This window comes from Chenopodium quinoa, unplaced genomic scaffold, assembly GCF_001683475.1.
Source record: "Chenopodium quinoa cultivar QQ74 unplaced genomic scaffold, ASM168347v1, whole genome shotgun sequence".
In the NCBI taxonomy this organism is placed as follows: Eukaryota; Viridiplantae; Streptophyta; class Magnoliopsida; order Caryophyllales; family Amaranthaceae; genus Chenopodium; species Chenopodium quinoa.
Window position 1 is genome coordinate 6744553 of NW_018743252.1, and position 72089 is coordinate 6816641.

At 34.1% G+C, this 72089-nt stretch overlaps 4 protein-coding genes and 1 long non-coding RNA gene across 5 annotated transcripts; 4 read left to right on the top strand and 1 right to left on the bottom strand.

Moving 5' to 3' along the window:
* Nucleotides 1-13407: 13407 nt before the first annotated feature.
* Nucleotides 13408-14915, top strand: LOC110734910. The gene is made up of 4 exons (XM_021915036.1): nucleotides 13408-13491; nucleotides 13597-13731; nucleotides 13853-14130; nucleotides 14249-14915. Exons 1-4 carry the CDS (start codon nucleotides 13408-13410, stop codon nucleotides 14913-14915), a joined length of 1164 nt encoding a protein of 387 aa, XP_021770728.1.
* A 2537-nt stretch (nucleotides 14916-17452) lies between these two features.
* On the top strand, nucleotides 17453-17998 carry LOC110734911. Its single transcript, XM_021915037.1, has 2 exons — nucleotides 17453-17671; nucleotides 17759-17998. Exons 1-2 carry the CDS (start codon nucleotides 17453-17455, stop codon nucleotides 17996-17998), a joined length of 459 nt encoding a protein of 152 aa, XP_021770729.1.
* A 3778-nt stretch (nucleotides 17999-21776) lies between these two features.
* LOC110735122 (putative methylesterase 11, chloroplastic) lies at nucleotides 21777-30797 on the top strand. Its single transcript, XM_021915274.1, has 5 exons — nucleotides 21777-22691; nucleotides 24314-24550; nucleotides 24846-24989; nucleotides 29479-29610; nucleotides 30212-30797. Exons 1-5 carry the CDS (start codon nucleotides 22281-22283, stop codon nucleotides 30482-30484), a joined length of 1197 nt encoding a protein of 398 aa, XP_021770966.1. The 5' UTR covers nucleotides 21777-22280; the 3' UTR covers nucleotides 30485-30797.
* A 1348-nt stretch (nucleotides 30798-32145) lies between these two features.
* On the bottom strand, nucleotides 32146-40435 carry LOC110735124 (protein PTST, chloroplastic-like). Its single transcript, XM_021915275.1, has 9 exons — nucleotides 40310-40435; nucleotides 40151-40192; nucleotides 38510-38816; nucleotides 37311-37400; nucleotides 35308-35376; nucleotides 34719-34824; nucleotides 34111-34199; nucleotides 32673-32785; nucleotides 32146-32534 (listed from the first exon to the last, which is right to left on the bottom strand). Exons 2-9 carry the CDS (start codon nucleotides 40177-40179, stop codon nucleotides 32432-32434), a joined length of 906 nt encoding a protein of 301 aa, XP_021770967.1. The 5' UTR covers nucleotides 40180-40192; nucleotides 40310-40435; the 3' UTR covers nucleotides 32146-32431.
* Nucleotides 40436-42339: 1904 nt separating this feature from the next.
* LOC110735125 lies at nucleotides 42340-48502 on the top strand. Its single transcript, XR_002514011.1, has 3 exons — nucleotides 42340-47009; nucleotides 47098-47706; nucleotides 47793-48502. It is a non-coding gene; the product is annotated as an uncharacterized LOC110735125 (long non-coding RNA).
* Nucleotides 48503-72089: the final 23587 nt, after the last annotated feature.

Consider the following 72089-nt stretch of genomic DNA (forward strand, 5'->3'; position numbering starts at 1 on the left):
GAATTTGCAATGAAAAACCATTCATAAACCAATAAATTTGAAATTTAAAGCATACATGCAAAGTTTTCAATCTTATTGAGCGTTTTATCCACACATTTAAAATTGTCCCATTTAGGCAAGAATAAAACGATTCCAAGACCCCAAAAATCAAAAAGTGATTAAGCATGCTTTGGATTGTCTTAACACTTAATATTTTAAGGTAAGCAATCCAATTTCTAATAGCTCTAAGCTACTCTTGGTTCGATAAAACGTTGCATGTAATGCTTTCTTGACGTTTTATCTCCATTGCCACGACATCTAAGGACTCCTTACCGATATTGTTGAGTCTAACCAAAACTAACATGTATGCGATGCCTTGCTTTGGCAAGCCCACCAACATACCTTACTTCCCTAGGAAAGTAGTAATGATGTAATTTGGCACAATCCATTACTATTCTCATTAGTTCCGTAAGTGTCATTTTGGAATGGCAAATTTAAGTCAATTTTCTTTGGGACTTAGGGTTTCTATGTTGGTTGATTTAAGTGAACTAAACTAATCATCACAACATTCGAAATCCTAAACATGCATTTAACATCGCAATTATATAATCAAAATATATAAAGCATAATTTCAAGATGCATTTGGCAACTAGCATGACCCCTTGAGTCTTCAGTCTTCATGGGTCTTCATCACATCATCTCGGCCTCGTCTTCTATGAATCGCCATCTTCGAGACATCACAATTAATAATGCAACTACTAGTACTTACGATTAGGACTAATCTAAATATTAAGGTACAAAAATACGCAACGGTACACAGACCGTATTTAGATTTACAAAAATACATAACGGATCGTAGTCCATATTTACTATCCTAATCGGACCCCACTAGTTGCCATTTCATAAAACTTGTGATAGAATATTTATTCCATTCATCCATTCACTATATGTGAATGGCCCATGCATTTTACAACGTAAAACATGTAACAATGCATAACACGCACAAACTAGTAACTAACTTAGGTGGTTAATCCAATTAACGCGCCTAATTAAAACTAGTCAAAGTTGTTAACCGATTATGTGATTAAACGCAATAAAATTAGCTCAAGTAATTAATGAAGCTCCCACTAAATTCTGCATCCAACTTAATTAAAATTAGGCCTTAAAATTCATCCAATTAATTTAATTAAGCCGGTTTGCCCAAATTTTGCCAAATTATTTTGCAAGTGTTGGGAAAACCGAGGCCTAGCCTCGTTAAAATAATAAATAAAATAATTAAAACGGCAAAAATCAAAAAATTGCATAGCCCTTCAATGCCCGAGTATCTAGCACCAAGCCACAAGGCTCGGTTTGCTAGGCACCGAGCCTAGGTGCCTTGCATGGTTGCTGCCCCCCGCACAGCCACTTGCTACGCTAAGCACGTGGGAGTGACTTACAACATCGCTCACGTGTTATGCTTGCCGCATTAGCATGCTTGCGTGCATGCAAGTGAAGGCCTCGAAGGCTTGCTGCTGTGCGTGGCCTATGCTGCCTAGCAGCTGCAAGCCGCAGCCCACGCACACACCATTCTCTCACCAAGGAGTGCACCAAGGCTGCTCGCACACATGCACTAGCAGCGCACCAATGATACACCACCCCGCATCCTTGGCAGCCACATGCGGGCTGCACAAGCAGCCCGGCTTGCCAAGAGAGATGCTTAGGGTTTCGTGCCTCGTTTTACGCGCTTGTGCCTCGAGATTTTATCCCGATTTTTGTGTGATATAAATAATTAATTCTAAATTAATTTTAGAACCAATATTAAGCAAAAATGAAAATAAAATAAGTCCAACTTAAATAAATTCAATTTTTTTAGTGCACAAACCAAAATGAATTCAAGAACCATTCTTTAAATTATTTTTGGCTCAACTTGATGTTACAAAAATTGAGGGTTATTCTCACAATTAATTTAACCAAACATAATTAATAATGAGATTTGACAAAATTAAAGGGGTTGGAAAAATAAACACAACCAATATTAAATTTCAATCACAAGTTTTGAACTTTTTAGACTTTAATCAACTCAAAATGATTAAATCAAAATTAGTTCAACATGGAATCTAGAAAGTTAAGTTCCAACCAAATAAAAAATTAAAGATTAGATCTTTAACATTTTTAGGGACTTCAAAATTACAAATTCACCATAAACATTCACACATGATGCAATTAATTTGCAAAAATGTGAAATTGCAAGTTTATGTGAAAAATGAACTCACCAAATTAAGCACCAAATATGAATTCATAAACATGCTTACTAAGGGTTATTATTGCAGTAGATTAATGATGTAACCTAACACATAATCTAACATTAACATGCCATAATTAATCCAAGGTTTAAAGATTTAAAAAATTTCGTCAAAAACGAAAAATACCTCGAAAAACATGTTTTTGGGTGGATTTTGGCTTCTTGACAACCGTCAAAGAGAATCAAAACTCATTTAGAACATCGATTCCACCCAAAATTCACTATTTTTGGGTCGAAATCTGGGTTCTTGAGCCAAAATCAGCATTAAAACGAGATTAAAACTAATTAAAACGAGCTTCTAATCTAATTAGAAAGAAAAACCAAAAATTTAAATCCATTTAAATCATCTTAATTAATTATTAGTTACAATAATTAAATGAGCGCAGCTCAGATACCGCTGTTGGGTTTCGTAGTGTCCAACATTACGCGGAATGAAACCCTCCCAAAATCTGGACACAAATTAAAGTAACTAAACATGCATATTAATTAATAATCACATAATTAATTAACAAAGAGAGAGAGAAAGACAATCATACCCTTGATGCATGCTTCACTCCTTTTAGAGCTCGAACTTGAAAGCGTAGAGCTTCGCAAATGCGCAACCCTCCAAGGCGCTCACCCTCGAGACCCAACCCGAACAGCCCCTACCCCGAAGCTTATTCGGGGCTACACCAAAAACTTAGAGTATTAGAACAAAAGTGTTCTCGCTTATGGAAATCCTTTCAAGTTCACAACTCAAGTGTCCCTTCCCAATGCCAAATGATTGGTATTTATAGGGAAGGGAGCCCTTGAATTCCAATAGGGAAAGAATTTCTAAGGCCACTTCTATGGATGGTGTAAGTGAGGGTCATGCTAATTATGAAAGTGATCGTTTGTAGGACATGATACATGTAGTTGAGGACATAATCATTGAGGATCCTGATTCTCTCCAGACCTTATTAAATTATTCTGAAATGCCGTTGTACCCTGGTTGCACCAAGTATACCAGATTGTCAGGTTTACTTAAATTATACAATTTAAAGGCAGGTCATAGTTGGTCAGATATTGGTTTCAATGCGTTGCTTGAATTATTAAAAGACATGCTTCTAGAAAATAATGTTCTTCCAAAAGGTTGTTATGAGGCAAAAAAGATATTGTGCACAATGAGCTTGCGTTATGAGAAAATTCATGCGTTCTCTAACGATTGCATATTATATCGTAATGAACGAGAATCATTAGAGAGTTTCCCTGTGTGTAAAGCCTTAAGATTAAAGAAAAAGAAGGTGTGCCGGCTAAGGTATTATGGTATTTTCCGATAATACCTAGGTTTAGATGCATGTATTCAAATTCGGGAGATGCTGAGAAGTTAACTTGGCATGAACATGGCCATTAAAAGGATGAGTTTCTTAGGCACCCAGCCGACTCCCCTCAATGGTCATTCATTAATGCAATGTTCCCTGAGTTTGGTAAAGAAGAACGTAATTTACGCCTTGCATTGTCCACCGATAGTATGAACCCTTTTAGCTCCCTTAGTAGCACCTATAGTACTTGGCCTGTAATTCTGGTCACTTACAACTAATCCCCTTCTTTGTGCATGAAAAGAAAGTACATGATGCTAACATTGTTAATTTCTGGGCCAAAACAACCTGGAAATGACATTGATGTGTATTTAGAACCATTCATTGATGATTTGATAATATTATGAGATAAAGGTGTAGAGGTGTATGATGCTCATCACAAAGAAATGTTCAATTTGAAGGCAATGTTGTTTACCACCATCCAAGATTTTCCAGTTTACGGTAATCTGTCAGGGTACATAGTGAAAGGTAGGTAAGCTTGTCCATTGTGTGAAGATGGTTTCAAGGGATTTTGGTTATATGGATCTTGAAAACCAACTTATGTAGATCATCGATGTTTTTTGCCTAGTGATCATAGCTATCGTAAGCAAAAGAAAGCCTTCAATGGGAAACAAATGTTTGATGATCGTCCAAAGGTCTTCACTAGTGAGGAGGTGTTTTAGAAGGTAAAGGATATTTAGATTACCTTTGGGGAAAAAAAAAACTTCCCAAACAAGGTTACAAGAAGTGTTGTGGTTTTTGGCGTTTGACGTACTGGAGATTCCTTTATGTGAGACATTCTTTAGATGCAATGCATATAGAGAAAAATGTGTGTGATAGTGTTATTGGTACTTTGTTGAACATCTCTGGGAAAACGAAAGATGGCCCTAAAGCAAGAGCTGACTTAGGAATCATGGGGATTAGAGCTAAACTTCATCCAGTTGAAATCATTTGCCTCCCACTGCTTTTACATTATCAAAGAAAGAAAAAGTTGAATTTTGTGAGAGTTTGGCTGGAGTGAAAGTTCTAGAGGGTTATTCTTCAAACATTCACAACCTTGTTTCCATGGAAAACTTGAAACTTGTGGGTCTTAAGTCTCGTGATTGCCATGTCTTGATGCAACATTTGTTACCAGTTGGCTATTCGTTCAATTTTACCTAAAAATGTCCGACATGCCATCATTAGATTGTGTTCTTTCTTTAATGCAATCTACAACAAAGTTATTAATCCTAAGGAACTAGATGACTTAGAGGAAAAGATTATCATTATTTTGTGCCAGTTAGAAATGTATTTCCCTCCATCATTTTTTGATATAATGATTCATTTGACTCTACACCTGGCTAGAGAGGTAAGATATTGTGGGCCTTTGTATCTGAGAGCTCAGTGGGTTTTGAAAGGCAAATGAAAACCTATAAGGGTTATATGATGAATGCTTATTACCCTGAAGGTTGTATAGCTGAGCAAGTCCTGTACAAAATTGCTATTGCACTTTGTTGTGAATTTTTAGGAGATGTGAAAATGATTAGACTGCCTATATCTCATCATGATGATAGGATAGATGGGAAGGGTATCATTGGTTATGAACAAGTTGACTTGTCTAGTGCCAAGTGGATTAAGGCCCATACATATGTTCTGCATACTGAGGATGAAGTAGCAGCTTATGTTGAGCAACACAAGACTTTCTTGAAAAAAAAGTATAATCGAAAGGCAATTGAGAAGTTCATAGAAAATGAGCATAATCAGACATATTTTACCTGGTTCAAGGAAAAAGTAATGAAAGAACTTAAATTGTCACCAGAATCTATTTCTGATCGTTTGAAGTGTTTAGCATATGGGCCTAACTTCAGTGCCTCCTTTTATTCTAGGTATATGATTAATGGTTGCACATTTTACACCAAGGATCAAGACGCAATTAGTACTATGCAAAATAGTGGAGTTACTTTAGAAGCTAAAGCCATGCATTTTTCTAGTGTCAAAGATAAGAAACCTGTTTATTGTAAAATGCGTTACTATGGTGTCATCGAAGAAATTTGTGAGTTGCATTACTATGGTTTCTCTATACCTTTATTTGGATGCAAATGGGTTGATAACTCTAGTGGCATTTCCATTGACGATTTATTAGGATTCACCGTGGTAAATCTTGACAAACAAGGGCATAAAGAAGATCCTTTACATATTGGCTAATCAAGCTAAACAAGTAATTTATGTGACTGACCCAACTGATAAGAGAAAGTCAATAGTTATTTCACTATCGCCTCGATAAGCAGTAGATGATTATGAAAATGATAATCTGGAGGAAGGATCCACCTTTAAGAAGGGGCCACTTGGGGATGATATTTATGGCGATTCTTCAATATATGTAAGACAAGACCATGATGAAGGTATGTGGGATGAAACAGATTCTAAAAAGGCGAAGTCCCGAAAACGTCATCGTAAATCAAATTCTAGACAAAACTGAGGTGTGTGTACACACACACACACACACACACACACACACACATATATATATATACATATATATATATATATCTGAGTTTATACCCCCAATTTTTGTACTTGGATATGATAGCTTCTAATATATGAACTTTGGCAGCTTAATGGCAAAAAAGAAAAAGCATGCAAGTCAATCTACAAACAATGCAACCTCTGATCCAGAAAATGATGCATTTGATACTAAAAAAAATAATCGCGAGGAAGAGAGAGGTCACACTGTACTTGCATGGTGGGGAAAGAAATTCAAAGCGGTACCAAAATCCCTGTGGAATGGCATCCTACATATGGAGTTCCATGTGGTGATAAAAAAAACCGCACTACCCTTTCTTCTTATATTGGTGTAGTTGCTCGTGAACGTGTAAATATTAACTATAAAAATTAGGGTGATGTTCCAAAAGAAATAGTGGATGAAGTGTATGAAGTCATCGCAGTAAGCATTTACCTTTACAAATTCATCATGCTTAACTATAACTCAACATGCATGAGGTTGTTTATATTTATTACTAGTATTATTACTTTTTATAGATTATATGTATTAATAAAAATAACACATTTTTCAGAAAGAATTTGATGTACCAGAGAAGCGCAACAAATATATCTTATGGAGGGATTCTATTCAAGGGAGGGCTTCTATTCGATGGAGGGCCTTCAAGACAAGATTCAGAAAGTATTGGCTATACAAGGTGCATGGAAATAAGAAAGTGGTAAGGAAAACATCGCCATGGACATATCCAATGGTACAACAAACTTATTGGAACAAATTTATAAAGACTTATACTGAAGATGATGCATTTCAGGTATTCTTATACTATACAAGTATTTATTAGATTGTTTGTATTTGATAATATTGCTAACTAACTAGGTATGGTCATTGAAAAAGAATACAAGAAGGAATTAAGCGAAAAGAATCGAGGAAGATCATTGAAAAAGAATACAAGCTATTAAGAAGGCAGACTAGGATACCTTTACTATGAAGAAGAGATTGTAAGTAGTTGGAAAATCAGTTTAATTAAGTATAAATATGAATTTTGAGCTAAATTTTGGATTTGTTGCTGCCAAACATTAGGTAAAAGAACTTCAGAACAAAGGGATTCATGTCACACAAGTTTCTCGACATTTAGTCTGGCTCAAAGCCCATTCTAAAGAAAAAGATGGCCAAATGGTATTTGAGAATCCTGCTGATGATATAATCGCGCAAGCAATTGTAAGAATTAACTCTAATTTCAAGTCATTAAAATTGTTATTTTCAAGTTTCTTGTCTAAAGTTCAAATTATGGGTCATGTTTTGCGTACAGGTCATAACAAATTATGGGTCATGTTCAGCGTACAGGTCATATCAGTTCATGAAATATGCTGATTTAGTTTATTCCACCAGTTCTTGTTCATTATTGTTTATTTTATTTATTCTTATTTATTTACTTCATTAATAATTTTTTTTTATCAAAGTACGTTGGATGCCCAAGCTTAAAGAGGAGAAATAACCACCAAGGGTCGGGATGACGTATTAGCCAAAGCAATAAATAAGCCTGAGCATGGTGGTCGTGTAAGGGTTGTTGGATCGGCCGTTTCTAATAAGGCATATTTTGGGTACAACCAACCAACACCTCCAAATCGTATGCAGGCACAAGTCAATTATCTGATGAAAGAGATGGGTACTATGAGAAATGATCAAAACTTGTTGATGTCTTACATTATATCAAGCCCTAATTTCAACCCAGATCAATTTAGACAATTCATGACAAGTGGTGGTGCTTTAGGTGGCCAAGGGTCGGTGAGTACCCCATTTGGGATTTATGTTTCCCTACTTGGTGGCCAAGGGTTGGGTGCTTCCCAATTTGGTTTCCCTATGCAAGGGTTTGGTGGTCCTCAATTTAGTGCTCTTAATGGACAACTTAGTGGCTTAAGTGGCCAAGTAGGTGGATTTGATGTTAATAATGTTGTTTTAACGACCTTGGGGCTCATTTAAGTAAACATGTTGCCTGTAGTTCTTGAAATAAATGGTACTTCAGAACCTAACCATGAGGAGATTTTGCCCTACCATGTTCCTTGGCCCGAGCAACACTTAATGCGAAGTGATCAACAAATAGAGCAAAATTGTACTTCTTCTCCTCAAAGAAGTCATGAGCTAATTGATGATGATCCGATTAGTCATAATCAATTTAGAAGTGGTCTGACAAGGCATGATCCAGTGAGTGTTATTGAACATACTCTTCTGAGGTACATTATTCTTTTTCAATTATTTAATACTCAATGGCATTCTTAGCCTTATTATAAGTATTTCTCATGGTATATTAATTCAAATTGTACATGATAAGGGTTGGAGTGATTATTCTTTGGTAATTCAAAGTGAGAAAGAGCTACATATTGTTGCCAAAGGAAAGGTGGAAAAAAGAAAATCAGAACAAGTAATTACTGTTCATAATGTTAAGATTGTGATTGGTCTTCTACGAGTCTCGGTTGATCAAGTGGTGATACCAGCAGCTCTTATACCATGTCCAACCTCAGAGTTCACGTACGTGTCTCAAGATAAGGGTAGTTTTTCTCCCTAGCCAAGTCACTTGATTTTTCCAATGACGAAGGTAAAATTTTATGCTTATAATATTACAAAATTATGTCCCAAAGTGGTTATTGAAGTCTCAGGTTTGTATGTTAGTTTAATCATTTTTCTTTTTGATTTGTGCATTTACTTTAAAGGGTGATGTACAAACAGCAAAACTCTTGACTACTCCATCCCCAGAATACCATCATCACAAGCATCCACTACTCATAAGTATGTCATCAAAGATGAGGATTGTTCTAAGTTAACTACTAGTTTGTTGCGAAAATTTAAAATTGAAGCTTGGAGATGAAAGAAAATGATGATTGCATATCAATAACAATCCCAACAAGTGTGTATGGACATGAGCAGAAACTTAAAATTGATTATGCAGATATTTTTGACAAGTGCTTTTAAAGAGAGATTGGAGCTTCACATTTGTCTATCTTTATGAAGTAAATGCCTAATGACTTACCTCTTTTTTCTATTGCTTTCTAACTATCATTTTTATATTATTTTGTAATATATATGTTAATTGATGTGGAAGGTACTTGAGCGAAATGTGTAAACAAGATAGTGTTGCTGGAATGTATAGATTTTGCGATATTGGTTGTTTATCTCCGCTGACACCAATGACTGAAGAAGGACGGTCAGACTATTTAGCAAGTGTGTTTGGTCAAAATGAAGAGAAGAATCTTAATCAAATTTTCTTTGCTCCGTATAAAGAAAAGTAGGTGTGAATTATATATAAAACTATTTTTTGGGATATTCAATGATTATAATGTAAATGTTTCTTCTCTTACTAATGTTACATATAGTCACCATTGGATGGTTGCGATCATTAGTCCTTGGAATGCAGTGGTGTTTTGGCTGGATCCAGATGGAGCAGAAAATGAAATTAGTGAATTTACATCACATATTCATTGTATCTACATATAAGGTGCTTTAAATCAGTTTGCTTTTTTTTGTGTTGTGAGTGAGGACGTATAATGCAATATCGATAATTACTAATCTAATTTTTTGATTAATTTTTGTAGTGGGATAAAAAAGTTTAGCCAAAAATATCGAAAAGAAATTATCAAGATAAAAAAGAATCCGGGAATTAGGTGGAAGAAACCATTGGTAAATTTAGTTAATATATACAAAGCTTCTTAGTAATTATAAAAAAGAATTATCATGTGACATAATTGATTTTTTATTTTTGCAAGTGTCTTCGTCAATCACTAAATCCCTGCGATAGTGGATACTATGTGTGCCGCTACATGCTTGAGACTATAAAAAAAAAAGACGACAAGTGATTCCTGATCAGGTATTATTCATGCATGCATAATGTATAGTTATCATTAATTTTGTGTTGGATTATGCTATGTAGTGGATTATATAGTGTAATCGCCTAATGACTTACTTCATCTACTTGGTTTGATTGATTTTTGCTCTCATTGAGTGTATGTTGTGTTAAAACTAGTCAGTAAGGCTGAGAGTATCATGTTATGTATGTGTGCAGTAGGTTAGACAACGTATTTTACTTATAGTGTGTTTTCTTTGTGGTGGGCTTCAATGCTTTTCTACACTATAGAAAATTTTCCATTCAGATGAAATAATGCATGCTTGATTTTAAACAGAAATAAGGCATGTAAAGTTAGTTCACGTTGTCTTTTTCATGTTCTTCATAGTGTACTTTAACTCAATGTATTTGTAGTTATTAACGCATGTTGTTAATGCTTTATATGTAGTCTTTACTGGAGTATCTACTTCTTATTCTCAAGCAAAGATTGACGAGCTAAGAGACTTATGGGTTAATTATGTGCACGAGCATTATAAGCAAGTCGGTGAAGAATATGACGATGGCGTGGATTATGATGAGTAAATTTATATGCGTGATACCATTACAATTTAAGTATTTTATATTGTCTTTTTTCCTTTGGTACTACGTACAACATAAACATTCTAAATTTATACTCGTAGTAAAATATTTATTTTCAATGAAAGTATGCAACATTTTATCTTGTATAGTAGCTTATTTCCATATTTTTGTTTCTAATTATATATATACAGGTTTGTCACCTGCTAGGTACTCGTTACATTATGTTGCTTTAAAAAAAATTAAAAATTAAATGAATAAATAAATAAGAAATCGGTTGTCTAACAAATCTCGCCGGCGATTTCATTCATATTATTATTATATTTTAAAATTTTGAGCCTAGATAAGAGACCCCTTTTCCAGTTAGGGGGGTTTTTAAAAATGTGCTTTAAGATACCCCTTCTCGCTCTTATGTGGTTCCATACACATCTTTCATGTATAATTTAAAGGGTTGGATAAATAACCACCTAAGAAAGAAAAGGGGTTTCTTATTGTCTGTAAGAAACCACCTCCAAAAAGGGGTTTCTTTAGCTAAGAGGTCGCTGACCTTAAGACCCCCTCTCATGTCGTCTCAAAGGGAGGTTTTAGGGGCTTTCTTATGGGTTTTTTGCAGTGGTGTAGTGGGGACAAGTAGAGAGAAGCTTTTCAGATGATGAAGCATTTTCATGACGGGCATGAGTGAAGAGCGAATCATGCTTATTTCTCATATGATGTGTTTTAGTTGCTTTGAATATTATAATTTTATTATGATCATGAGAATAACGCAAAGGTTTTAAATATTGATTGGGTTTTAAGGGCCTACAATGGTTCCAAGTTGTAAGTTGACTTAGTTTGACTTAGTTTGACTTTTACTTTCGTTTGGTTGACTTTTTAAGTTGACTTGTTTTTAAATGGTTTTAAAAGTAGTCTTCCGCTGTGTGTGAGTCTTTGATATTTTCCTTAGCCATTTTCACGGTGGCGGTAATGTCTTAGATTTTCCTATTTCGTATTTTAAAAGGGCAAAATAGGTATTTTAACAGAAAGGAATTTCTAGGGTGTTACAAAGTGGTATCTGGGAGCTTTGGTTGAGATTTTTATTACCAGTAAAGCTAAAAACGTATTTTAAAGTTTTTTGTTTTAAACTTGGCCAAGTGCTTATTTAATTAAGTTATTTTAAAAGTGAGTTATTTTAACTTATTTTAATTTTTGGAAACCTTAAAAATTTATTTATTTTTTTTATAAAAAAAAAAGTGGTCTGATTTTTTTTTTTATTAGGGGTGTTTGAATTTTTTTTAAGTGGCTAAATATTTAGGCTTTTTCGGAAAATTATTTTGAAAATTAAGTTTAAAAATAAGGAGTCAAAAATATTTTTAGTTTGTTCATTTTGCAGGAAAACAAGGATTGAGGTAAGTATTATGTGTTAAAAGCTTTTAAAAGCATGTTGGTGAGTTTGGATGGGAAAGAATTTGGGCATTTAAGTTAGAAATAATCATGTTCTTGTATGCATTAAATTTTAGGTTGTGATTTTTTATCATGTGAATTGATTGAAAGCATGCGATTATATAATTAGAATAAGTGAAATTGTTTGATTGAACATTGAACCTAATTCATGCAAGAACTGTATTGTTTTTATTTTCTTTAAGAAGGGAATTCTTTTCTAAACCTTTTCCTTTACAAGATGTCGATTCTTCCTAACAAACTTTCCCAAATTGGTACTCTAGTTAAGAAAGACTATGAACATCCGTTTGACTATGTCAACAAAATTCAATTCTATTGTGCCCACATGAGCAATGTCTTAGGAGACAAGCATTATGACCTTCCTGATCGTGTTTCTGCTATGATTATTCATTGTCTTCCAAATGAACCCCCATATCTTGTTGTTAAATCAAAGTTCTCTGATTTCTATTTACCAGGGGACATTCCAAACTACTCTAAATATAAAAATTTCTATGGACAGTGGTACCCTGATTACAGATACTTGATTTCTTACCTTGTTAAAGTTGATAAAGATTATTGTCAGCACTTAAACATTCCATATCCTTACTATTACTATAATATTCCGGCAGGGAATAATTTTCCTTACACTAGTCACCAGTCAGGAAGTTCTTCTCCTACTCAGGGTAATCAAATAGGGACAGGTGGAGGGAAAGAAGAAGGAGAGATGATGGGTGAGAGTAACTAGACTGTTGATAGTTCCATTATGGAAATTCCAAATCCAAATCCACCTCCAACTCCAGTTATAATGATATTTCATCTGATGATGAGGAAGATGAAGTGTTTGTCCAAGTAGAGAAAGAACCAGAGTCACCTGAACCAATGGAAGAAGAGGATGACCTTGAATTCGATCCTGGAAGCTACAAACAATCTCCCTACTGGAGGGATAAAGTTTGAAAGGACTAGATTTTTGTAGTTTCATTTCTTTAGGATTCTTAGATTTATTTTCGCATTCTAAATATTTCAGTTCCAGTAAAGTAATAAGTGGCATGTCCACAATGAGCCAGTAAACTTATGTAGTTGCATAAGTTACTTAAATCCATTCTATTTCAGTATTCCATTCATTTTCTTGCTTATCAATAATATTCCATTTAATTATTTGTCAATTAATTTATTTTATTGACAAATCATTAATTTCGTTCTCAAATCATTTATTTCATATCACTACTCCAATAAGCCATTTCTTGTTCAAAAATATTCCAATAATTTATTTCTAAACTCTGGGAATCTATGAGAATTATTTTTATTTATTAATGTGATGCTTTATTAAATGTGTGGTTGGTTAGCAATCAATATTTAATTTGGTTAAAAAGCTACAAATTTTGGGAGTTTTAAATTCCAATTTGGTTGCTTAAAATTTAAAGTGTATGTTTCAAGGGTGTTAACTAGTTAGATGGTTGTTTGACTTGAAAGATAGCCAAGACCGTTTTTAATAAAGACCCATTTGTATGAATTCAGGCGAGGAAGAATGGCAGGAGGGAGTGGTAACAACAATGATGGTGGAGAGTTGAGTGTAGTTGTGAGGCAATTGGCAGCTATTGCTCAACAGTTGGCAAGGAACTCAACCAATAATGGAGATGCTTAGGGAGAACTGTTTAAGAAGGTGGCGCAGAGTAATCCACCAACCTATCAAGGAGAGCTTGATCCAACTATACAGGAAAACTGGTTGAGGGAGTTTGAGAAACTGTTCGGGGCAGTAGGGTGTCCAGAGAACTCAGAAGTAGGCTGTGCTACCTATTACCTTAGGGGTGAAGCTGACCTTTGGTGGCAGCAAAATGAAGCTACCATTAAGGCATTACCTGGATTTAATTAGACTATGTTTCAGGAAAAGATTAGGGATAAGTTTTACCCTAACTTCTTACAGAAACAAAATGCTGAGGAATTTTCTAATCTTGCTATGGGGAATATGTCAGTTACTGAATACTACACCAAGTTTATTGAGCTGTCACGATTTGTTAAGGAGTTTGTTTCTACAGAAAAAGTCTAAGGCTAGAAAGTTTGAGAGTGGTCTGACTACTGATTTGCAGTTAAAGCTATGCGGTCAAGTATTTGAAACCTTGGATGAAGTGTATGGGAGAGCTTCACACCTATACGCCTTAGAATTAAAGAAAAAGAAAGAGATAGCTGAGACAAAAGGGAGAGAAAAGAGAAAAGAGAAAAGAGGTGGGACAGAATTCTGGAAACCCATAAGGTAACCAAAACAACTTTAAGAAGCAAAAGTACCACCATAATAACAACAACTTCCACAACAACAATAATTTCCAAGGCAACAATCGCTAAGGGGGGCGGAACTTTAATGGTGGAGCTAGGAACTCTAGCCAGGGAAATAACAAGGGAGCAAGGCATTTCTATTGTAAGAGGTGTAAGAATGACCACCCTGGAAAGGATTGTGATGGGAATTTGGTTACCTGTCAAGCTTGTAACAAGTTAGGACACAGGAAGTATGAATGTTTCTCTAAGGACCCCAATAGAAACAGGCAGGGAAATAATAAAGGTGGGGTTCAAAAGAGCTTTCAGGGAAGTAACAACTATTCTGGGTACAAGGGAGCACAACAGAATACGGTGAAACCCAACAATAATAATGGGAACAACCAACAGAAAGGTAGGGCTGCAGGAAAGTTGAATGTTATGAGTAGGCATGAGGCTGATTCCACGAAATATGTCATCACTAGTACATTTTCTATTAAATCTATTCCTATTAAAGTCTTGTTTGATTCTGGTGCAACTTTTTCTTTCATTTCAAAGGCTATTGTTTTAAAATTATCAAACTGTTTGAAAACCGTAGATGAGGTAGATTTGCCTATAGTTATTTCTACGGGTGGGGTAGTAAAGTGTAACAAAATCTTTAGAGATGTACCTTTAGAAATTGAAGGAAAAGTGTTTTTGCCAGATCTCATTGAGTTTGGATTAAGTGACTTCAATGTCATTTTGGGAATGGATTGGTTGAGCAAGTACAGTGTAGAGATTAGTTGTTGATCACAGAATGTGAAAATGACTACAACTGATAATGAGTTGGTGACATATTGGATGCATGGTGAAACCAAGTGCCCAAGGATCATATCTGTGTTAAAATTGGCAAAGTATATTAAGAAGAGGCATCCAGTATATTTATGTAGTGTGAGGAATATGGAGAATGAGGAGACAACTAAGCCTGAAGATATAAAAGTAATGAATGAGTTTCTGGATGTGTTTCTAGAAGAGATTCCTGGAATGCCACCCAAAAGGGCAATTGATTTCACAATAGAGCTAGTTCCAAGAACAACACCAATTTCCAAGGTACCATATCGAATGGCACCTGCAGAGATGAGTGAGTTAAAAGAGCAATTGCAGGATTTATTAGAAAAGGGTTATATAAGACCAAGTGCATCACCTTGGGGAGCGCCAGTGTTGTTTGTGAAGAAGAAGGATGGAAGTATGAGGTTGTGCATTGATTATAGGGAGTTAAATAAGGTCACCATGAAGAACAAGTACCCATTACCAAGGATTGATGACCTATTTGACCAGTAAAGAGGCGCAACTGTATTTTCTAAGATTGATTTAAGGTTTGGTTACCATCAACTTAGGATTGCAGATGAAGATATTCCCAATACTGCATTTAGAACAAGATATGGACACTATGAATTTACAGTAATGCCATTTGGATTGACGAATGCTCCAGCAATCTTTATGGACTTGATGATTAGGGTGTTTCATCCATTTATTGACAAGTTTGTGGTAGTGTTCATAGATGATATACTGGTGTACTCGAAGAGTAAAGAAGAACATGTAGAACATCTAAAGGCAGTTCTGCAAACACTAAGGGAAAACAAGCTTTACGCAAAGTTCTCTAAGTGTGAGTTTTGGTTGGATAAAGTAGCATTTCTTGGCCATTTTGTGTCCAAAGATGGAGTATAAGTAGACCCCGCAAAGATAGAGGCAGTGAAGGGTTGGCCTACGCCAAAAACAGTGTCTGACGTTAGGAGTTTCTTAGGTTTAGCAGGGTATTATAGACGTTTTGTGAAAGATTTCTCAAAGATTGCTAAACCTATGACCTCTCTAATGAAAAAGGACAAGAAGTTTGAATGGGATGGTAAGTGTGAGAAAGAATTCCAACTCTTGAAACAAAATCTAATCACAGCGCCAATACTTACACTGCCATACGATAGTGGAGTTTATGATGTATATAGTGACGCGTCCAAGTATGGTCTAGGATGTGTATTTATGCAAAATAGGAAGGTGATCGCGTATGCATCAAGACAATTAAAGACTCATGAAGTAAATCACCCTACTCATGACCTAGAATTAGCTGCAATCATTTTTCCACTAAAGATTTGTAGACATTACTTGTACGGGGTGAAATGTAGTATTTATACAGACCATAAGAGTTTGAAATACATTTTCACTCAAAGGGATTTAAACTCACGCCAAAGGAGATGGTTAGAGTATACAACGGATTATGACGTAGACATACAATATCATGAAGGGAAAGCAAATGTAGTTGCAGACGCTCTAAGTCGTAAGACCAGTCATGGGCTGAATACTCTGATAGTGGCTGGTGAGTTATGTAGAGAGATGAGGAAAATGAATCTAGAAGTGGTACAATGGGGAGTGCCAACATTCATACTTGCAAATCTAAGTATTCAACCAACAATATTTGATGAGATAAGGGAAAATCAAGCAGGAGATGTAAAGTTGGATAGGATTCGTCAGAAAATAAAGCAAGGAAAAGCTACGGATTTCAAGATCCATGAAGATGGGATCGGAGTTTAAGATACAAAGGTCGTTGGTGTGTACCACAAAAATGTGAGGAGGTAAAAAGGAAGTTTATGGAAGAGGGTCACAATCACCATACTCAGTACACCCAGGAGGGGACGAGCTATATAAAGACTTGAAAAAGGTGTATTGGTGGCCTAGAATGAAGAATGAAGTTGCAGAATTTGTGGCAAAGTGTCTAATGTCAGAAAGTGAAGATTGAACACAAAAGACTGCAAGGAACTGTGCAATCATTGGAAATTCCTGGATGGAAATGAGAATGTATTTCAATGGACTTTGTGACTTGCCTCCCAAAGTCAAAGAGTGGAAACGACACCATTTGGGTAGTGGTGGATAGACTTACAAAATCTGCAATGTTTATACCAATGAAGGAGACCTGGAATATGGAACAACTTGCAAAAGCTTACATAAAAAATATGGTGAGGTTACACGGAGTTCCAAAAGATATTGTGTGTGATAGAGATTCTAGGTTTCTTTCAAGGTTTTGGAAGAGTGTACTGGAAAACTTTGGTACAACACTTAAGATGAGTACAGCTTTTCACCCTGCCACAGATGGGCAAACTGAGAGAACCATTCAAACCTTGAAAGACATGTTGAGGGCTTGTGTTAAAGATTTCTAAGGAGGATGGGAGGATATTTTGGACTTAATTGAATTTTTCTATAATAATAGCTACCATGCAAGTATTGGCATGGCTCCATTTGAGGCATTATATGGAAGGAAGTGTTGCAATCCAATCTGTTGGAACGACATAAGTGAAACAATGATTTTAGGGCCTCAAATGATCGAGGATACAGTTAAGAAGGTGAGGGAGATTCAAGCGGCGCAAGATCGCCAAAAGAGCTACGCGGATTTGAAGCGTAGAGTGGAGGAATTTGAGGTCGGTGACAAAGTATTGTTAAAGGTGTCGCCAATGAAAGGTGTAATGAGATTTGGAAATAAAGGAAAGCTTAGTAGCCCAAAGCATATTGGCCCATATGAGGTATTGCAAAGAATAGGCAAAGTACTTTATAGGTTGGCCTTACTTGTGGAGCTAAGTAAAGTGCATGATGTATTTCATGTATCTTAGTTAAGAAGGTATATCCCTGATAAGTCACATGTGCTACAACCTGAAACTATTGAGTTAGATCAAAGCTTAACTTATGAGGAAAGACCTCTCAAGATCCTCGACAGTAAAGTGTGTAGTACACGCAATAAGGAAGTTAAGATTGTTAAAGTGCTATGGTCTAACCAAGAGTATGAGGAAGCAACTTGGGAAGCTGAGCATGAGATGAGAAAGAAGTATCCCGAGTTTTTTAAGGTATGGTGAGTTACGGGGATGTAACTCGTGCTCTTTAAGGGGGTAGAATGCGGTAGAATTTCGCGCTTTTTCCCTATATTTTCAGTTATATTTTTGTGCTTTTTGCACATTTTTTTACGGTTATTTTGAGTAATTTTGATCTCAAAGAGATGTTAAAGGCAAAAGTATGACAAAAGAGTACAACAATATTATACAAAGTGTGGAAAAAGTTTGATTTTCGTTGCCCAAGTTTCGGGACAAAACTTCTTTTAAGGGGGGTAGACTGTAATACCCCGTATTTTTATACGTATTTTAATTTAAATAAGTATTTCTTAAAGTATTTAAATAATTCGAAATGAATTATTTATGATTTTTATTAACTTAAAAAGAATTAGTTTTCATTAAAGGTTTTTATTTAATTATTTAATAATCTTGAAAATATTTTATTTTATGATTTAAAAATATTGAGGCATATTATTTTATAAAAAGATAAATTTTAAAGTCAATAGTATTTAAGGAAAGTCAAAATACTAGTTTGACAAGGAAAGGGATCATTAAGGGTAGTAAAGGAATTTTAAGTAGGATGGATTTTAAGAGGGCGTATAAATACCTAGCATATGCCTAAGGTGGAGTGCACCCAAAGGTAAACTTTCTCTCTCCTCTTATTTTCTTTTCCCCTTAATTTTTCCCCTTCCCCTTTATTGATTTTTTTTTATTTTAATCACCACCACACACACCAGCCGGCCACTACACGCCACCACCAGCACTCGCCGGCAGCAGAAGCCACCAGACGGCGCGGCAGCAGCCAGCCTAGGTGGCTGTGTGCGCCAGTGGTGTTCGAAAAAAAAATTAAAATTATTTCTGTTTTTGTTTTTTAATTCAATCTAACTTTAATCTAATTATTGTTTTTGGGTTTTGTGATGATTTAAGGATGTTTAATAATAAGTATTTTGTATATTAATTTTCAGATTTGGTTTTGAATTAAAAAGCCCCAAATTGAAAACCCTAGGTTTCTAAATTAATGTATATTGATGGGATTTGATTGTGGTTGACTAAACTATTGAAATTAATGTTTTTAAACTAAATTGCAGCAATTTTATAAGTTTTAATAATACTGGAATTTTTACATACAAGCTATAATTATGTTTCTTGAAAGGATTTTTTGTTACCCATTAATTGGGAATAAAAGTAAGGGTTTTAAATTAAATTTCATATTATTTTAGAGGGTTTATGAGTGATTTAAAGAGAGTATATATTGCTGGAAATTTGTGTGAAAGAGGTATTAATACTTCTTTATAATTTTGGTTTGTAGGAGACTTTCAAGAGAGTGATTTTATTTAGCCGTGGCGATTTTGAGATCATATTCAAGGTACGTTCGCGTACTTAGTATTATTTGAATATGTAGAAGCATGCATGCTAGGCTTTGTGTAATTAATTCCAAGTAGTATCATGATAGGTGTTGGTTGGAATTGTTGATTTGGGTTGATATTGGTGATTGAATTGTGGTGTATAAATTATTTATGGTGAATTGGTGATTGGAATTAATTATATTGGCATGTTGGATATGAACCACACTTTTATTATTGACATGATAAAGAGCATGTTAAATTAAACTAAGTGTTTAATTTGGTTTCGAATATTGAAAAGGAAATTTATTATGGTTCATATAATTTTTATTGATGTTTTAAGCATGGGAATTGAACTATTTAAGTGTCTTAGTACACAGGAATAAATTATATTGCGATGCTTATATGCACTTAAGGTGTTTCTAACACCGAGGGATAAGATTTGCGGCGCATTATGCGTTTAAGGTGTTTTTGACACTGAGGTAGATTAAAAAGGGTTCAACTATTAAACTTATGTGGTCACTAATTATTCAATAATTAAATTGGTATGTTTGATTGCTTGAATGAATGATAATGTTTGATTGTGTTATGGTTTGAGAGTCATCACCGAGTCTAATAATACAAAAGTGAAAAAATTACACACCAAAACTCTTAGAACGTATATACCTTGTATATGAACATATGGGGGGAGATATGGGGTTTTATATTTAACCATGACTTCTACTGGGAGTACAGGACGCTGTATTTTCCTTTTTATTATTATTATGCGCAGCATGTCTAGTCACTTCATGTGACATTTGCCTACCCGGTTAGCTCCCGGTGTAGTTTACCTCAATTTGAGGCGGGAATTTGGTTGGAAACCCGTTCGATGTATGATCAAAAATTAAAAGAACATTGGTATTTGTCTAGTTAGGTGTTGAATGTTTTGTATGCTTGTAAACAGGTGCAACACGGTAAGTTGTGTGACGATAGGATGAAAGCATGTTAGTGTGTTTTATTACGCTTATGTACTCAGCTCATTGTGTGTTTGTTTGGCCTTGTCTTTACCTTGGCCCTACAACGACCCATTTCTAATGGCAAGTAGTGGGGACAAGTAGAGAAAATCTTTTCAGGTGATTAAACATTTTCATGAAGGGCATGAGTGAAGAGCGAATCATGCTTATTTCTCATATGTTGTGTTTTAGTTGCTTTGAATATTATTTATTTTATTATGATCATGAGACTAACGTAAAGGTTTTAAATATTGATTGGGTTTTAAGGGCCTACAATGGTTCCAAGTTGTAGGTTGACTTTGTTTGACTTAGTTTGACTTTTACTTTCATTTGGTTGACTTTTTAAGTTGACTTGTTTTTAAATGGTTTTAAAAGTAGTCTTCTGCTGTGTGTTAGTCTTTGATATTTGCCTTAGCCGTTTTCACGGTGGCGGTAATGTTTTAGATTTTCCTATTTCGTATTTTAAAAAGGCAAAATAGTTATTTTAACGGAAAGGAATTTCTAAGCTGTTACAGAGGAGGACATGCGGCAGCTTCGATTTGTGATTTTAAATAATAACTAGCCTTTTGGTCCGTTCGATACACAGGTTATTACTTAGGTTATTTTTATATGTATGTATGTATGTTTTTATTTTCAATAGTTGGAACTTTTGATATAAAATACAAAGTAATTGTTTCATGACCATTGAGATGAATGAAGTTCACTGCTAAAACTTAAAAGAAAAAAAAGAGTGATGAGGGTGGAACTGTGGAAGAAGATGAAGGTATTTAGTTAGGTTTATATGCATGAATATTGTGGGATATATAATGACATTAGTTTACGTTATATTTTAAGTTTAAGAGATGAAAAGACTATTTTTTATTATACTTCATATGTATATATATTTAATGTGTACTAATTAGTTCAACTTTGTTTTATTATGGTAGAAATGAAACACTTTATTTTCTTACTTAAATTTGCAAGTTACGTACGGAATGCATAAAGATTTTAACATTATATAATATATTTATTTTAATATACTTTCTCCGTTTTTTTAGTTGACACTGTTTGACTTTTCCACTATTCACATACTACACTTTTACTCGCTTTTGTGATTTATAGATACGATAAAATATAGTCATATGGGAACTTGTTTGAATCGTCTCGATGTATATTTTGTTAATAACCACTTTTTATAATTTTACAATGTTGATAATTAGAGATATAAATCGCTAGATACATGTGTTGGCAAGCATGATAATAGAAAGGTGTCAACTAAAAAAAATAACAAAGGAAGTATTAAAAAGAGAATACAAAAAAGGAAAGATTAAGAGAGGTGCATGTGGCATATGAGTGATTTGTGATGACATGTGACATATGAATGATTTGTGGTTTATATTTTTAAATACTCCCTCCGTCTCAGAATACCTAAGACGTTAGACTTTTTTCACTAAGTATAGATATGCCGATTGTAAGAGATAGATGAGGAGAGACAATTCCTAATACGGAGTAAAACTATTGTGTTGTTTGGGCCTAATTTAGTTTCACCTAACTCTACCATATAACTATTGCTTATTTGACCCAAACATTTCACATCCGTATGAATCCGCTTTAAACCAATTAACCTGTTTCAACCCGCTATTCCGCTAAACTGTCAACCCGACCCCAAACTAAATTGCAGATCCAAATTTCATTTACATACCTTCTCCCCTCCCTAAAAGTTAGACTTTGGACATTTCACAGCCAATACATTTCAACAAGAAAAAAGTAAAAAGGTCAAAATGAGACGGCAAACTGAAGTTTCCAACATGATTACCCTTCCTTTATTTCTTTTCACATAATTTAAGGTCAAAACAACAACTTTCCTTTCCTTTTTTCAACACAACAAATTACACCAACAACAAAATCAAAACCAATACATAACCCATCATACTCACATTATACACAAAGCTAGCATTCTTCTTCTCTGTTTTCCTCTTTCATGCAACACAAAATATGGGGAACATCTGTACATGCCTTTCCTACGAAGACATACACAACAAAAAACAAAACCCAAAACGCCAATACAATCGATCAACCTCCGCCCCTGCCACCACCACCAGCAACAGCAACCGTTGGTCGAGGATTCGATCGTCAAGACGAGAAAATTTTAAGTTTGATGACCCTGTTCTTCATCAACAAGCTCTTGCCGCTGCTGCAATCATTCTAGAGCAGCAGCGGCAAGAGCAGCGTAATGGCGAGACGGGTTTATCATTTGACCGATCAACCTCTTTAAGATACCCTGGTAGTTCTAAACACAATAATTGTAATAATAAAAATGGTGGTATTACTTTGCCTCGTAGTTCTAGTACTCGTGCTCGTTCTCTTACTGACCCTCTTCTTCAACCTCATCAGCTTCTTAATCAGGTATGTTTGTTTTATTTTTATTAAATTATCATTAATTTTGATCTTGGTTGTTTTTTTTTTATTTAATTATAGGAAATGTAATATTTGTGTGTTCTTTTTATATGATCTTTTGATTAAGACGTAAGTTAAAATATAATGTTAATTGAAACTTTCAAAATTTGTTTGTTTTCGTGTTTGTTTCTTGTTATTAAACAAAATCCGGTCAATAGTCAATCACCTTGGTATTACAATGGGATTACACCGCCGACTATGTTTAGTTGGTATAGTCTTAGGGTGGTCGATCGAATCATGTTTACATCATTGTACTTTTTGAGTCTCGTGACTCCTAAAAGATTACTCGGATACTACCTATGATTAACTCTTGTTACTATTATGATTATAAAAATACGAAGTAGTTATCATGTTGTTGGTGGCGAAATTATACAGTATTAGTTTAATTAATTACTACTGTCAAGAAAGAGTAGTTTAGGGGAAACAGGAAGAGAATGATAATTAATGTTACTTAAATGGCGGATCAAGTTTGGTATGTCTGAAACCAGTTTAGCAGATTCAGCTGCCACCCTTACTTCGAAATTGCCTACCCTTTAAATTGCAAAATATAAAAAAATATAAATGAAAAAAAAAAAATTGTAAAAAATAATTTTTGGAACCCTCTTACCCCTTTCCTTTTATTCACCTAATTGTTTGTTATGTGTAGTTTGTTCATTTTCTACTTTTGGTCCAAGAATAATATGATGATGATAAATTTTTGACAATGATGTGTTTTTTTTTAAAGAAAAGAAAATGATGATAATGATGTTAAGTTGATAGCAATGTGAGCTTTTTATTGATATAGCTTTTTTATTAAATTACAATTGAAAAAATAAAGCTCGGTCGGCCGAATTAGAGAAAAAAGAAACCATAAAAAAGGCAGTTGAAAATCTGGAAAGTAGCTACATTAAGTGCAAAAGAGTGTACTAGTTTAAATGGTCCCAACTTCTAACTGTAAGACTATAGTCCAGGTGCTTGGTTAATCCTTTATTTTTATATGGCGGATCTAAGTTCAAGGGTTGCATGTGGTGGCTTGGTGATACTAGTTTATTAATGTGATCAGTTGAGGGATGTTTCATTGGTTTTTTTTTCATTGTTTTAAGGGTGGTGGGGGTCGAGCCACGGGGCGGTAGGGGGGACCGATCAGGAGCTAATTATTTCCGTCTTATGCTGTTTATTGTTTGTTTACTTGTGTATAGATCAGAGTGGATGTGGTTTGATGAAGTTATTTATAGATTAATTAATGATATAATGTACAAGAATGAAAAATATTTCAGTATTAACATATTTTCGACTTTGTTTGTTTCCCATATATAAGAACTGAACTCGGATCTTTAGTTAATTTGCTTGTTTTAGTGATATGATGCGCTCAGTTCTAACTATTAACATGTATGAATGGACAAAGAACTCAAGGATTGGATTGGATTGGGATTGGAGATCGATTTCAATTATGATTAGTAAGAAAATAGTATCAGGAAATATAAATTCGGATGAGGGGTAGTAAATTTAGACAAGGGCAAATAAGTTTTGATTATGGTTTTTCAATTGAAAATAATGAAGCCTTATATTGGATCGATTTATGTATATGGCAGGATGCAGGACTTGATGGCTTGGAAACTAATAAATTTGTGCTTGTCCACGGAGGTGGTTTTGGTGCTTGGTGTTGGTATAAGACCATTGCGCTACTGGAAGAAGGTGGTTATAAGGTTACAGCTATAGACTTGACTGGTTCTGGAATTCATTCATCGGATACCAATGGCATTACAAGTCTTGCACAATATGTGAAGCCACTTACTGACTTTCTCGAGAAACTTGCTGATGGAGAAAAGGTTCGTTCTTTATTCGATGTACTTTCTATTGATGTCGCTAAACTTCAATTCTAAGTAGATTTGGTTGATGTTGGCCTGGGTGTATTAAATTGTCTATGACGTTTGCAGTTTACTTATCGGTCACATTTTTCATGTGTCTCGTTTCAATTGAACACTGAGTAAGCCAGGAAATGGACAGGGTAGATGCATTTGCCAAAAGATCCTTAATTGCTCTTGTATACTTTGATTAACATTAACCTTCCATACCGAGTTGCTTATATTTTTTCAATTTTTATTCTCTTGTTCTGTAATGCAGGTGATTTTGGTAGGACATGATTTTGGTGGTGCTTGCATATCATATGCCATGGAATTGTTTCCATCTAAAGTGTCAAAAGCTGTTTTCATTGCTGCAACAATGTTGAATAATGGCCAAAGTGCTCTTGATATCTTCTCACAGCAGGTTTGCTTCTAATTTCTTTGCATCTTTTTCACTAGGAAGCAAACATTTGCCACTTAGGTGATATAATATACTCCCTCCGTCCCCAATTGTATGCCCCATAGAAATATTTCACTTTATTAAGTTTTGGTTGAGTGGAATTGATGAGAGAGAAAAGTGGTAGGACCTTAAATATTTTTGTGAGAATTAAGCAGTGGTCCCTATGTACATTAATTGTATGGAGTAGACCTTTCAATTCGGGTCAACGGGTCGGGTTTGGGTCAAATTTCGGGTTGTTTGGGTCGTTTGGTTCGAGTGGTTTGGATTGCTTGGATCTAATCCTGGGCACCGTGCCGTGCCGGGCCGCCGCGCGCCGTGCCTGGCGGGCCGCGGGCTGGTTCGTGCCGTGCCGGTCGTGCCGGCGGGCCTAGGATTTCGTGCCGTGCCGTGCCGGTCATTTTCACAGGCCAGCCCACGGCACGGCACGGCCCTCGTGCCTGGCGGGCTCGTGCCGTGCCGGCCACGTGCCGGGCTGCGGGCTGGCCTGCGCGGGCTGGTGCAGTTTTCATTTTTTTTTTTTTTTTTTTTTTTTAATGACAACATTATTAATTAATAAGTTTATAATGTATATAAGTTATAAAATTATAATTATAAGTTTTATAAGGTAACTTATAAGTTTATAACTTATAAGTTATAAGTTATTAAGTTATGAATTTTATAATTATAAGTTGAATATTTATGTTTTATAATTTGTATATTCAATATTTATATTTATATATTTACTTTATACTATTACTTTAAAATTTAATGTTTATGATTTATTAGTAATTGGTATAATTTTATTTTTTTTAATATGAATTTACAAATTGTAACAAAACGGGGAAAAAAGGCAAATTGGACTTTGGATGTGAATAATGCGTACTTTATATTATTATTACTTGAGTTGAGAAAATTGTACAATGATAACAATGATAAAAATCATACAATGATGGTATTAAACAAAAATTGGAAAATGATAAAATTGATATTTTTAAAATCGTACAATATACAATAATTGTCTATTCTTCTTCTCCTTCTTCTTGCTCGTCTTCGTCTTCGTCTTCGTCTTCGTCTTCGTCTTCGCCTTCGCCTTCAAGGTCATCGGCTAGTTGCATAGATTGGGAACTAGCCGAACCCGAACCGGAAGCGGAGGTTCCTTCTTCGTTGTCGTTGTGGTCGTAAGAACGGTCTTGTGAGCGATTTTCCGCATCCAACCAATCTTTGAAACACACGCACATTTCTAGTGTTTCGGGTTTTAGACTTGTTCTTCTATCGTCTAAAACCCTTCCAGATGCGCTGAAAGCTCGTTCGGAGGCGACGAAAGAAACTTGGATAGCAAGAATGTCTCGTGCCATTGCCGCCAAAGTTGGATGCTTCGAGCTTTGTTGTTTCCACCATGCAAGGAGGTCGAGGCTGTTTATCTCATCGTCGTCCATGCCTTTGGTGAAGTCGTAACTCAGGTACATCTGCAACTCCGAGACGTCGCTTTGCGTTCTCCTGATTGATGAATCACCTGAAAACCTTGAAATCAAGTTAGTAGCTTGTGAAAATAAATGTTTGGCCTTCTTACTTACGTTTTTGGATGGTTGAGAAGGCCCTGAGCGAGGAACGGTGCCATATTTGGCTTCATAGACTCTATATAAAGCAAAAAACTGATCCTTCACATTAGTCTTATAGTTTTCTACATCATCGTCAAGAAACATGCATTGAAAGTAAATGTCAACTAACATAAATGTGTTTTCATACTTTTGCCTAGGATCTAATATGGAAGCAAAAATATAAATCAAAGGAATCTGACTATAATATTTACGCCACTTTTTTTCCATTGCTGGAAGATACTGATCATAATCACTTTGATCGCGATGATCAGCGAAAAGTTGGGCGAGTAAGCATGCATTAGAAAGAAAGTTTTGAGCACAAGGATTGTAAACAGTAGAAAAACAATACGTCATGTTATATAATAACTGTAAAAATTGCATATATCTTTCACAGTTATTCCAATCATCATCATACAAAGCATTTTGTGGAAATTTTTGGTTGTAAAATAATGTTAACGGGCCCTTGTACTCAATTGCCTTTGTTAACATGTCATAGGTGGAATTCCACCTAGTTGGGCAATCGGTTCTAATTTTTATTACCCTTATCTTTTGTTGTTTTAGAAAACTCTTCCATTCTTGGTATCTCATGTTAGAGCTATTAATAGACATAATAGCATCTCTGATTTTGCTGTAGTATGGGCCAATTGCCCGAACTCCATTCTGTACACATAAGTTAAGTACATGGCAAACACATCTAGTATGAAGAGCTTCACCGTCTAATAGTACATCGGTTAAGTTTTGTTTGATAAGATTAGCTGTGTATGTCATAGAGGTTGCATTATCAAAAGTCATAGACATCATTTTATCTCGAAGGTTGTATTCGTCTATTGCTTGCATTAAATGGTGAGCAATGTTAATGCCGGTGTGTGGGTATTCCAGCATTTTGAAATGTATTATTCTTTTTTGTAACATCCATTGATCATCTACCCAATGGCAAGTCACACATAAATAGTGATATTTATAACCACTATCCCAAGAATCGGCTGTTAAAGATACTCTACAGTTAAGGTTACTCAATTCGGCTTGTAACCGGACTTTGTACTCTAGGAAATTTTTCATTGCGGCGGAACGAACGGTTTTCCTAGAGATTCTTTTATGTTGGGGTTGTAGTGCTTTGTTAATGTAGGTGTTGAATGCGTCACTTTCCGAGAAAAGAAAAGGTTGTTCGGCGTGTACTATCATTTTTCCTAGTTCATCCCTATCCCTCTCATAGTTGTATGTAAAGCCGTATGGATGGAATTGGGAAATTTTGGGCTGGGTTGGATCACTAGCTGGTTTTGCACAAGCTTTCATGTGTCTAGATAAGTGTCCCGTCCCGTTTTTGGTAACTGCCGTGAATACACTATTACATGTTTTACATTTTGCCCATTGTTCACCATCTTTACTTAGGACAAAATAACGCCATACCTCACTCCTTCGGTTTTTCAAAAGTAGCATCTCAGTTTCGGTTAACCATTCATGATGTGTGTGATGGTTAGTAGGGGGACTAGTGGGAGTGGCAGTAGAAGGGGTAGAACCGGAGGGAATTCGGGTACTTTCTTGGCTACCTTGGCTAGAACAATAGTTTTGTTGATTACCGATATAATTAGGTGGAAATTGGTATGGTGGTAGTGGAAATTGGTTTAGTGGTGGTGCTGGAAATCCCGACGTATTATATGGCTCATAGCCCGGGGGGAAGTAAATGGGGTCATTGGTTTGACTCGTAATTTGGGGGCTCGTTGTATTTGGTGGTTCCCTAGAACTACTACTACGGATAAGTCGGCCTTTCCCCCTAGACCTAGATGATGGGTTGTTCGATGCCATAATTAACAATTAATTTTTTAATAAAAAGTGGTTAACTATAATAATAATAATTAATAACAACAATTTTAACAATAAAAATATCAATAATAATAATTAATAACAACAACTATAACAATAACAATAACAACAAAAATAAATAATAACAACAATTGTAACAATAATAATAATTAATAACAACAATTATAACAACAACAATAACAATTAACAACAATAATAATTAAACAAGATTATTCTAATAATAACAATAAAACAATAATAAATTTAAGATTAGTTTAGATCTTACAACCGTGCTTCAACGCTCCACTAATTACGATTACGAACTTTTTAATTTTTTCCGATATTAGGAAAATAATTAGAGAATTTAAGAGAATAATTAGAGAATTTAAGAAAATAAGGATTATTAGAGATTTAGAGAATATAAGAGATAAGAAGAAGAGATTGTGATTTTGTGATTTGGGAATGAAATGGAGGTGAGTATTTATAGAATTTTTGGCAAAAAACTAGCCGTTTATAGCCGTTTAACTAGCCGTTGGCCCGCGGGCCGTGCCTGCGGGCCAGCACGGCGGGCCATGCCCGTGCTCGTGCCGGGTCGTGCCTGGGAATTCTCCACCGTGTCCGTGGCACGGCTCGTGGCACGGAAGTCGAACTTCGTGCCGTGCCGTGCTTGACTTCGGGCCGTGTCGGGCTGCTCCGAACGGCGGGCCGTGCCGTGCGGCACGCGGGCCAACCCGGCCCGTGCCCAGGTTTACTTGGATCATTAAAAATTATGATAAATGGGTCAAATCGGGTCTCTTTCAAGTCATTTGGGTCGGGTCGGATTCGGGTTCTCTCTTAGTAAAACAGGTTTGGAATCGGGTCGGGTCAGGAATTGACAGGTCTAGTATGGAGCAATCTTAGTTCACAAAATTTCGTGGAAATCCATTAGATGTTCTTGTGCTTTGACAAGACACAAGAGGCCTTTTCCATGTTTTATCTATTGGCATAGTGTACAGAATTACGGAGTACATCAATAACTTCTAAAAAATCCTAGGCCGCATATTGTTTTCTAATTATATTATTGTTGTTTGCATCAGGAAGAGGCCAAGGATTTAATGAAGCAGGCACAAGTTTTCCTTTATGCAAATGGAAACAATAATCCTCCAACTGCTATTGATCTTGACAAGTCATTGCTGAAGGAGTTGCTATTTAATCAAAGCCCGTCCAAGGTAAATTTTATTCCACTCTTGATTTTGAAATTTTAATGCCATTGCTGGTTTCAAAATTTCACACATAGTTATAATGAAATGTATGATAAAAAAATGTAATATTAATATCTTCCCAAGCGATCACATGTCAGAACCATATTGTTTGTTGCTGTTCATACAACCAAACTAATTCTGATTAACCTTATAGGTAACTTAATCCAACACTATTTGGCGGTTTGAACAACTTTTTCCTTGTTTCTTCTGGTGTTATCTTCTTCTCGTTCATATTACCAAGTTAATTCGGATTAATCATAAGACTGTGCCTTCTTTTCCTTTTTTGTTCTCGGTTTTCTGTTATCTAATTTGTGTAAAGGAAGGTTGGTTATGAAATTCAGTCATGGTTATCCTTTTCTTCAGCGATCTTGATTAGTTGTAAGAGTTTAGGGAGCAACGAAGGAATGACCAATAATGCATGACACTAAGTGATAAGTTGCTGATTTGTAAATCTCTTAACATGGTGTAGTAAAATGAACAAATTCTGAAAGAAAAGGAATTTATCTTGTGTTGTTCATTTAACATCAGTCATACCTCTCTCACTGATCCGGTTATTTTCTTGGTACAGGATGTTGCACTGGCATCTGTGTCAATGAGGCCAATACCATTTGCACCTGTTTTAGAAAAGCTGTCTCTCACAGATAAGAACTACGGTTCTGTACGACGCTTTTACATAGAAACTACAGAAGATAATGCAATAGCTCTCGCTTCACAAGAACACATGACAAAGGCAGCCCCTCCTGAACAAGTCTTGCGTCTCAAAGGTGCAGATCATTCACCCTTCTTTTCGAAACCACAAGCTTTACACAGACTCTTGATTGAGGTCTCAAAGGTTCCTTAAGTTTGTAACTACTTTCTGCCCTATGCTAATTTGAAGTGACATTTTGTTAATGCCATTGCCCTTTTAGCACATGAATACAAGTAGATGCGGTGTTCAAATTGTATAGGTGGTTATTCCGAGAGCTTATAATGTAGTTTTACGTCTCTAAACTTTTGTTGATGCAATCCTTGACAAATTTTGAGTATTTTGGCCAAGGTTATTAGCACCAACTACTACTAGGTTCAATGTTGAAATGAGTAGAGATGACAAGTTAAATTTGAAAATCTTTGTGAATAATTTAATAACATCCGTATCGATTTTCCCATGGCTTGAATTACAATCTCCTTCATCAACTCATTACAACCGTGGCGGTGGCGTCCAGCCCAGGCGCCAGCCAACTGGTGGCGGCGTCTGCATCTGGCGCCACCACCGCCGGCTGGGCGTCCAGCCAGGGCGCCCCACCGCGTTCACGGCGGTTTTCCCCTTTTTTTTTTTTTTTAAAACAAAATCTACCTTTCCTCCTTGGGACATCCTTCCCTCCGCCGCCGCCGCCACTTCCTTGCCTTGCCGCCTCGACATTGCCGTTATTTTGAATTTTTTTTTTTTTAGAGAGGTTGAAAGAAGATGAGCAATGAGAGTGTGAGTGATGAGAGTGTGAGTGATGAGAGTGTGAGTGTTTTTTTTTTTAAGGTCAAGGGCAATTTTGGGAAACCAAGTGAATTTTGTGGGCTTTATGTAGTAATTTGTGGGCGATGTTTAACAAATCCCAAAAGATAATGGTGGTGGTGTCTGAAAACTTGTTTAGGACTCACATCTGAGCTACTCAGACATTTAAGTTCAACCCATACAATTATAAATCTGATCTTAAATGAAGGCCTTGTTTGGCAAATGGACAAATGACTGTTGGCTATTGGCGGTTGGCTGGTTCACTTGGCTTGTTTGACCAGCTGGAATATTTTGTTTGTATTGGCTTTTAAAATTGGCTATTTTAGCAAGTTGTTTATTAAAGTATTTGGTAAATTTAGTTGGTGACTGTTGTCTGTTTATAATTTGTGGGCCAACTAGCCAAAAGCCAACCAAAAAAAGCTACTCATAGCAGCTTTTTCATTTTGGCTTAAAAGCCGGCTTTTTCGTTAAATGAATAGCTAATTATCAAACACTTTTTTTGGTTGTTTGACCACATAAAAAAGCCAAAGGCCAAAAGCTAACCAAAAGGCACCAAAAAGCCATTTACCAAACATGGCTGGAGTCATTTCAATTCGCGAACCATGCTCATTTTTCCTCCCCGGCCTTCAGCTCCTAGTTGCAGAAATGGAAATCATTTTCCAGACGCAGTAAAACACAGAATTCTCAAACGCAAATGAAATCATAACATGCATATTAATCAATATAAACAAGCATAAAAATAAAAACCACTAACAAGTAACAACGATGTAATAGGTATGTATTATTCGTCGAAGCCCACGTACAACATAGAACATTTTCAACTATATAAGCAATTGCATTGTAGAATAGAATAAAATGGGCTGTCCCATTCAAGAAATTACAAATTCATGTATTATTAGCATATTACTTGCAAGCCTTCAACGAATGTTTGATGAATTTCACTTTTATAGAATTGCTCAGTTCTATCAATTTGTCATGTCCATAGATATAAATCGAAGAGTATTTGACAACATTAGTAAGCAACTAAAGAGTATGATGAGATTCATACCTCTATAAACAAGTTTTTCTTTTAATTACAGTATAATTTTAGATCAGTTGTCTTTAAAACCTTGGTACATTATAGAGGACTAACAGCACATGAAGTCTGTACCTAAGATCACTTTTCGAGAGGCAGTAGCCCGTGCCGTTTACTTACATAACATTTTTATTGAGATGTACTAATCTTGATAAAGATCCTTCGGGGATAGGGGATGGGTTAATAACTCTATAACCCTAAAAATTCGTCATTGATAACTAGAAAAATTACTCTACAACTAACAGATTATTTTCCTCTAACCCTTCGCCAATAGTTGGGAACTCTGATGAAATCTTCCACTCCCCATCGACTAAAAACTTGATTTCATACCTATTCACCATGTAAAAGAATTAGCATTACCAAGAATTTGTTTCCTGTTTACTTGCCAGACAAGAATTTAGAATAACAGAACTTCATAGTCGAGATAATAGGTGGGTATGAAACAATGGTAAAAAAAAAGAATCATACCGCCCAGAACGGAGCAACAGGTTCGTGGAAAACTTTGTATATGAACCTGTGTACTCTGGAGATAGGTGTTCTCCTTGACTCCATCCATCAAAACTACCCATGATTTGCACACTCTGAAAACAGGTTATAGTTATAAATGCACTAGCACTCCAGGGTATTGGCAAGCTGAATTTTAGATAGATAAGTAGAAGCAGTTGTGATTAAGATGTGAGTCTAATTAGCAATTGACAACAACGATCAACAAAGCAAGAACAGAAAGCAACCAACAAAAGAAAATAAACAAATAAGGAGACAGAGTTACTGTGGAAAACCCGAGAACCAGGAGAAAAACCCACACTTGCACTATGGAGTTATATTGATGATGAACAATATATAATGGTTTATGAACATTCAATGCTCTCTCTCACTCTCCCAAAACCTATCTTCAACCCTAAGAGTGTTTAAATAAAGTGGATATGAGCATGTCACACAAAGTGGCTGTAAAGCACTTTTTATATTAAGGGTTTAATGAAGCATTAATAAAAGCGGAGATTTGTCACATGTTTTGAAAGTGGACCAACATGTATGCTAGGTAACACACAAGCAACAAGAACCTAAACTCGAATTTGAAATGCTAAACCCACGTGTCACTACTGACATAAACATGTTGCCCCCGACATGGATGTGCCATCTGAGGCATGGACGTGTCATCTTGGGTCCAGCATCCACTAGCTTTGATCTCGCCAGGACAACCCAACATGGACATGCTACTTCAAGGCATGAACATATCCCCTCCTTTAGCTTCTCCTTTAGCTTTTTCAAGCTCACGTACTCACATGCATAGCCTTCGTATGCCTCCATACACACCTTGAACCATCTCCACACACTCCCAAACCTAACAGCGGTAACCAATGCAATGAACTATCTTAAAAATTAAGAGCTTCAACCACATTACCAAGAAAGATTACACAATTAGAAAAGACCTCCATTTAGCATTGTGTCCAACATAATTGGAGATAATAAACGCATGGAATTTGAGTAAGCATTATGATGATTGTAGAAAGGTGATGGCACAACAATGGCAGGTGGTGTTGTGGCCCGAATCACGATACATTTTGCTAATTTAGTCTTGCCACAATTACCAATTTGGATTTAAACAATTAAACTTTTAAGAAAAAATACATAAAATATAAAACTGAATTTTGATAGTCGCCCCCCCCCCCCCCCCCCCCTCTTTTCCCCCTCTCCTTCCGCCCCTAGGCACAATTCATTTTGTTCAAAAACTAAATTTAAGATCAAAACATAAAAACCACAATAAAAAAAAAACAATGAGAATGTAAATTTTGGATGAGCAATGTGATCTCAAACCTTTCAAAGTATGAAAATAAAATTAGCCCCATCTTAAAAAGACACTAAAAAGGGAAACCAGCTGAGTGCAACATAATTTTTCCATTCTTACCTCAGCCATACCAATCCAAAATACTGGCACCTCCCTGGACTGTGCAGCTGCCACATCCTTTATCTGGTCCTGAAACTTCAGTTGAACAGCTGGAAAGGGAGACAACAATATTATGAATTTCTGAAGTTCCTGTTCTTAGTTCTAGAGATGGACAAAGTATCAAGATGTTAAAAGTAACGACTATTTGAAGTTGAAACATTTGTATTTCGAATTGCGTCTCATGATCCCCTCCAACACCCACCCCCCCGGGGTAATTGGCAGATAAAAAATTAAGGGAATGTTAGGTACGGAGTGTACTAACCAAAGACATATCTAATACCTCTCATACAAGAATGATGGTTCCATTTACAACATTATATTACAGGCTTACAGCATAATGAGCGAAATCCTTAAAATAAAAAATAAAAAAAAAACCTCTGTACTACCAACGATAGCTCACCTTCTCACTTCACTATAGGTAGGGAGATGATAGACAGTGGATTAAAGGTATGATATGGCATGAATTGCTACCATGAAAACAGTGGAAAATTTTCAAGCACTACAAGGAACACATCTTCATAAATCCAACATCCAGGAGCAACCCCAAAGAGAATAAAAGGGAAGTGTACCTTCTAACCGTGCAACTAGATGGGAGTGGATGTATCTTCCATTAATCTTCCTTGAACCTTCTGGAATGCCAGCTTTTTCTATTTCATTTGCCAGAGCAACAAGTGCCTGTATATTACATATACAAATGTTTATGGTCACAAAAGCAAAATTATAAAAATAATGTGATAGCAGCTATATTTAAACATCATTTTGTAGAGACGAATAAGAAAAAAATCAAAATTAGCACCTATGAGAATAATTCATGAAAACAACAAGTGCTTGTTTGTTATTGTTTATTGTTTTCAATTTCCAATTTTTTAACTAAACACAAATATATGGAAACCAAAAGTAATTTCCACATTTATGTTGTCAATGATTAGAAGTATGACTAACGTTAAGTTCAAAATACAACTTATATAATATCACCTTCAAAATCTAAAAACCAAAAACTGGAAACTGGTAATGATACCGAATGAGCCAGCTAAAAATATGAATTTCAAATTTCAAATCCAATACATCTGCATAGATCATTTTATAAAGTAAATAGAAAAAGAGAAAAAAGCATATGCATATCCTCTGCCCAATAAGAAAGCATTTTTCAAATAGTACCTGAATTTCTAGTTCCAGGACAGCAAGTTCACTCTTGAAATTAACCAAAGCATCTTCTCTCTCCTGCACCTATAAATCAAAACAGAATCAGCATGAACCCTAAAAAAATTCAACTAAGCAACAGCAACACTCGCTACATTCTGAGGGAAAGAAAGACCTCCACACATTCAGATGGCTAGCTATAGTACTCCTAGAAATTTGGCAAAGATCCAGGACGAGTCATATATGCTCACAAAGAATTTGGTGCAATGTTCCTCCACACCAAAGAAATAATAATCTACATAGTGATTCAAGAGAGAAAAACATAGAATTCATAAATCGCTTAACATATTGCTCTGAAAGACTAGATGATGACAAATATTCCAGAATTTAAGTTACTAAGCTCAAAGCAATAATTCTTTTAACTTTTACTCCGTAACAATTAAGATAATTTCTAAGTCTCAGTCTCCGATCTGGAACAATGTTGTTGTCCATTGTACAGGATTTTAAGAAAAGACACCCAACTTATTCTATTGATTCATTGTTTATGTGGGTACAAGCGTACAACAAATTCATTCATATCTATCAGAAATAATAGAGACCTTATATAAGAGGTTGTGAAAGGGTGCACCATAATAAAGAAAATTGCTTGTTGACGTCCTGGATTTTGTTCACAAAGATTTAGTCACAATAGAATCAGTTTGTGTTGAATCAAATGCTCATAATTTATTAGATTGTGGAGCTGTTCGCAAAAGAATTTATTTTCTTAGAATAAAGCTTTCGCATTAAAAAGCATTTGGTTCCCACCCTAATTTACTTCTATTTCACACATTGGTTTGTAAAAGAGAGAGTAATCTTCCTAGCTTGAAATTAAGTTTACCAAGGGTAGAAAAGATTGTCTCCATTTGGCAAAGTAATGTCATATCTTCCATGATTCTACTGATCTACTCCATTGCTTAATAAACTACTTCTCTTCTCCCCTACATGGCTTCCACCCCATCTTCCCTTTTCCCTTCATCGTTGGCAAGTAGCGAAATAGAAATTCAAAAACTGCTTGATGTCGACATAGGTAATATCTGTAAACAGTGAGTTTCTGTATAATAAAATTTCCTCCGAACCAAATCCAGCCTATAGTAGACCTAAGTCCATCTATACATCTCATCAACCACTCTATAAAAAAGGTAGCAGGACACCGTAGAGCATACAACTTTCCTCCAATCCATAAACTATATCAAACACTCTCAGATCAACAACTACCTCACACTCCTCAGGACAATCTCCTCTCTAATGTCATTCCTAAATATACAAGATTAGTGTCTATTACGACTTTACTAATTCCCCAATAATCTAGTTTCCAAACATATATTACAGCTAGGGTGGGTATATAAATGTTATAAAAGAGGCTTGACAAAAACAATACTCACAGAAAAGTCTATTTTGAAATAATCATGAAGCACGTTGGAATGTATTTGACAAGCCAACATTATAACCCCGGAATTCACATCATTCGTATTTCATAGTATGCACATCTGAAGTTATACACTTTAGGTCCTCTAAATATGTGCTTTTAGCTTTAGGAATAAATTTTATAAAACTAATACTTTCTCCGGTTTTTATTTATTGCAACATGAGTGATTTCACGCTTGCAAACGCATTACTTTGGCTATTAATATCTTTAATTATACTGTTGTAAAAATTATAAAAAGTTAATATTTGACAAATAGATTTTGTGATGAATCTAACTAGATCTCACATGACTACATTTTACCTTACGGTTAAATCACAAAAATGGTAAAAGAAGATTATGTTAATAGTGTCAAATTCTTCATGGTGCAATAAAAGAAAAACAGAGGAAGTAGTTAACTTTACTTCATTTACAAATGCTTTCAAATAATTAATCATTTGGAACATATAGAAATTTAATCACCATAATGATGTCTATGAAACAACAAGAACTATATTGCTACAACATAGTTTGGAAATAGTAATTAAAGGAGTGAAGATAAATCAATCGAAGTGAAAACCTGCCGTTTCAGAAAGCGGTTGTGTTGATTGGCTTCACTCAACTTTTTAACCAGTTTTGATCTCTCAGAATCAGCAAGCAATGACTTCAGCTGCAAATATATACAAAAAATATGAATAAAAAAAATGTTATATGCACTCTTTTGGCTGTTTGACCACAATATCTGTTAATCAATAATTAGACAAATTAGCAGCGTGAAACCTAGAAACTTCAATAATCCCTTAGGTTTTTTACACCTTGATCTAGATGACCACTATAAATTTAATAAACAACTCCCTCCACCACCAAATAAAAATCTCATTTTCCTTTTGCAAATGTTTCAAGGAAGGAGAATTAAAAAGGTAATAAAAAATAAAAAGAAAATAAAAAATGTTGAGTTTAATTGATCAAAAGTAAATAAAAAAAATGTTGAGGTTGGTTGATTAAAGGTGAAGTGAGACTTATATTTAGGAACAAGGTTTTTGGGCAAAAAATGAGGCATTTATTTGGGGGTGGAGAGAATATTTGATGTTATTTTGGGTCCTTGTTCCTCATGTGCATAATTATTTGTTTAGGTCTTTATAGAATCCCCCCCCCCCCGGGGAAGTAAACGGAATTGAATTGAAGCATTGAATTATATACATAGTAACTTTATTTTAGAAAGCAACACACATGAATAACACATAAGATTTACTTAAGGAAAATTCCCAAACTTGAAAGAATACAATAAAAGATTTAATATTCATCTACCAATTCACTTTTTGACTTTCTATTATGCAAATTTTCCCCATTATACTCCCTCCATCCCACAAAACCTTACTCATTGTTTTTTGGGCACATAGATCTAGGAAAGATGTATATGATGGAACTTTGTTGAGAAAAAGTACAGATTCCAAATTACATTCGTGGGTATTCTTAGTATATATATGAATGGTGGGTAATTAGATCAATAACCAATCCAAATAAGAAATTGGGTAAGGTAATTGTTACAAACAAATGTTTGTGGGACGAAGGAAGTACATTATATAGTTACTTTACAATGGTCCAACTTTTGTGTCAGCAAAGATTGTAAGTTTTATAAATGTAGTCTAGCCAACATAATCTTACATATATAATCAACTTAACACATTAAATAACACGAGTAGTATTAAATTTTGTTATCACAGCGACAATGTTTTTTTTCCCCTTTTTCTATGCACCCTGACAATATTCAAAGCTTACCTCATTGCTACTAGGTGGCTTAGCAAGTCTCTCTTTGGCAGGATCTGCAGAAACTGTTTCATCATCATGGTATCCTGAAGATCCTGATGAGGACTGCTCTTTCAAGCCAACTGGTGTAGAATAAGTCCGCCACATGCTGTGAAGGGGTGAATGTTTCTCACTCGTAATTTGATGAACAAGGGTAAAGTTGTGAAAACGAGCTCCTAAGGTTTTGGATGCCACATTACAGCGAACACGATAAAAATTGTTCAAATTTGATTTAACTTTATTCCGGGATAGGCACAGCAGTGGCTCATCTGGGCAATACCTAATTTGCATGTGTAAGTAGAAAAATTACAAACTTTTTGATTGTGAAGAGAAACAGAAAAGAGTTAAGAGACCTCAGCAGCACCAATCATCAACATTTCAAAACTATCAAAGTTTTTCCTTTTCCTAACACGTTTTCTTCTTTCTGCCAAAGCTAAAATTTGATATCCAAACAGGAAATTCAAACAAAAAACTGACGCACTTTCTAGATAGATAAAGTTTTTAGTTGAATCAATAGATTTCAAAGATCACATCAAACATTTCTGATCAGCCCCATTTTCAGCCACAGGGTCAAGTATATTGATAGCACATAGACTAAAGGAGAAAGCTACCACTCCAAGCTAAAAGAGATCAGGCTACTAGCTATATTGCCTAAATATTAGGCCAAAAGACGAAGACAGAGTTTAATATATTACAAGGCTGATCAAAATATTGTGCACGGCTTTTGTTTTAAATATACCTTAATATCATTAGTATTAAAGTTCAAACATGGTGATTATTTATGTCATTTAGATATTGGCTCACAAGCCTGATTAGGGATAAGGCAGCGAAAACTAGATACCCCAAACCTGTTAACAAGCCAGCTGAATTCTCAATTCTTATTGTACATACTATTGTTTGCTAATTAAAGAGTTTCAGAATCAATTTGTGCAGAAAATTGGAGATTATTGGGCAAAGTTTTCTCCACTAGCTATATAGCACGCATCATCATCACCTTCAATTGTCGTTTTAAATTATATTTATAAAGCATAGCTCAACATCCCCAAACTTCTTAGTTATTCAGGCACTTAATTGTGAGCCTAAAACCCCAAACTCCAACACTAGATAGGGCCAAAGCCTAGACCTTAACTAAAACGTACGAGAATCCTGAGCAAGGTCCAAACTCATATATCTATTTTCTCCTTCTAGAAGTATCTTAACATAAGCAAGGCAATGCCTGCCGATTAACTACTTAAAGTCACACATCACTTCAAAGTTCAAACCATAATAAACCTTACTAACTACTTTACATTACAGAGATACTAAATAATTATACCCTACCACCCAAATGAATAGATTGGTCTGCTTATAAAATTTATATCAAAATTAAGAATAGACAATTACAATACTACAAACTACTGCCAAAACAATTATATCATCAATTTGATTAAAAATATAACTAGTTCTTCAATATAGAAAAGAACATTTTCCCAAAAAGCAAAATTAAGCTTAGACAAATACAACACTATTGCCAAAACAATTTAGCATCAGTTTGATTATAAATATAAGTAGTTCTTCAATATATAAAAGAAAAATTTCCCAAAAAACAGGTTGAAAAAAAAAAATCAAATTTACCTCACAATACCAATGGTGTGGCACCCCATGAAGTCCTAAAAACTGATTAATCAAAATTAAGGGGAAAAAACAATATCAGTTGCCAAATTAGTTGGTATACTTAATTAATAATGCAATTAGAAACTACTATTGTGAGTAGTTTGTGCAAGAGAAAGATACCTGATGATTACAGAGCAGAAATAGAGAGAAAAAAAGGGTAAAGAAGAAATTGAATCAGATTTTACGATGAGTGTGAGAATGAGAGTGTGAGAGTGAGAGATGACGAAGCAAGAGCCGTGAATTAAAAACGTGAAACACCCTCTAGCAAAGGGTCCCGCGCGTTGCCTCGTAATGTTATATGATAGCCGTGCGTGGCACGGTTTATTTATAAATCAAACTAGATGGAAGTCTCTCGATGCACAGTTTTTTCATCTAAAATTTTTAATTATTTAATTTATTATATTTAATAATTTTAGATAAAATTACAAAAGTTTAATATTTATTTTTTTTACTATAATTTATAATGAATTTATTAAATATAAATAAATTTTAAATATGATACTTTTCCGTTATATAAAATCTTTAATGTGAAATGATAAATTTTTAATAATTTAATTTCTAAATCATTATTCATTGTTTTATCATATCTTTTATTTCAATATAATCACCAACCTTGTCTGCGACCAACCTACTACATCAATGGATAAATTGAACCGTGAAATGTTAGTCAAACTGAAATTGATATAAATTAAATATTTTCATTTATATAAAATAAATCAATATATTTACCAATAAATGTAAAATTGTTGCAATATAAAATCAAATCTATGCATTGGAATTTTTTCACCATCTCCAAAAATAACCAAAGTCATCCATATATTAAGTATAAAACATCTAATCGTATGCCATTACATAAACAAATAATCATTAAGTATCCTAAATAAATACAATGTAACTAATAACTACAAATATAAATTTAAACATAAGATTTTAAAAATTACCCGGACATTGATGACCTAAAACTAACACAATATTACTAACACAAAATTCGCTTGAAGGGGTTTTGTATTGATACGAAATTTTATTTGTGTCGTATGATATGTTAGATCTGCATGTAAAAAAACATTTAGTAAATAAAACATAAACATATAATCGTTGAGTATCCCAAATTAATACAATGTAAGTAATAATTAGAAATACTAATTTAAACATAGGATTTTAAAAATTAAGCTAAAAATTACCCGGCCATGACAAAAAATTAATACAAAATTACTAACACAAAATTCGTTTGATGGGGTTTTTTGATGATACGAAATTTTGTTTGTGTCGTATGACGTGTCAATTTATAATGGTAGGTATCACAAATTTTAATTTAATTATAATTAACGAACAATTTGTAATTCTTATCATAAATACTATCAAAATTTAACTTATAATGATAGGTATCAAACTTTATTATAAGCGTTTATCATTTAAATATTTCTTAGTATATTTTTCTTGGATTTCTTATACTCGTAATATTGAATTAATAAATTTATCTTTTTCTATATTTTTACTTTTACTCAAAAAAAAAAATATTTTTAGTTTATTTTTTTCATTAAAATAATTTTATTCGTGGATTATAATGTACGTGGCATTAAAATTTAAGATATATCAAATCTAATTTGTTACTTTTATCTAGGTGGCGACATAATTTTTTAATTCAAAAATAAAATACAAATCTTTCTTCTTATTGGTCGAAATAAGTATATTTCTTACGTGGCGCTCCGAATGCTCTCCAAAAATGCCTACTTTATTTATATATATATATTAGATTATTAATTCGTAGAAAAAAAAACAAAGATAATTTAATTAGTAATAAAGGGCTCATTTTCTAATGGTCGATACAAAAATAAAGTATTGCAATTCAAATAGTATTTTATGTTAGGAAAAATTAGAAATAATGATCCCAACTTTCATGAATTTTGCTAGAATAATCCCAACTTTAGATTATTGTGGAATAATCCGAACTTTGGGGGTAGTTCTTTTTTTTTAATCCCACTTAACTGGGTATCGGCTACGTAAGTCAACATGACCCTTTGAAGTCAAGAAGACCCTTTTGTTGACTTGAGAGCTTCATTTCACTTCCAAAGTTAATGCTGACGTGTTTTCTCAACCACCCCTTTGCTTCAACATTAAACCCTGCCATTACTTCTCTGTGAAAGACACTTAAAATTCGTATGCTCCACCATAATTGAACACAACCACTTATAAATTGTTCTTGAATGCAAATCGCCATTTCTGGAAAGCTTAGAAATTGAAGAGCAGAGGAAGGACCACACGAAGGAGGGTGTTAGAGATTAGTACCAAAACAGTAAGTAAGCAAGCTGACTAGAGATAGAAAGGAGAGCTAAGGGGGATAATTGTATTATCAAACTGATTGTTCAACAATACAGTGCCCTCATTCGAGAGGAAGGTGCTCTCCAATAACAAACCTCTCAATTAATTCTTTCATACATTCCCCTTAACCAAAACCCCTATTAATACCCAATATTAAGCAAGCTAACAAACTCCAGCTCAGCTAACACAAGGAATCTAGATAACAAACTTAGTAACAAACTTATTCCTAAATTACTACTTTACCCTCTCCCCAAAACTGATTTCTTACAAACTGTTTCCATGAATCAAGTATTATTTTTGGGCCTTCTTGCATATGTGAAGTGAATACTAGGATTGGGTTGATCCCTTGCAAAGGACACACTAGAGCACAGTTCAGGTAACCCTAGATCCTTGTGAATTTCTTTATTTTTTGTTGTTTAGTTGGGATTTGTTTCTGGATTTTGACCTAAAAGATATGATTTTGTGTGTTTATGTCGAGAATGTGTTTGATGTTTGTGTGATTGGTCGGGATTTGTTCATGATTAACTGGGTTTAGCGATAAACCACTAATTGAGTTGAATTATGTTTGGATTTGTTTGTTTGTTAGATATTGAGTAATTTTGTTTAGATTGTTGTGTTTGTTGCTTTGTGATGAATTATTAGGCTGAAATGAGTGCGGTTTTCCAAAAAAAATCAATTTGAAATTCTCGCATGGAGGGATTTTTAAGATCCTTGATAATGGTGAAATGGTATATGAGGGAGGTAGAGGTAGGACAAAGTCAGTGGACCCTAATGAATTATCTTATTTTGACCTTATGGAGTTGGGGAAAGAATGTTATAAGGGTAAGGCAGTTGAGGGTCTTTTCTATTTGATTCCTAGACTTAGTATTAGTAATGGGTTGAGGAGAATTAATACTGATAATGATGCAGTTGAGTTGGCAGCATTAGGGAAGAAGTTTAGGGGTGTTGAGTTGTATGTCTTGCATGCTGAAGAGGAGCCAGAACTTGACCCACAAGAGCCAGAAATTGAGCTAACACATTTTCAACCCTTGTTAACACAAGCATCTCAAAGTACTCCTCAATCTTCTAAACCACAGTTGATCAAACCAAAAAGGGGCCCATAACCTAAAATTCTTTTGACTAAAGTGAGGTCAAGTCCTAGGAAGATACAAACCACTCAACCACAATTAATTTCAAAAGGTGATTCCACACCTAAAAAAAGAGCATCTTCCACCTCACTCCAAATTAAAGATGTTGCTATTACTCCTGCACCCACTTCTTATCTTTCTGGCCCGGATCTAAAAACTGTGAAGCCTGCTACCTCACAAAAATCCCCCCAGAAAACCACTTCTTCCCCTCCTAAACACAAACCCTCCTCACAGTAGGAACCTACTGAGGATCCTGATTTTGATTGGTTTGATGATAGGCCTAACAGTCTAATCCCTATAAATGACCTTATTCCATATTACAGTGATGACATTGATGAGCAAGACCTTGCTTATGATTCTAGGGTAGACAAAGGGAAAGGAGTAGTTGTTGGGAGTTCAAAAGTACGGATAGGAGTATTTGGTGAAGTATACACTGATGTTGACACTAAGGATGATGAGTATGAAGTTGATGTAGTTGAAGAGGTGGATTTGGAGAAGCTAGATCTAGAGTTAGAGGATGAGTTTGATGAAGCTTTGTTGCAAGAGGATTTGGAACAATTATTTAGTGGAGCTTGCTGAACAAAAGCAGAGAGAAGCTACTCAGGGAAAGGTTGCAGATGAAGAAGTTGCAGACACTGAAACTGAACAAGGGCCCCAACTCTGAGTGAATTTATGAACAGTGAAGATGAAGTTGTATCACCAACTGGTAGTGAAGATGAGGGTGATTATGTTAGAAGGAAGAGGAGAGAAACTCTGTTGGTGAGTCCAGATTATGATTTTTCTCAGTTCCAATGGAAAGTTGGATTAAGGTTTGCAAGGAGGGAAGACTACAAAGTATGCTGTAGTACAGGGGAAAAAATATAACCTTCACTGTTGGCAACAAATATAGGCAGCAGAGGTTACGAGTGAAGTGCATTGGTGATTGTCCTTTTTACATATATGCATCTTGGCTAGGGCTGAGCAAAAATATCCGAAAAACCGAAAACCTGTACCGTAACCGTTCCGAATAATTGGGTACTCGAACCGTTTAAAGAATTCGGGACGGATAATCGAACCGATAAGAAATTAACGGGTCGGGTATCGGGTACCCGTTAAGACAGTTTCGGGTACCCGAATTACCCGAATATTTAAAAATGCTAAATAAAAGTATGAAACCCGTGTTTTGTTAAAAAAAAAAAGGATAACCCTACTTCTCGTTCTTTTTTTCTCATTTCTGATTTCTCACTCAGCCTCCATCCCACTTTCTCTCTCCTCTTCCTCTTCCTCCTCCCTTCTTCCTTACTCACCCACTCATTTATCAAATTTCTGGGCGACATTCTGGGCAGCGAAATTCAGCAACAGCCTAGAAGAAAACTAGCAACAACGAACTCAAGGGAAGCTGAACTCGGCGACGGAGGAACCGAGGTGGTTGTAGCTCTCGGTTTGCTACGAAACAAGCTGGAATTTCGTTGAGTTGAAAGCCGTACTTTGGGGGAAAGTTTCTGGGCTGGTTTTAGTTAAAGTAAATCTGCAAGAATAATAGGTTGAACTGAAATACATCGCAAGGAGTAGTTTCAAGTATTATTGGATTCATTTACTTGTTACATTTATTTTCTTACTTTCTCTGTTAAACCCCATTTATTTTCAGTTTTCATTAATGTCAGATTAAGGAGTAATTTGTTTAATTTTGTGAGATATGATGAATAATTTTTTGTCCGTGTTTCTGAATTTAATACCAATTAACCAACTCTGATCTCAATTTTTTTAAATTAAATTTCTTAATTTTATTGCGCTCAATGATTTTTCAGCCTTTGTTAATATTATTGGTTCGGTTCGGGTACCCGTATTTTCGGGTATCCGAATTTACGGGTACCCGTTCCTTATCGGATCGGTTTCGGTTATTGGTTTTGTCCTTATTGGTTATCGGGTACCCGAACCGATAACGTTATCGGTACGGGTACCCGTCCCATGCTCTCCCCTAATCTTGGCATTCTAGAAAGGCTTTTTTTTATAGTTAAAAGGGTTTGTGGTCATCATACTTGCGATAGAATTATGAAAAGGGACAGGCAAATGAAATCCATTTGGGTTGCACAATAATTTCTTGATGTGTTCAAAACCAGACCATATTGGCCTGCTAAATAAATAGTTTATTGCATTAGAAGAGCATACAAGGTCATAATTACTAGAGAGTTTGCATATAGAGTGAAATATGCAGCTCACAAGCTGTTACATCACTCAATGCATGAGCATTACCAGAAAGTAGGAGGGTATTTGGCCTCTCTGGAGAGATGCAGCCCTGGTAGTCACTCTAAGTTAGTGATTGTCATACACAAACAACCCCCACCAGTATTTTAAAGGTTGTTTATTTGCTTTGAGGGTTGGCTAAAGGATGGATACAAGGATGTAGAAAAGTGTTAGCTGTTGATGCATGTTTCCTCAAGACCTTTTTAGGTGGACAGCTCCTATGTGCTGTTGGCAAGGACTCGAATGATCATATGTTCCCTATGGCTTGGGCTGTAACTAAGAGGGAGAATAACTTAAGTTGGGAATGGTTTTTCAAGCACCTGCAATCATGTTTGGAGCTTGGTGATGGTGAAGGAGTAGCAATCATTAGTGATGAGCATCGAGTAAAGTAATGCAATTGAAGTTGCTTTGTACCATTTCTATGGTTGTTGTTTTATTGTTTTATTGTTTGTATGCAGGCTATCTTGAATGGTGTGTTTTCTGTTCTGCCTCTTGCATAACATAGACACTGTGCCAGGCATGTCTATGCAAACTGGTCCAAGACGTAGAGAGGAGATGAATTTAAACTCCAATTTTGGAAGATTGCAAAATCATACAACATGGCAGACTATGATGATGCACTTGCTGAGCTGACTGAGATCAATGTTGAAGTTGCACAAGCATTCAAAGCTTACAACCCATCTCTGTTTTGCAGAGCATTCCTGAGCACAGCCATCAAGACAGATGCAATAACCAATAATATAGTTGAAACATTTAATGTCTATATTATAAATGCAAGGACAAAGCATCTCTTGTACATGCTTTAGGATATCAGAATAAGATTGATGCAAAGATTGGTTCAGAAGAGGCAGTTAATGGAGAAGTGCACATCTGTCCCGTGCCCAAGGATTCAGAGTAAGCTCAATCAAGAGAAAGACAAAGCTGCTTTGTGTGAGGTGATCCCATCAATAATTAAATTGTTTAATGTCACATGTTGCTTAGATTAACTTGTTGTGGATTTGGAGGCAATGAGTTGTACCTACAGGAAGTGGGATATGCTAGGCATCCCCTGCTGCCATGCAATTACATGCATCTTCTTCCTCAACAGAGAAGCAGAAGATTTGTTCACCAATGTTACACCAAGGAAAATTACATGAAATCATATGCAGGAGGTATTTAACAAAGGCATTAAGTTCTTTATTTGTTAATTGCTCAACCTAATTTGCTATCTTATGATTGTTTAATGTTGTATGTATCAAGCTCAATTCCTCCTTTAGTTGGTGAAAGGTATTGGCCTAAGGTGAACTACCCCTTGCAGCCACCAGCCATAAAAATTGGACCAGGGAGGCCAAGAAAGAAGAGGGTGAAGGACCCCTATGGGAACCCAAAGAAACCTGGTGTGTTGACCAAAACTGGTGTAGAGATGACTTGCTCATTGTGTAATGTGAAAGGCCACAACAAAGAAGATGTCCTAAAAAGGGCAAAATTATGACATCTGAACCTCCTGCTAAAAGGTCTAGAGGGAGACCTAGAGCTGATGGTCAGCCATCTCACCAAAACCAAACTTCTGAGACTCACCAACCCCAACATCAGACAGCTGCTCCACACCATTCAGTGACTGCACAATGTACTTAGCTTAGGAAAGGTGGGAGAGCTATAAAAGGAGGAAGAGGGTCCAAAGGTGATCAATCTGATGCAGGGAGAGGCCAATCTCACCATGCTATTGCTGCAGGTGGTGAATCTGATGGTGGTAAAGGCCAAGGAAGGGGTGACAGAGGTAGGGGGAGCAGAGGTAGGGGTAGGGAAAGACAACATGTTCTAAGGGCAGTTGGAGTGCTCTTTGTAGAGGATGGTTCTGCAATAACCAATGTATGTGTTGTGTGTTGTGTGATTGAGTCACTATTGTAACTTTGTGTTGTGATTTGACCCTGTACTTTGCATTTTTCATGTCACAGGTCACTAGGGGAGCTCCAACCCATAAGAGCAGAAGTAGAGGTGATAGGACTATGTCAGTGAATCAAGGAGCTTTGAATTACCTGATTATGCGAAGCCAATAAAGTCAGCAGTCAACTTTGAACCAGTAGACTCAGTAGAACTTAGGCTGTATATGTGAAGCTTTTTTTTTTTTTTTTTTTGTGCAGAAACTATTCTAGAATATCATCAATAGCAATTAGGGTGTTTTTATGCCGCTTCTGTTGGTTTTTGGAATTGTATTAAACAAACAAGTCAGATGTTATGTGGGTGTGTGTTTTTTCAAACCATCATATGTAATTATGGCGTGGTTAACTTGTTGATGCCAAGGAAATGGCATGGTTTATCATGTAGTGTGCTTTGCTACTTTTATGATTTTTTAAGTCAATTATTACAAACTTTTGAACCTAAACCTTAAAAGGATTTCATTTCATACTGTTAATTGGGTACATGATCTTCATTACAAAAAATAACATCATACTCCTACTTCAAATACACAATCACCAATGCCAACTAAAATACAAAGAAAAATCAGAGTCCTCGAGAAATTTGTCTCAGCACTTGTACAGTGCATAAGCTCACTCAGTTGGCTAACTTCCCTTGTCAATTCTTTCACTTCTTCCTCCAATTTCTCTTTCCTTCCTTGCAATTTCTTCACCTTTTCTTCCAACAATGTCTTCTAAAACTCCATCTCTGCTATAGTGGTATCCTTCTCAAATATTTGAAATCGCAACTCATCCTCATTGCTTGCTTCAATCCACTTCATGAAATTGCAATTTGTATTCTGCACACCTCCCCACACCACATCCTAATTAACGGATATTAAATGAAACCCTAATTATGAAGTATAGAAAAACTATAATTAACTCAATTAACAACAAATTAAGATACTGTAACTACAAACAATTACAGTTACTCAACATACCGACCATTTAGGACATCCATAAAACTTTGAACCAATGTTATGCCCCTTCTTCACAGTTCGCACCACCGCATCCAACCCATAACTACACTTCATTGTTGAATAACAAACTCCCCCCCCCCCTTGAGTTTGCAGACGAATCGCAAGAGCCACCTTGAAATGACCTACTGCTAGCCATGATGATTAACCACCAGAGAAATTGATTAGCAATTTAGGGTGATTAGCAAAGGGAACATGGGAAGAGAAGGGAAAAGAAGATAAAGGAGGAAATAAGAATTGTAATGGTAACATAAGGTGGGAGGGTCTTTAATAAAGGGAAAGAAAAAAAAGTAAAAAAATGAAATAAAATAAAATAAAAAACCAAAACCCTATGCCACGTAGGATTGTGACTGGCATTAGAAGGTAAGGTGACCAGTAGGGATTGAAGAAAAAAAACTACCCCCAAAGTTCGGGTTATTCCAGAATAATTCAAAGTTGGGATTATTCTAGCAAAATTCATGAAAGTTGGGATTATTTTCTAATTTTTCCTTTATGTTATTTTCATTTCTTTTAATTTTTATAATATTATTTTTTAATTGAAATATATATGAATAATGCTCTGACAAGCGCACATTAGGGCGCGCTTTAAGGCATATAAATGGGTGATTTTGGATGTATTTAGGCCCGTTTTGGTCGTTTATTGCCTTGTTACACTCGTTTCCTTCATATTACGTGCTTCACGGGTTTCGGTCTGTTTTTGGTGTGTTAACAGGTATAGTTGACCAAGTTATGTCGAGTCCCGAACCATTGGTGCGTAATCAGGCTATTATCGATCCTAGTCCACCAAGCTAAGGCTTTGCTGCGGTTCTCAAGGCCTTGAAAGGCAAGTTAAGTAGCAGGCAAGGCAGAACAGTTCACAAATATGACACCTGTTCACTATTTTGCTCACAACCTTCAGTATACAAATGATAATGGAGTGATTCTAATTGCATTGGAAAGTAGACTTGAAGAGCTTTCCAACGATATATTGCACGCCTCAAACGGAGCTCTGGATAAGAAGTTGTGACTGTTTTAAGAAGACCAAAGTGTCTGCAACCTTCCTGCCTATGCTGCACGGCCGTGCCACTTTTAGCACGGCCGTGCCAGGCATTAGCACGGCCGTGCCAGGCATTAGCACGGCCGTGCCAAGCCAATTTCCATGCCCGTGCCAGTGCCAGATTCAGCACGGTCGTGCCAGATTCAGCACGGCCGTGCCAGGCACTAGCACGGCCGTGCCAAATTCAGCACGGCCGTGCCATAATTGAAGATATTGCGGATCAGCTACTGCCATGCTTGCACGGCCGTGCCACTTCCAGCACGGCCGTGCCGATTCACGAAGAGCAGCCTGCGATTTACTTTCCGATTTAAAACATATATATATAGCCCGATTGTAAGGGTTAAAAGACAGTTTTTTAGAGATAGTTTTTGAGAGCCTTTGTAGAGAGTTATTGGAGAACGTTCTTAGTTTTAGATATTCATTAGTTTTCTTAGAGATTATTCTAGCGATTTTAGTTTTCTTGGATTGATTTGAAGCAAGATTTGTGAAGATTCTTTGTATTATTCATTGACGACGGATATCAAAGTTCTGAACTTTTCCATTGATTCGCATCAATACAATTGGTATTATTCATTCTTGTTTATTAATCAAGCTTTATTATTCCTTAATCAGAATTCATGTTTATATCTATTATGCTTTTGGAATTCATTATTGCTTTGATTATGAATATGTGTGAGTAGTCTCCTAGCTAGGGTTTCGGGATGAAACCCGGCCTAGGTAATCTATGTAATTGAGGATTGATTTTGATAAACGGATTGTGATTAAATTGATTATATGCGATTGCATGTTAATTCATTATAATAGGAGTAGCTAACCTAGAATCTTGAATTTGATTGCATGATATCCTTGATTTGAACAAGAGATTGTGAATTGAGTATTTCATTATTGAATGTGGTTTGATTATGTATCGAGTAATGTTAAGTGCATGAGAAATCCAAGCTTAGTATTGCCCGTTGTCTTCCTATCACATGATATTGATCAGACATATAGTCTTTGCATATCCCGTTTGTCTCTGTGATTCCTTGTTGCGTAGTTACCGATGGTTTGGTGAATTCCCGTTCTCCCTAGTGTCTTAGTTTATAGATTTATTCCATCTTATTAGTAGTATTTTAGAACACCATTTTCCATTGATTTCGAACTAGCTTAGGTTTAAGATTGATTTGCAATTACCCTCGTTCCTCGTGGACCGAACCTTTATTTGCCATTGTACTTGGTTATAGGGTGTTCGTATAAGTATTGTTTGATTGAGAGTTAGATTGTAGCGACCGATTTAACCCTCGTCAAAATCCACATAACTATATAAGAGAAGTAGACTAATTATTTTCTATCTCTGTAGGGAGAAAAAAAATAATTAAAATTTTCTTGTCATATCATTTGCTTTAGTAATTACCATCTAATACATGTTTCTCCCGTCGCATTCACCAAAACTATAGACACGATAAATATATGGAGTAATATTTATAGTTACGAATTAATAAATATGGAAAATATTTTAATATAGATTTGGAAAATATGTGAATAAAAAATATCATAATTAATTAATTATATAATTTGGAGAATATTGTATATAATTTATCATAGGTAGTTGACGGTATTGACCAAAAAAAAAAGGGAGGGGGAGTTTTAGAGGGAAAATAAAGCACCAGGAACTCAGGAAGTGACATGTGTCATTCCTGATGTCTGTTTTAGTATTATTGTATTGATTTTTATTATAGGGTTTGAATTATTTTATGGAGAACGATTTGACAAATTGGTGTCAAAAAATAAATAAATTATCAAAATAGAGTTTATTAAAAATCTATCTAATATCATATCATCATATAAATAAAGCTGAAATCTCGCAGTTAGGCGACGAGATAGCGACACTTGGCATTCTAAATTTTTGCCAAGTGTCGCGTCATGTAGGCGACAAATAGGTATTATTGTGACACATATGATGCTATGTAAGCAAATTTTGGATAGGTTTTTTAAGATAAACATGTTGTACATAGTTTTATTATTGATATACTTCTAATATTTCATATATACAAAATTAATCATAACTTTTAATAATATCCTATAACTCGGTTCTATTTCCATCATAAAATTCATTTTAAAAAGTCCTTTATAATAATATCCATATATAACATATTTAATGTATTAAAAAAAAACATTTAAGTTCAATATAAATAAGATATCTATTTACAAACAAAATTACAAAAACTACACTATTAATAAATATTTTGCTTTATCAAAAGAGATTATATGACCCTATTTAACATTCAAGTCAAAAAAATTTATCCTAAAATTTTATCAACAATCCGGGCACCAGGCACAGGATTGAAAGGGGAGTTTTTCCTGAGTTTTTAGAGCGTTACACAGGATTGAAATTTCTTAACGCGACACTTAGGATTATAAATTTTAGGTATAGCCAATTAAATAAGAGATTTGTAATTTTTAGAATTAAATAATTCAAGTATCACATAAGCAAAATTGGCGAATGAGATATTAGAGTTTAAATTAATTAATTTATAATATTATCTTTTGAAATTATAAATTTTATCACATAAATACCAAGAATATTTTGTATTAAAAAATACAAACAAACTGTGCATCGCACGAGTTTCATCTAGTTATTTCTTAAAGAAGTGTCCATGTAGGGTTGGAAAACCGAAACCTATAAATTTTTATCGCTTCGTTTTAAAAGTCTAAATAAATACATCATTAGAGTCTCAAAACTAGTCCCAAGCGTAGTCCCAGATGACCTCCTTTCCAAAGACTACGAAATGAGATGGATGAGGGTATAGTAATCAAGCAAAGGTGACATGTAGTGTTTGTCAACAAAAGGGACACAATAAAAAAAAAATAAAAAAAAACCTTGATCATTGAGTTTAGTTGTTCAAACGAAATTAATTTTCTTACTAGCGTTGATGCATGTCTAATTGTTAACTTATCAAATGGAGCCGCTGGCTCTACTTCTGGGCCAACATGACTACATGACCCACCAAATTTTCATTTGAAGCATGAGCACATCCATACCTTAAGGTTGTTTATTATCTCCATTTTCATTAAAAAAAAATGGTGCTAAGAAGATTAGTCATGTTTAGAGATTGAGTTTTTGACTCATTATAACATGCTTTGAGATATTTAATTTGCAATAAAGTGTAATATCATCTCCAAATTGATATTACAATGCAGAACTAGACAGTATGTTTCAAAAACACTATGATGATTAATAAGTGCCCTTTTGATGATTTAAGTCCAACTAAATAATGCATTTTGTATCATGTTACATACGTATGTTTTTTTGACAAGTTTTATCATAACAAAAATGATAGAAATTTTTTAAACATTTATTTATATTAAATTGTATTCATAATTCATACTCTAGTTAGTGCTTATTGTATCCATTTTATGTTAAAATACAGAAGCATTAATTATTAAGGGCCTTAAGGCTCAAGGCTATAAAGTTCAAAATATTATAAGCGTTAATACAAAATAATTTGATGGTATACGTATTTATAAGGATTTTATTAGGAAAAAAATCATCCCTTGAATGATTTTTCTAGCCATTAAGTTTTAACTCCTAGCTTTGTATTTTCCGATCCTGCATGGACATTATATTGAGAAATATTTTCAAGTGAACACTATTTTGGTAATTTATTTATTTCTTAACACCAATTTGGCAAATCGTTCTTTTATGGGTAATGCTATATGTAGCCGTTAGGGCTAAGAGTAAACAAGCATAAATTTTCTAATATGGTATTAATTTAAAAATACATGATAAAATCATGCGCAAATCAGTATATTTAATGTTTTATTTTCATTTGTATTTTCCTTATTTTATTGTTAAAAAATTAAAATAAACTGAGAAGATGATAACAATAGAGTAATGCTACATAAAACAAAAATTATTGAATACGAAGGACTTTCATTAAATTATTGTAGGGGATTAAAGTTACTCTAAAAAATTTTAAAGTTACTCTTTTATACTACGAAATTTACCATTTTTATAACAAAAATTTTACCCTTAAAAATATTTATAATATATTATATTAATCATACTAGCCTTCAAAGCATGTATTTATTAAAAATTACACATTAAAATACAATCAAACTTAAAAAAATTAAAAGTTACCCTTAACGGGGTTAAAGTTACCATAAAAGTTGTTAAAAGTTACCCTTTAATTGATGGTCTTACAATAAAATTAATGTATGTCCGCCTTACACAAGACCTGCTTATTGCATATACAATTATTTATGTGGGCCAAATATACAACATCACTTAAGAACTGTCAACTCATCATCTATCTAACTATAACACAATATTAAAACAGAGACCAAAATTGACACGTATCACTTTCTGGTACTATTTTCTTTCCTAAACTTTTTTTTTTGCTGATGTCATCACACCTTATTATAAAATATACTTTAAATATTCACTAAGTCATATAATTGTGATTTACTTCCCCAAAAAAATATATTTGTGATTCACATATTTTGCATACCTTTAATTGTATAAAATACAAGTATTATACTATATATCATACTGAGTACATATTATTCCATATCTTCAAATATAATAAAATAGTTCATAGGTAGAATTTTATACTTTCAAATGTTCAATATATTTTATATAGAGTAATTTTGTAACAAAAATTAAAAAACGATGCATGCATGGAATAATTGATTTTATTATCCTTCCTTTTTCTTTTGTTATTCTTATATTCACCATTAAAATATTTCAAAATGTTTTTCTTAATAGAAATCTTCTTATTATAACAATATTTATTGACAAAATACCTTATTTTATTTTAATTTTTGGTTATTTATTCATTAAATTAATAATTATTTATGTTTTTCACTATCCCAAATCGTATAAAATACACAGTTATTTATGTTACAATACAAAATTTATCTTATTAATATTTTAAGTGGAATTTTTTTGTTCTTTTTTATTATAAAACTAGCTTGACTATTGGAGCTAAAAAATACAATTAGCCAGGCTAAGCAAAGGCAAGCTAATTTGCTTGAGAAAAGAGTTTCCAAAATTTTTGGAGATTAATATATTAAATTAATTAAATAATAAAGCTAATTGAGAAAGTCAAGCTTATTTAAATAGAAAGCTAGTAGCTAACCATTAGGGCACAAAATAGCTACAAAGTGGATTAGCTTATTGAAATCATGTGTGGCCTGGCAAGCTAATTAGCTGACCATTGGAGATGCTTCAGTCATGAGAGAGTATGAAGTTAATTGTATTCTTGTATCTTTCTTTCCAAAAAAAAAAAAAAGAATGACTTTACAAAAGATAACTAATTAAATACTTAATTAAATATAGGAAATAATTCATTATCTGTTGATTACATTATTAGACTTACAAGTGCAACCAGAACAAACAAGTTTGGAGAAAAATTAAAGTTTTGCTATCAGAAACAATTCTTACTTCAAAAAAGATATGTCCTCTTCGAGTTCTTTTCAGGTTTTGTAGACATGATATCTTCTATTAACATAAATGATTACTTGATCATTCAACTTACTTGGCAATGTATGGAGACTGAAATCAATGGATAACATTAGATAGAATTCGGAGACTACCTAACGTCGTGATGCTCCAGGGAAGGCACTTGATTCGGGTTTCTTGAATATCAACAACACAAAATTTTGCCAACTCATTAAAATTTGCTCAGTAAACCTTCTACCATAAAAAGAGTTAGAACCTAAAGGTTGACTAATTTATTCAAACTAGCTGGTAATTTTCTTATGTTATTTTGATGCGTATGACATCCCCATATAACAAGGTGTTGTAGGCTATTTGAATTCTTTAAATCTAGAAAAGGTTCATCAAAGGAGGTACAGACAACGACATACAAGTATTTTAGGTTGATTAGGCCATTAGGAAGGAAGTGGAGGTAACAACCTTTAAGCTTAAGGTGAAACACGTTCAAATTAGTAGGCAATTGTGTGAGGATCAAAATCACACTCAATGAGTAAAGTTTCCAAGTTGCATAGCTTTGTCATGCTATCTGAAAGGGACATGATTTTGTTGCAACTATAAAGCTGCAGATGAGAAAGGCTCTTCGTTTGTCCTAGATTTGAAGGTGACTCAGTGAGGGATTTGCAAAATGCGAGGGATTTGCAAAATGCGAGAGATAAGTATGTCAAGTTGGTTAGATTGGCAAGGCTCATAGGAAGTGACTTTATGTTCTTGAAAGTTGAAACTATGAAGGTAGAGATGGGTAAGGCTCAACAATTGGCCTACATTTGCGGGCGATTCATCAAGGGAATTACAGTCTGAGAGAAATAACAATGTCAAATTGGATAGATTTGCAATGCTATTAGGAAGTGACTTTATGTTCTTGCAATCATGAAGCTCAAGATGGGTAAGGCTCAACAACCGGCCTACATTTGCGGGCAATTCAACAAGGAAATTACAGTAAGAGAAAGATAAAGATGTCAAATTGGATAGATTTGCAATGCTATTAGGAAGGTAATTGATGTTGAAACAATAGAAAGCTTGAGATGGGTAAGGCTCACCAACTACCTTATATTTGCCGGCAATTCTTCCAAATCTATATAAATATCAAATTCCAAGTGCTTTAATTTGTGAAGCCTAGTGATGGTGTTAGGCAGGCTTTTCAGGAATGTACAGTGCTAGAATTTCAGGCGAATGAGCTGTGTGAGCAAACTTATGGAATCTCCTATCTCCTCCACATAATATAATTCATCTAACCTTAATATCCGTACAAAGAGATCGAATAGAATCTGGGTTATTTTGAATCCATACCCCTGGATCCTTATTCAGAAAACCATCAGAATCTATTCTTGCGCCAGTTGCCATTTCCTTAAGCTTCAACCGAAACATCAACAACCGCCTCTTTTCATCTAATTTTCCAAAAAAAAAAAGGGAGAAAGTAAGAAATAATTGTAGCTTTAAGTTTGTACTAGAAATATCTAACAAATTATCAGCCATGAATTTGAATATCAACCTTACTCAAATAATTATACTACTCATGGGAGGATCTTTATTGGGGCTCATAGGGGTCCGACCCCTATAATCTTTGTAAGACTCACTAGACCTGCGTAATAAACATATTGCTTTAGACAAAATATTATGTCAAATGTCAAACGTAAATACTTTTTTTTACTTAATTAACTAAAATTTAGTATTTAAAATTATTTTATCAAGACCTTAAAATTTTATGCTCGAACTATAATAATACAAATTTATTTCATAACTCACAATTATCAACTACAAATCCAAAATTTCATTCCAAAATAATATATGTTTTTAAATTGTACGATATATTATTTTTGTACATATATTGTACATGCATCGTAATATGTTGCTTTCATCTATTGACTCATATAAATTTATGTAAATTAAATTTGTCGATCGAACTAGCATATTGTTTCTTCATGTTAATTGATTTAATTATCCATCTTTTAATTGCATATAACAAGCTTTGACAAGAGTCATGTGGGGTCGATTGACCCTATTAGTTTAAACTTGACTTCGCTCAAATTATTATTATTTGTCAATAAATAGCAATCTTTAATTATAATTAGAGGTTAAAGTTCGAAACGTGACCCCCCATACCTTTAGTCTAAGTAGTAACAAGTACATAGTGCATTATTGCTCTTTTGGACCCCCACAATTAACCCCCACTCATGTAATCACTGAGTTGTGCATTGAACATCGATGACTTAGAGTAGAGTATACTTTGTTGTCTTCGACTGCTAGTTCCAAGTAAAACTGATACTCCTACTCTCTTTGTCCCTTATTTTTTGTCTCATAGGGAAATATTACTTCATTAATATTAGTTGGAAAAAAATGACAAGAGAGAAAATTAGTGAGGTTAATGGTGTGGTTGTGAGAAAAAAGGTGTGGTCTCATATGTCCTAAAATAAAATGAGGCATTATGAAAGAGATGGCTTAAAAAGGAAATTGGGGCCAAAAATTATGGATGGAGGGAGTATTTCGTAATAATTGCAATAGTAGGCATACCACATTTAGAAAAATAATAGGGTAAGGTCAAAGTGGGAGTTTAATAATATAAAGTATAGTTGGTAGAGATTTGCAACACTCGTGAAGGGGACTAAGACTTGATGTAATCAAGAAGGAGACAAATAAAGACGGGAAGACAACTGGGCATTGTCAATTTAACATAAACTAAATAATGGGTCTTGTCAAAAAAATAGTAACGGGCCACATTTGATGCAAATAATATGTACATCAATACATATGTCAAAATTATACAATTTTTTACCTACACCCTAGTGTAGGTAGATGTCCCTACATCCCCTCCCCACTACATTATCCTACACCCTTCCCCACTATATGTCTCTCATCCTTCCCCCTCCCTTTCAAATTATAGCAACTATTAGTGCATCTTACCTCCAAATTATACATCAATCTTTATCAACTCTAGCATATTAAAGTCCATCTTCGGCGATCTCACCGCCATTCTCTTCTTTCTGGACGACATATTAAGGGACCACGGTAATTTCGTCTTCCGGCGGAGGAGAGAGAAAAGTGTGGTGGTTTCTTTACCAATGAAGCTCGATCAAATTAAAACTTGTTGCAAACTATCATTGGGACATAAACGTGATAAAATCTACCAAATTCAAATAAAAAATATAGATATTATGCACAAATTCACATCAACAATCATCTAAATAAGCTAGAAAATTCCAAAAACAAAGGATGAGAATTGAATGAGCAGAGTTTGCAACCACCGTCTTCGGTAATGTTCATACCATAATATTAGCTTGATTTTGTTTAATTTGACCTAATTGGATCTTTTTAAGTGACAAAATTTGTTGGACAAAATGAGTCGAATTTACAAGTGTCGCAAAATAAATTTGTAAGATAGCATAATATTTGGCCCCTTTCATGCTTTTGGTTGAAATTAATGTTATTTTTGAGGCTTGTGATTAGCATTTTGCTGAATATTAGTTGTTTTAGTAGCAATTATAGCTTCAGATAAAAAAAAATCACAAAAAGAGGAGAGAAAAAATAACAAAAAGTGTACGAATGATGGGGAATAAATATTTGGGATGATGAATATTGAGTCACTAAAAAAGAGTGATCTGGGTGGTGGAAAAAAAGAGCAAATTATAATATCAAAGTAAATAACTATCAAAATGAATAGCTATCAACATGAAAATGAACATTTATCAATATGAAAATGAATATTTATCAATATAAAAATGAACACAAATCAAATTATATTTGTGATTGAATATCGATCAAAATGAAACTAACACATATTGAATTGAAAATAAACATATATGAATACGAAAATAAACATACATTAACATGTTAACAACCATGTATTAATATCGCAATAATGAAAATAAAAATGGATATTTATCAATATGAACATGAACATTTATAAAAGTAAGAACGAATGAATTTTAAGATAGTAGCGAAGTAGCATTTTATCCTAGGATACCGTTCCACTTTAGAGTTGTTATGGCTCTACTCTACCCATTGTCATTACGGAGTATATATGAATATTTTGTTTTTGCAATAGAACTCATATTTTTAAAAGATAATAATTATTGGTCGGAGCTTATAATTTTTACTAGTTAGTGAACTTTGTTTAGAATTAAAGCAATGCTCAATTATTAATTCATAATGATTATGAACATGTCGTTTTTCTAATTTGAACACTATATGTATGTACTACCTAAATGTTTGTTTTTGAAGGATATGGGTTATAGTAGTAAAGTACCTTAGTAATGAAAGAAAAAAAATGAACATAATCATTTATTAATATTAAAAAATGAACATCATCATTTAATACATTTGGTAGAAATAAAAGATATATAGAACCATTCTCCTTGTTGTACGTTTATACCTTTTATACATAGTCTTATGATGTTTTGTGTGCTTTTTTGACACACATCTTTTCTTAATATGTACATCGTCGACTTCAGCTTTCTTATTTGATTAACATGTGTAATGGGAGAGATAATTTTTGTAAATTTTTGTAAAAAATAATTGGTAGTAAAATCAAACACTACAAACAAAACTAGATAATTAAATGAGTATTTACAAATACAAATATGAATACAGTTTTTTAAAATGAATATAGTTCAATATGAGAATGAACTAGTATTGAAATCTAAATGAACATCTTTCAATATGAATATGAACAAGTATTATAAATTAAATGAACATCTTTCAATATGAGAATGAACAAAATTAAATTTAAATTGAACAATATTCAATATTGGTAATGAACAAGCACTAAATTCAAATCAAGCAAACATCTTTTAATGTGATAAGTTACAAGTATTAAAATTAATGAACATCTTTAAATAAGAGAATTAACATATTTTAAGATTGCAAATGAACATCTTTCAATAGAAGATAATGAACAAGTATTAAATTTCAAATGAACATCTTTTAATATGAGAATTAACATGTTATTTAATGTAAAGAGCATAATGAACACATAAAAAATTTAAGTGGACATATATTTATATAAAATGTGAATGCAATAACATTTTAAGATCATAATTACTAAAGCTATATAAAAAAATTTATTTTGTCTTAAATTTAAGTAATTCTAATTTGAATATTTATTCTTCTACAAATGAACAAGAAGTCAAACTAAAATGAACATTTATGATGAATTAAATTAATAACCAATATTCACCAAATAACATTTTAATTAGCAAAATAATAAAATTAATTGATAATTTATGGTTAAATTCCTTAAATTAAATTGATAATTTGTCTATAATTTTGTAATTATTATTTAAATGATATTCCTTCTACAAATGAGCATAAATTCTATTTGAAATGTACATTTACGATAACTTAAATTTGCTTGCCACAATATACCAAATTATAGTTTTAATTAATGAAATAAGTAATATTAATTGATTCTTCAATTCCATAATGTAAAATGATAATATATCTTCAAAATTAGTAATATGATTTGAACATTAACGTTCTACAAATGAACATTTATGGTAGATTAAATTTAGGCCAAATAGAAAATAACACCTGCTAAAGACCCCGATTTTGATAATAACACCTGTTAAAAAAAGTTTTATTATAACACCTCCAAAAATCCCAAAATTTTGGTTTCACCACCCACTAACAGACTTTTGGATGGAAACCGTTAGTTGCACATAATGGTTAGCGAACTAAAATGGCAAAAGTTGCAAATAAAAATTAACGGAGGGAGTATATATATATATATATATATATATATATATATATATATATATATATATATATATATATATATATATATATATACACACATATATGTATATATATATACATATATACATATATATACATATACACACACACACACACACACATATATATATATATATACGATTAGATTTAAACAAATTTTTAGTTCTTATTTTACCTAATTTATTAAATGATAAACTCTTGTATTTTCCTAAATTAAAAACCAATGTAAATTTCATTTCTTTTCACACTTTAAATTCAATCTTTTCACACCTTAAATTACTAAATGATAAAATATTGTATTTTCCTAATTATCTTTGTAGAAAAAAAAAATATCAATGATAATCTTATTTCTTTTCACACTCTAAATTCTATCTTTTACTATTCATAAAACCCTGATTCCATACTCCCTAAACACTGTAAATACCCCTCCTCACCTCTCATTTACTTCACACTAAAACTCAATTCTCTTCTTCTCTCTTAATTTACTTTCCTTAAACCTTTCCTTACTTTTCTTAACCTTTTTTTGTAGACTAATCAGCCCGTATACATTCAAAGCCGGTTTTTGGACACTTGTGCTCATTTTTAGATTTTTACTATTTCACATAAAGTTGTTCCTCTAGAAAAATCCTTGAGGTTAGGCACAAAAATCACCCAATTTGGAGTTATATTATAGGAGTTATGGCCTTTGCAAGTTCAGCCTATTCTTTCCAACGCGAATTCAATCTCTTAATCCTACTCCTTTAATTCTTCTATTGTTACACTAGACGAAAATCCTAATTTGGCACCGGTTCAAACCCCCCCCCCCCCCTAAGGCACCGGTTTTGAACCGTTGGGGATTTGAGGGATGCCAAATCCTCAAAAATTTGGCACCGGTTCAAAACCGGTGCCAACTAAAGCCTTTAACCGGAGCCAACTACCTTGAATTTAATTAAAAAAAATTGGCGCCATTAAAGTTGGCACCGGTTAACCGGTGCCAACTAAAGCATTTGGCACCGGTTAACCGGTGCTAACTTTAATGGCGCCAGTTTTTTTTTTTTTTATTAAATTCAATGTAGTTGGCACCGGTTTTAAGCATGAACCGGTGCCTTTGACTTATATTTTTTTTTTCGTAAATAATATATATTAATATTAATACTAATAAATATAATAATAATGAGATCATGCACATAATACCGATAATTAATAATAATAATTATTATTATTATAATATTAATATTAATAATAATAATAATTATTATAATATTAATAACAATTAGTATTATTAATAAATTAATAATAATAATAATAATTGAAAATAATAACAAGGACATAAATATTGATAACAATCCCAAAATATGATATTAATTAGAAAAATGTGTCATAACTACAAACAAACATAATTAATTAGTAATAATGTAGTACACTAAGCTAGTTAAAAAAGAAATAAATGATATTTAAAAATTAAATGTGATGTAGGCCTCCAACATGTCTCGAATTACATTGAGTTCCTCGCTCGTGAACGGATTTCCCGTTTGTCCCTTGCAAAACTTGGAATACATACACAAAACGTAAGTTAGTAGGAGTGAACTCATAAATAGTCGTAACATGTCTTTATCACTTATTTATATGTGGCCACGGCTTGAAATTACTAGAAAATAGCACTTGTGGGGTTTTAGAACGCATTTTCAACCAAAATGGCCCGAGTAAGGCCATTTTGACTACTAGGATGCCTATTTCCTACATTTCTTGTCTAGTTAACTCATAAATAGTCATAACATGTCTTTATTACTTATTTATAGGTGGCCAAGGCTTGAAATTACAAGAAACTAGCAATTAAGGGGTTTTAGAACGCATTTTCAAACAAAATGGCCCAAGTAAGGCCATTTTAACTACTACGATGCCTATTTACTACAATTCTTGTCAAGTGAACTCATAAATAGTCATAACTTGTCTTTATCACTTATTTATAGGTGTCCAAGGCTTGAAATTACAAGAAAATAGCAATTAAGGGGTATTAGAACACATTTTCAACCAAAATGGTCCGAGTCAGGCCATTTTGACTACTAGGATGCCTATTTCCTACATTTCTTGTCTAGCGAACTCATAAATAGTCATAACATGTCTTTATCACTTATTTATAGGGTGGTTAAGGCTTGAAATTACAAGAAAATAGCAATTAAGGGGTTTTAAAACGCAATTTCAACCAAAATGGCCCGAGTAAGGCCATTTTGACTACTAGGATGCCTATTTCCTACATTTCTTGTCAAGTGAACTCATAAATAGTCATAACATGTCTTTATCACTTATTTATAGGTGGATAAGGCTTGAAATTACAACAAAATAGCAATTAAGGGGTTTTAGAACGCAATTTCAACCAAAATAGCCCGAGTAAGGCCATTTTGACTATTAGGATGCCTATTTCCTACATTTCTTGTCTAATGAACTTATAAATAGTCATAACATGTCTTTATCACTTATTTATAGGGGGCCAAGGCTTGAAATTACAAGAAAATAGCAATTAAGGGGTTTTAGAACGCAATTTCAACCAAAATGGCCCGAGTAGGGCCATTTTGACTACTAGGATGCCTATTTCCTACATTTCTTGTCTAGTGAAATCATAAATAGTCATAACATGTATTTATCACTTATTTATAAGTGGCCAAGGCTTGAAATTACAAGAAAATAGCAATTAAAGGGTTTTAGAATGCATTTTTAACCAAAATGTCACTACTAGGATGCCTATTTACTACATTTCTTTTTAAGTGAACTCATAAATAGTCATAACATGTCTTTATCACTTGTTTATAGGTGGCCAAGGCTTGATATTACAAGAAAATAGCAATTAAGGGGTTTTAGAACGCATTTTCAACCAAAATAGCCCGAGTAAGACCATTTTTACTACTAGGATGCCTATTTTCTACATTTCTTGTCTAGTGAACTCATAAATAGTCATAACATGTCTTTATCACTTATATATAGGTGGCCACGGCTTGAAATTACAAGAAAATAACAATTAAGGGGTTTTAGAACGCATTTTCAATCAAAATGTCACTACTAGGATGCCTATTTACTACATTTCTTGTCAAATGAACTCATAAATAGTCATAAAATGTCTTTATCACTTATTTATAGGTGGCCCAGGCTTGAAATTACAAGAAAATAGCAATTAAGGGGTTTTAGAATTCATTTTCAACCAAATGGCCCGAGTAAGGCCATTTTAACTACTAGGATGCCTATTTTCTACATTTCTTGTCTAGTGAACTCATAAATAGTCACAACATGTCTTTATCACTCATTTATAGGTGGCCACGGCTTGAAATTACAAGAAAATAACAATTAAGGGGTTTTAGAACGCATTTTCAACCAAAATGTCACTACTAGGATGCCTATTTACTACATTTGTTTTCAAGTGAATTCTTAAATAGTCATAAAATGTCTTTAACACTTATTTATAGGTGGCCGAGGCTTGAAATTACAAGAAAATAACAATTAAGGGGTTTTAGAACACATTTTCAACCAAAATGGCCCGAGTAAGGCCATTTTGACTACTAGGATGTCAATTTTCTACATTTCTTGTCTAATGAACTTATAAATAGTCATAACATGTCTTTATCACTTATTTATAGGTGGCCAAGGCTTGAAATTACAAGAAAATAGCAATTAAGGGGTTTTAGGACGCATTTTCAACCAAAATGGCCCGAGTAGGGCCATTTTGACTACTAGGATGCCTATTTCCTACATTTCTTGTCTAGTGAAATCATAAATAGTCATAACATGTCTTTATCACTTATTTATAGGTGGCCAAGGCTTGAAATTACAAGAAAATAACAATTAAGGGGTTTTAGAACGCAATTTCAACCAAAATAGCCCGAGTAAGGCCATTTTGACTATTAGGATGCCTATTTCCTACATTTCTTGTCTAGTGAACTTATAAATAGTCATAACATGTCTTTATCACTTATTTATTGGTGGCCAAGGCTTGAAATCACAAGAAAATAGCAATTAAGGGGTTTTAGAACGCATTTTCAACCAAAATGGCCTGAGTAGGGCCATTTTGACTACTAGGATGCCTATTTCCTACATTTCTTGTCTAGTGAACTCATAAATAGTCATAACATGTCTTTATCACTTATTTATAAGTGGCCAAGGCTTGGAATTACAAGAAAATAGCAATTAAAGGGTTTTAGAATGCATTTTTAACCAAAATGTCACTACTAGGATGCCTATTTACTACATTTCTTGTTAAATGAACTCATAAATAGTCATAAAATGTCTTTATCACTTATTTATAGGTTGCCAAGGCTTGATATTACAAGAAAATAGCAATTAAGGGGTTTTAGAACGCATTTTCAACCAAAATAGCCCAAGTAAGGCCATTTTTACTACTAGGATGCCTATTTTCTACATTTCTTGTCTAATGAACACATAAATAGTCATAACATGTCTTTGTCACTTATTTATAGGTGGCCACGGCTTGAAATTACAAGAAAATAGCAATTAAGGGGTTTTAGAACGCATTTTCAACCAAAATGGCCCGAGTAAGGCCATTTTGACTACTAGGATGCCAATTTTCAACATTTCTTGTCTAGTGAACTCATAAATAGTCATAACATGTCTTTATCACTTATTTATAGGTGGCCAAGGCTTGAAATTACAAGAAAATAACAATTAAGGGGTTTTAGAACGCAATTTCAACCAAAATAGCCCGAGTAAGGCCATTTTGACTATTAGGATGCCTATTTCCTACATTTCTTGTCTAGTGAACTTATAAATAGTCATAACATGTCTTTATCACTTATTTATAGGTGGCCAAGGCTTGAAATTACAAGAAAATAGCAATTAAGGGGTTTTAGAACGCAATTTCAACCAAAATGGCCCGAGTAGGGCCATTTTGACTACTAGGATGCCTATTTCCTACATTTCTTGTCTAGTGAACTCATAAATAGTCATAACATGTCTTTATCACTTATTTATAAGTGGCCAAAGCTTAAAATTACAAGAAAATAGCAATTAAAGGGTTTTAGAATGCATTTTTAACCAAAATGTCACTACTAGGATGCCTATTTACTACATTTCTTGTTAAGTGAACTCATAAATAGTCATAACATGTCTTTATCACTTATTTATAGGTTGCCAAGGCTTGATATTACAAGAAAATAGCAATTAAGGGGTTTTAGAACGCATTTTCAACCAAAATAGCCCAAGTAAGGCCATTTTTACTACTAGGATGCCTATTTTCTACATTTCTTGTCTAGTGAACTCATAAATAGTCATAACATGTCTTTATCACTTATTTATAGGTGGCCACGGCTTGAAATTACTAGAAAATAGCACTTGTGGGGTTTTAGAACGCATTTTCAACCAAAATGGCCCGAGTAAGGCCATTTTGACTACTAGGATGCCTATTTCCTACATTTCTTGTCTAGTTAACTCATAAATAGTCATAACATGTCTTTATTACTTATTTATAGGTGGCCAAGGCTTGAAATTACAAGAAACTAGCAATTAAGGGGTTTTAGAACGCATTTTCAAACAAAATGGCCCAAGTAAGGCCATTTTAACTACTACGATGCCTATTTACTACAATTCTTGTCAAGTGAACTCATAAATAGTCATAACTTGTCTTTATCACTTATTTATAGGTGTCCAAGGCTTGAAATTACAAGAAAATAGCAATTAAGGGGTATTAGAACACATTTTCAACCAAAATGGTCCGAGTCAGGCCATTTTGACTACTAGGATGCCTATTTCCTACATTTCTTGTCTAGCGAACTCATAAATAGTCATAACATGTCTTTATCACTTATTTATAGGGTGGTTAAGGCTTGAAATTACAAGAAAATAGCAATTAAGGGGTTTTAAAACGCAATTTCAACCAAAATGGCCCGAGTAAGGCCATTTTGACTACTAGGATGCCTATTTCCTACATTTCTTGTCAAGTGAACTCATAAATAGTCATAACATGTCTTTATCACTTATTTATAGGTGGATAAGGCTTGAAATTACAACAAAATAGCAATTAAGGGGTTTTAGAACGCAATTTCAACCAAAATAGCCCGAGTAAGGCCATTTTGACTATTAGGATGCCTATTTCCTACATTTCTTGTCTAATGAACTTATAAATAGTCATAACATGTCTTTATCACTTATTTATAGGGGGCCAAGGCTTGAAATTACAAGAAAATAGCAATTAAGGGGTTTTAGAACGCAATTTCAACCAAAATGGCCCGAGTAGGGCCATTTTGACTACTAGGATGCCTATTTCCTACATTTCTTGTCTAGTGAAATCATAAATAGTCATAACATGTCTTTATCACTTATTTATAAGTGGCCAAGGCTTGAAATTACAAGAAAATAGCAATTAAAGGGTTTTAGAATGCATTTTTAACCAAAATGTCACTACTAGGATGCCTATTTACTACATTTCTTTTTAAGTGAACTCATAAATAGTCATAACATGTCTTTATCACTTGTTTATAGGTGGCCAAGGCTTGATATTACAAGAAAATAGCAATTAAGGGGTTTTAGAACGCATTTTCAACCAAAATAGCCCGAGTAAGACCATTTTTACTACTAGGATGCCTATTTTCTACATTTCTTGTCTAGTTAACTCATAAATAGTCATAACATGTCTTTATCACTTATATATAGGTGGCCACGGCTTGAAATTACAAGAAAATAACAATTAAGGGGTTTTAGAACGCATTTTCAATCAAAATGTCACTACTAGGATGCCTATTTACTACATTTCTTGTCAAATGAACTCATAAATAGTCATAAAATGTCTTTATCACTTATTTATAGGTGGCCCAGGCTTGAAATTACAAGAAAATAGCAATTAAGGGGTTTTAGAATTCATTTTCAACCAAATGGCCCGAGTAAGGCCATTTTAACTACTAGGATGCCTATTTTCTACATTTCTTGTCTAGTGAACTCATAAATAGTCACAACATGTCTTTATCACTCATTTATAGGTGGCCACGGCTTGAAATTACAAGAAAATAACAATTAAGGGGTTTTAGAACGCATTTTCAACCAAAATGTCACTACTAGGATGCCTATTTACTACATTTGTTTTCAAGTGAATTCTTAAATAGTCATAAAATGTCTTTAACACTTATTTATAGGTTGCCGAGGCTTGAAATTACAAGAAAATAACAATTAAGGGGTTTTAGAACACATTTTCAACCAAAATGGCCCGAGTAAGGCCATTTTGACTACTAGGATGTCAATTTTCTACATTTCTTGTCTAATGAACTTATAAATAGTCATAACATGTCTTTATCACTTATTTATAGGTGGCCAAGGCTTGAAATTACAAGAAAATAGCAATTAAGGGGTTTTAGAACGCATTTTCAACCAAAATGGCCCGAGTAGGGCCATTTTGACTACTAGGATGCCTATTTCCTACATTTCTTGTCTAGTGAAATCATAAATAGTCATAACATGTCTTTATCACTTATTTATAGGTGGCCAAGGCTTGAAATTACAAGAAAATAACAATTAAGGGGTTTTAGAACGCAATTTCAACCAAAATAGCCCGAGTAAGGCCATTTTGACTATTAGGATGCCTATTTCCTACATTTCTTGTCTAGTGAACTTATAAATAGTCATAACATGTCTTTATCACTTATTTATTGGTGGCCAAGGCTTGAAATCACAAGAAAATAGCAATTAAGGGGTTTTAGAACGCATTTTCAACCAAAATGGCCTGAGTAGGGCCATTTTGACTACTAGGATGCCTATTTCCTACATTTCTTGTCTAGTGAACTCATAAATAGTCATAACATGTCTTTATCACTTATTTATAAGTGGCCAAGGCTTGGAATTACAAGAAAATAGCAATTAAAGGGTTTTAGAATGCATTTTTAACCAAAATGTCACTACTAGGATGCCTATTTACTACATTTCTTGTTAAATGAACTCATAAATAGTCATAAAATGTCTTTATCACTTATTTATAGGTTGCCAAGGCTTGATATTACAAGAAAATAGCAATTAAGGGGTTTTAGAACGCATTTTCAACCAAAATAGCCCAAGTAAGGCCATTTTTACTACTAGGATGCCTATTTTCTACATATCTTGTCTAATGAACACATAAATAGTCATAACATGTCTTTGTCACTTATTTATAGGTGGCCACGGCTTGAAATTACAAGAAAATAGCAATTAAGGGGTTTTAGAACGCATTTTCAACCAAAATGGCCCGAGTAAGGCCATTTTGACTACTAGGATGCCAATTTTCAACATTTCTTGTCTAGTGAACTCATAAATAGTCATAACATGTCTTTATCACTTATTTATAGGTGGCCAAGGCTTGAAATTACAAGAAAATAACAATTAAGGGGTTTTAGAACGCAATTTCAACCAAAATAGCCCGAGTAAGGCCATTTTGACTATTAGGATGCCTATTTCCTACATTTCTTGTCTAGTGAACTTATAAATAGTCATAACATGTCTTTATCACTTATTTATAGGTGGCCAAGGCTTGAAATTACAAGAAAATAGCAATTAAGGGGTTTTAGAACGCATTTTCAACCAAAATGGCCCGAGTAGGGCCATTTTGACTACTAGGATGCCTATTTCCTACATTTCTTGTCTAGTGAACTCATAAATAGTCATAACATGTCTTTATCACTTATTTATAAGTGGCCAAAGCTTAAAATTACAAGAAAATAGCAATTAAAGGGTTTTAGAATGCATTTTTTAACCAAAATGTCACTACTAGGATGCCTATTTACTACATTTCTTGTTAAGTGAACTCATAAATAGTCATAACATGTCTTTATCACTTATTTATAGGTTGCCAAGGCTTGATATTACAAGAAAATAGCAATTAAGGGGTTTTAGAACGCATTTTCAACCAAAATAGCCCAAGTAAGGCCATTTTTACTACTAGGATGCCTATTTTCTACATTTCTTGTCTAGTGAACTCATAAATAGTCATAACATGTCTTTATCACTTATTTATAGGTGGCCACGGCTTGAAATTACAAGAATATAACAATTAAGGGGTTTTAGAACGCATTTTCAATCAAAATGTCACTACTAGGATGCCTATTTACTACATTTCTTGTCAAGTGAACTCATAAATAGTCATAAAATGTCTTTATCACTTATTTATAGGTGGCCAAGGCTTGAAATTACAAGAAAATAGCAATTAAGGGGTTTTAGAATGCATTTTCAACCAAATGGCCCGAGTAAGGCCATTTTGACTACTAGGATGCCTATTTTCTACATTTATTGTCTAGTGAACTCATAAATAGTCATAACATGTCTTTATCACTTATTTATAGGTGGTCACGGCTTTGAATTACAAGAAAATAACAATTAAGGGGTTTTAGAACGCATTTTCAACCTAAATGTCACTACTAGGATGCCTATTTACTACATTTTTTGTCAAGTGAACTCATAAATTGTCATAATATGTCTTTATCACTTATTTATAGGTGGCCAAGGCTTGAAATTACAAGAAAATAGCAATTAAGGGGTTTTAGAACGTAATTTCAACCAAAATGGTCCGAGTAAGGCCATTTTGACTACTAGGATGCCTATTTCCTACATTTCTTATCTAGTGAACTCATAAATAGTCATAACATGTCTTTATCAATTATTTATAGGTGTCCAAGGCTTGAAATTATAAGAAAATAGCAATTAGGGGGTTTTGGAATGCAATTTTTAACCAAAATGGCCCGAGTAAGGCCATTTTGACTACTAGGATGCCTATTTCCTACATTTCTTGTCAAGTGAACTCATAAATAGTGATAACATGTTTTTGTCACTTATTTATAGGTGGCCAAGGCTTGAAATTACAAGAAAATAGCAATTAAGGGGTTTTAGAACGCTTTTTCAATCAAAATGGCCCGAGTAAGGCCATTTTGACTACTACGATGCCTATTTCCTACATTTCTTGTCTAGTGAACTCATAAATAGTCATAACATGTCTTTATCACTTAGTTATTGGTGACTAAGGATTGAAATTACAAGAAAATAGCAATTAAGGGGTTTTGGAACGCAATTTCAACCAAACTGGCTTACCTCTTCAAGCTGTTGTGTGTCTGTACAATGACTCACTATGTCAAACATGAATCTCATCACGTATAGGCCACAATCAACTCCGTTATCTTGTTGTGCACACTAGCATGAGGAACAAAGTACATGAATCAAACATACATAGCAAATTAGCAACATCTTACGCATTGTATATTACGAAAATCACAATATCATGTGGCATTACCATCGGTGATTTCCATGTAGGACCTCGAGGAGCTCGAGAGTTTATCTTCTTCATAACACTACATAGAAAATTAAGTTTAAATTTGATTAGTATAATTAATATATATGAGTTAGGTTCTGATAATCAATAACAAGAATTGAAGCTATGTATATTTACTTTTGCAGTATGGACTTCACGAGGCGCTTTCTTGGTTGAGGTAACCGAGCAGAATCAAAGAAGAAGATTGTGTTACTGAAAACACAAATCACCAGTAGGGTCCAATGATAACTACGTACATACATTCACACGAGACAAACAAATCAATAATTAGGCAAGTACAACATATAAACTGGGAAAACAAATGAATTTGACAAGCATAATCTGACGTACTCCTCATAATATGGGGCAAATATAAACATGTCTCCCGCACGCACTGATTCCTTGATACCTTGTTCAACATAGTACAACACGTCAGCGTGGTTGCCTAAGATTCTAGCAGTGGAGATCTGCTCAGGGCATAACCACCCAATTTGACATGGAGAACCAAGCTCCCATAAGTGCTCCTGGAGTGTTCTGCACGCATGATAATAGAATGTTAATCGAAAACCAACCGACAATCACCACTAAACTGAATAACATAAATTGAGTACTAGTTGAATTACCTGATGCATATATGAATGAGGGAAATGTTAAGCATTGCACCACTTAGAAATTCCTTCACATCTTCTTTGAATAGCCATGCCATTGCATCATCATCGTAGTAAAACATTTCCTTAGGTAGTGGAACTTGAATGGGGCTGTCACTAGGCAACACGCAAACACGGTTGTGCAGATAAGTTAACTCCTTAGAGAGCGATTGAAGCACCGTGTCTTCAACTAGTGGAGT

What these genes read in the sequence shown, in the direction of transcription:
- LOC110734910 (XM_021915036.1), top strand. Translation starts at nt 13,408, where the DNA reads ATGGCAGGAGGGAGTGGTAACAACAATGATGGTGGAGAGTTGAGTGTA. An exon ending in AAAATGAAGCTACCATTAAG is followed by an intron (nt 13,732 to 13,852) that starts GCATTACCTGGA and finishes GGAATATGTCAG; the next exon opens with TTACTGAATACTACACCAAG. An exon ending in GAATTCTGGAAACCCATAAG is followed by an intron (nt 14,131 to 14,248) that starts GTAACCAAAACA and finishes TGGTGGAGCTAG; the next exon opens with GAACTCTAGCCAGGGAAATA.
- LOC110735122 (XM_021915274.1), top strand. Translation starts at nt 22,281, where the DNA reads ATGGGGAACATCTGTACATGCCTTTCCTACGAAGACATACACAACAAA. An exon ending in CTCATCAGCTTCTTAATCAG is followed by an intron (nt 22,692 to 24,313) that starts GTATGTTTGTTT and finishes TGTATATGGCAG; the next exon opens with GATGCAGGACTTGATGGCTT. An exon ending in AACTTGCTGATGGAGAAAAG is followed by an intron (nt 24,551 to 24,845) that starts GTTCGTTCTTTA and finishes TCTGTAATGCAG; the next exon opens with GTGATTTTGGTAGGACATGA.
- LOC110735124 (XM_021915275.1), bottom strand. Translation starts at nt 40,179, where the DNA reads ATGGGGTGCCACACCATTGGTATTGTGAG. An exon ending in CACACCATTGGTATTGTGAG is followed by an intron (nt 38,817 to 40,150) that starts GTAAATTTGATT and finishes CATGCAAATTAG; the next exon opens with GTATTGCCCAGATGAGCCAC. An exon ending in ACCGCTTTCTGAAACGGCAG is followed by an intron (nt 35,377 to 37,310) that starts GTTTTCACTTCG and finishes TTTGATTTATAG; the next exon opens with GTGCAGGAGAGAGAAGATGC.
- LOC110734911 (XM_021915037.1), top strand. Translation starts at nt 17,453, where the DNA reads ATGATTTTAGGGCCTCAAATGATCGAGGATACAGTTAAGAAGGTGAGG. An exon ending in AGCATATTGGCCCATATGAG is followed by an intron (nt 17,672 to 17,758) that starts GTATTGCAAAGA and finishes CATGTATCTTAG; the next exon opens with TTAAGAAGGTATATCCCTGA.